Source organism: Cryptomeria japonica, chromosome 5 (genome assembly GCF_030272615.1).
Source record: "Cryptomeria japonica chromosome 5, Sugi_1.0, whole genome shotgun sequence".
Taxonomy (NCBI): domain Eukaryota; kingdom Viridiplantae; phylum Streptophyta; class Pinopsida; order Cupressales; family Cupressaceae; genus Cryptomeria; species Cryptomeria japonica.
The window spans coordinates 67,918,996-67,991,084 of NC_081409.1; the positions used below are offsets into that span (position 1 = coordinate 67,918,996).

General features: G+C 35.9%; 2 protein-coding genes across 2 annotated transcripts; one reads left to right on the plus strand and one right to left on the minus strand.

Annotated features, from left to right (window-relative positions):
* Positions 1–18,445: 18,445 nt before the first annotated feature.
* Positions 18,446–32,680, plus strand: LOC131032695 (aconitate hydratase, cytoplasmic). The gene is made up of 20 exons (XM_057963733.2): positions 18,446–18,935; positions 19,661–19,765; positions 21,860–22,020; positions 22,139–22,231; positions 22,654–22,839; positions 22,981–23,142; positions 23,856–24,000; positions 24,165–24,307; positions 24,393–24,449; positions 24,534–24,613; positions 24,787–24,862; positions 28,977–29,162; positions 29,353–29,420; positions 29,620–29,738; positions 30,161–30,282; positions 30,407–30,505; positions 30,611–31,090; positions 31,709–31,807; positions 31,933–32,175; positions 32,342–32,680. The coding sequence occupies exons 1-20, from the start codon at positions 18,617–18,619 to the stop codon at positions 32,414–32,416; spliced, it is 3,018 nt and encodes a 1,005-aa protein (XP_057819716.1). The 5' UTR covers positions 18,446–18,616; the 3' UTR covers positions 32,417–32,680.
* Positions 32,681–46,219: 13,539 nt separating this feature from the next.
* On the minus strand, positions 46,220–47,200 carry LOC131875713 (replication protein A 70 kDa DNA-binding subunit A-like). The gene has a single exon (XM_059220339.1). The coding sequence runs from the start codon at positions 47,198–47,200 to the stop codon at positions 46,220–46,222; it is 981 nt and encodes a 326-aa protein (XP_059076322.1).
* Positions 47,201–72,089: the final 24,889 nt, after the last annotated feature.

Below are 72,089 nucleotides of genomic sequence, written 5' to 3' on the forward strand. Positions count from 1 at the left end.
TCTGTCATTACCAGTGTCAGTATATTTGTCTTGCTAGTATCATATGATTGCAAGGTTGCCATCAATGACAAAACCTTCAATCACCTACAATTTCTCATTGGAGTGTGCATTTGCCAATAATTTTAGCCTTTAGAGAAGAGGGTGCAATAAGAAGGAGTGTATCCTTGTGTCAAACATTTGGAATTTTAATCTTGCAAGGGTAGTAGTTCCAAATGTGTATATACACGTTGAATTGATTTCAGTCATTGCCAACAATTACAGGCCATGTGTGCAACAACAAATTCATAGGAGGTTGATATATCATTGGCGTAATTATTATGGGATGAGTCGTTGCTGGACATAGGTAGATAATTTTGATCGTTCTTGGAAAATATATCTTGACGCATTCCTAATTCCTCATTAGGTGAATAATTTAGATTTTCTTCAATAGTAATGTCACCTTGATCAATAAAATCATGAATGAGATTTTTCAATCTTGAGAAATTTGAAGTTTTATGTCTTGTGTTCCTGTTATGCCTTGCATATCTATTCCCCATTAGTTTCCTTGTGTTACAATATGGGTCCCCTGTTGTTCCTCACTTTTGCTTTGTTCTTTTTTCTTTTGTTCTTTTACCTTGGAACTTTGGAGTCTCGGAGTCCCGAGGTCCCTTTTTGTTCTTTTGCTTTCATCAACCCCGAAACTTCGGACCCCTGAAGTCCCGAAGTTGGTCTCCTTTTTTTTTGTCTTTTGTTTCCTTTTTCCTTTACCTCGGAACTCCGGTGTTCCGGAGTCCCGAGGTGTGTCTTTTGTTTGCTTGTTCTTTACCTCGGAACTCCAGAGTCCTGGAGTCCCGAGGTATGTGTTTGAGTCCTTTACCTCGGAACTCTGGAGTCCCAAGGTGTGTGTTTGATCCACCCCGGAGTCCTGAGGTGGATCCTTGCTTGCTTGCCTTCCTGAGCTCAGAACCCCGGAGTCCCGAGGTCCTGTTTAAATCGCTCGTACGGACAAGTTTGGGAGGGGGTATAAATAGGAATGATGAACTTTTAAAACTTATTTGTGCATTCAGAGCTCCTTCTTCCTTGCCTCCTAACTATGAGCCTCCAAACTGTTGAGCTTCTTTTTGCGTTCTTGGGCATTTTTGATCCACCAGGTAGGTGATTTTTCTTGCCCTTTTGGTCGTTTGTAGGTTAGATTTCTTTTTCTTGTTCTTCTTTCTTGGGGTTTTTGTTTTTGTTTTCTCTTCTTTTCATTTTTTGTGTGTTTTTTCGCATGTCCCCCGTGCCCTAGTTCCTACCCCAAAACCCCAGAGTTTCGGGTGGTTTGCTCTTACCTACCCCTGAACCCCAGAGTTCTAAGATTTTGTTGAAACTTTCTTATCACTGACCTCGGAACCCCAAAATCTCAGAGTTTCGAATTATTTCTTTGTGAGGGAGTCCTACCACTTACCCCAGAGTTTCGAGGTCTATCTTTTTAAATCATTTTGTTGAAATCTTATTGGCTATTTGGCTCGAGACCTAGGGATCTCGAGATGAGCTTAAATACCTACCCCGAAACCCCAGAGTTCCTGAATCAAGTGTTATCTACCTATCCCGAAACCCCGGAGCTCCAAACTGCATCCATGAGTACCTACCCCGGAAACCCGAAGTTCTAGACCCTGTTTTAAAAAGAAAAACTCCCTACTCCGGAAACCCGAAGTCCTGAAGTGAATGAACTTTTTATGTTTTTGATAAAGAACTGATCCTCATTTTTCTTCTTATAGGTTCAAATAGTTAGATGGACTCATCTTCTAGCAAAAGAAGCAAAGATATTGACAAACTTCTAGCTACCATGAAATACCACTATCAAGGACAAGTCTACTCCTCAAAGTTGGATTATCAAGTCAAATGGGTTACTGACATGGAAATTGGTCATATTGAAATTAAAGATATCAAAATCCAGCTAAATAAGTCCAAACTAGAGGCCCTACACAGGAGAATCAAAAGATCAGGCTTAGTGGAGACAACTATTTTTCCACAATCAGTGCAAGCACCAGAATTTATAATGACAATTGCTCAATTCTACAACTCGGACACTAGAAAGTGCATTGATGCACAGGGAAGGACAGTTATAGACTTGTCTCCTAACATGCTAGGATTCGTGTTTGGTATCCCAACTAGAGAAGAGATATTCCTCTTAATTGAAGAGGAGGCCTTAAAGGTATGGAATGACAAAGTTGCAGCAAATAAAAGACACGTGAATGAAAATTGGTTGGAAGAAGAGAGAAAAATAGGTCTCAAGGCAACAAAGATCCTGAGGGTAGACTTCAAGGAGCCCCAAAGAGACTTGATTATGATGCTGAGAAGGGCCTTTGGCAAGCCTGATTGTAAGCATTTCCATCCATGGATGTTCCAGTTTATGACCACTATCCTAATTGGAAAACAATATTTTGATTGGTCGCAGATCCTCTTTGATAACATTTTCAAACAAATGAAGGAAGTCCACCAGACCCAAAAATTATTTTTCACATCTTATGTCATCTGGGTGGCTGCCAGAGCTGGAAAGTTTTTGGGACTACAAGTAGAGGGTTAGTTAGGGGATGAGGAAGGACAAAAGAAGGTATGAGAATATTATTCCCAAGTCCCCCTAGCTAATGCAAAGGCTCATTTCAAAAGAATTGATGATGCCTTCATTTTTCCGATAATAATTAAATTACAGGAGACACAGGATACTGAATTAGTCCGGAGGCCATGGCTATTATCTGAGAGTGGGCATGTTGGTTTATCCAAAATCCACACTCTACTTACATTAGGGTTAGCGGATTCATAGGGAACCCAATGTTGCTTCCCAGATACTGCAATGATAGAGTAATTTTGTTGGAATATGTAAGGCAACTATTGGGCCTCCAATCTCTCTTATCTTCAAAACATAAAACAGGCATTGATTTTTCAGTATCTATTGGATACTTCTCATGCTCAGAGATACAGGTTGCAAAGATAGTAGAGCTAGAGCTTCAAGATTTGAACATGAAAGAGTATGATTATGCTAGGGAATTTTATGATCCCTACGGGAAGCTCAAACAAGCTATGCCCAAGGCATATGAGGGACACAAGCCGAGACTGGAGGATTTTTGGGCCAACCTCCAGGACAGTTTTGAGGTCAAAGAGAAAAACTATATCAGGTTATTTGTGCCACAGATAAGAGATTTCGAAATTGAGACCAATCTCCCTAAAGACCTCAGGGATGATGGAGACCTGCTCGATGCGGCTTATAAAGGATTAGAAATTGATAAGAAGCCCCTCTTCCCAATAAGGTGGTCCGCAAATGAGGTTGTGAATATTGAAAAGGTTTCTCAAGTGGTCATCAATAGGACCAAGCGATGGTTAAGCTAGAGGGTAAGGTCGAGTGCCTCGAAGGTGAAACAAAAGGAGTCCACTTCAGGGGTACCCCAATCAAGGGGTTATAAGGAGTATGCTCGAAAGACGAGATCAAGCTAGAAAAAGAATACGTCCACCAATCCTGATGAGGGGGAGAAACCTCAAGAAAGCACTAAGGACTTGTTGAATAAAATCCAAGAGAAGATGAAGGAGTCAGAGTTGTTGAAGAAGGCAACGAACCTTGGAGTGACCGATGTATTAGGAGCAGTACCACTGGCTAAAGTCCTCCCACCAAGGATGACTATAGGGAAGACTGCAGGAGAAGGTACCCAGGAACGTGAGGAAGAAATAGAAATTACTGAAGATATACCTACTCAACCACCTTCAACAACTACCACATAGGATCCAGGTACCGACGCCCCTGCACCACCAGCAGTTAATATGCCCGCAGGGTAGCTTGGAGTGCAAGGCTTCAGGTCTAGCACCAAAGGAATAAGATTTAGAAACATTGAATCTGATTCAGATCAGGAAGAAGAGGATCTTGAGCAATATCAGCTGCTAGGAGGCGAGAAAGAAGGGGATGAGGTAGAGGACCTATTGAATGAAAGATTAGTTCTAACCCCTCAAGATCAAGAGGACCTCCTCAAGGACATAGCAGTCAAGCAAGATGAAACAAAGGCAGGTGAGGAAGATACGACATTCAATGAAGAGGTCAGTGGTAAATTGGGAGAATTACATAAGCAACAAGCTCTCCAGACCAATCTAGCTCGCCAAGTTACCTCACCTCAAGATCCCGGGCGAACAGAGGCAGAGGAAAGAGATGAAGAGGAGTAGGTGTTGTAGACACTTAAAAATAATTACTTTTAATTATTTTTAATTCCTCACATGATTAATTATTTAATTATGTTAATTCAAATTCTCCTCAATATTAATTAAATATAATTAATATTGTCACTATAGTATGTGACTGATTTATTTAATAAATCAATCCCTTTCTTTGTTCTTCTAAAAAATTAAATCCTCACAAATCTTCCTCTTGGCTAATTAATTTCAATTAATTAGTTAACCTACATGATTCCTACAAATCATCTTCTTAATTCATCATTAACCTAATAAATTCTTCTAGAAACTCCCTAAACTCACTTAACCTTATTCTTCTAATTTTTAATTCCCTCCACTCCTTCTCTCTCCTAATCAAATCCTCCTACAACTCCTAATCTCACCTAACATTTCCTCTAATCCCCTCCTAATGAGTTGCTAGTGGCGAATCATCATGATTAGCCATAAAGTCAACTCCTTGTCCCTTCCATCCAACCACCAGCTTGTAATGCTCTTTTTCTAGGTGAATGTGAGATTTTCAAAATCTCACAATCCTTTAGGCATCTCCTCTCCCAAGGAATTTTTAATTCCTTCTTATTCCTCCAATCCCCATGATCACCCCTTTTTGGAGAATTTTTAATTCCTCCTCTCCATTCTTCAAGGAATGTCACATCCCTTGCTCCTCTCAAGGCACATTGGGATGTCTTTCCAATGCACCTTGCTCTTCTCAAGGTACCTTGGGAAGTCTTCCCAATGCACCTTGAGGAGTGTGGAGACAAGAAATGTCTTTAAGACATATCTCTTGGTCTCCACACCCTCTCTTGGACCTTGTGTGAGCTCACAAGCAATCCTAGCCCTTCATCTTGAATCCATCTCAGCCGTCCATTCTTCCTCTCCTCCTCTTATAAATTGAGGACTCAATCTCTTCATTTTTCATCTCCAAGTTTAGTAATCTTATGCTGCCCTTTTGAGCCCAGGAAATCATCTTGGCAACCTTATCATGTTCAAATCATATCTCATCCACACTTGATCATCTCATCCTTATCATCTTCCAAATCCATTCCACTTGTGCACAACATTGGAGAGCCATCAACATCAAGCAAGCAAGAGGAGCACATCAAGTGGAGCATCATCCAAGGGTGCCTTCACTTCATCAAGCTCAGTCTGAGGGAGAGGTAAAAATAGCAAGGTATAAGCATTATTTTCATATTTTTATGTGGTTTTATGCATGCTTCATGTTCTTATGCTTTTAGTGTTTGATTTGTATGTTAACAACCACTAATCCACCCTGTTGGGTTTTTCATCCTCTTCAGGTGTAGGTCCATGTTATAACTGTAGATATGGTGTCACATCAAGGTGACGAGGATGAAGATATACAACAATGGCTTGAGTTCACTTTTGAGAAGGAAAAGAGAAAAGCAGAGCTTCCTAAGGTCACTTTGCAACAAGTAATCACCGAGGAGCCACCAAAGGCTAAGAAGCTAAAAATCGTACATCATTTATAAAAAAGGGGCTCCAGTGAAGTGATTGCAGATGTGGCAGTTCCACTCCAAGCTGAGGGACAAGCTTCCCCCAAGTATCAAATATCCCAGGTAAATTTGGGTAAACAAACCAAGTAGGGAGAGCTAGATAATTTGGAGCTAGCCACAAGTGTTGTCAGGGGGCGCGTAGAAAAAGAGCATACTTCAAACATGGAGCTCAAAGCACAACTAGGGCAATACAAGCAACTCCTTATTGAAATGAGCAACCTCTAGACTCTTGTAGGGATGATGACCTACCTTCAACCTCATCACTGCCAGAGGGAGAACTAAAGGCACTAGTGGAGGTGAGACGGGTGGCCACTACAGCCAAATCATGGACCCAAGTAAATGTAGTTAAGATTAGATTATTTATGCAGGATACTATGAGGATATACCGTAGGGCAGTACAGGTAGGCGAAGCTTTAGCTTCTTGTTCCACGCAATGGGAATGAAAGCTAAGCATTTTTAATAAGTAGTTTTGAACTTTGAATAAAGTATTGCGGTTAGGGGCAGAGACAATAATGGAGGAGGACCTCTTAGGAGGGGACAATTGTGAAAACTTGCAGTTCTATGTGTACATTTTGGAGCTGAAGATTGAAATGTTTCAGCAGTATATGAAGGATATGGCAGAGATTTGGGTTCCTCTCCTCAGAGAAATTTTGAAATATGAGAATTTTGCAAAACATATGCTTGGAGCCTTCGGTTTAGGATTAACTAGTACTAGAATAATGGAGCAACAACAAGTTTTGAATCAGTGGGATGCATACGAGGCTCAACATTTAGGACCTTTGGCCCAGTTCGATGTTGCTCTCATGGACAGGTACACATACCTGATCACTTAGTGTCAAGAGGTGGCAGAGACAATAGGGGAGTTAGAGAAAGAAAAGAAACATGCAGATGGTGTTTTGAAGAAGTATGAATTTAGAATTAAACACGTAGCTGATCCTCCTGTCCAAGCAGTCGCATGCATAATGGATAATTATAAAGCTTCTATTAAAAAGTGAAGGATGGACATATAGTTACTAAAGATAGCATAATTTTTGCATGACCCCCAATTTTGTATTTTTAGCTGTAGCTCCAACTCAGGTTCCAATTTTGAGCAAAATTCTGCATGACTACGAAAATGTGGCTCATCCAGCATGGTCTTCGTAGTGCTCATGCAACCCCCATTTCATAGTAGTTAATTGGAGTATCAAGGCAGAAATCTGCAAGTTAACTGCGACTCCTAGTTTCAGTTCTTAATTTAGGTTAGATTTATTTCCTAGATAATAGGGCTGAAAACTTCTATAAATTGAGAATTTGGATTCATTTGTAAGGGTCCCCAAATTGATGATTTGTGGCTCACTTAGAGATTTTTAGAATATTTTTGCAGATTGTTAAGAAGTTGAGTTACTTTGTTACGCATTCATTGAGATTAATATAAGAAGCAGCTTGTAGATTGTGTGATCTGCATCTATATTCTACTAAATTGTTTTGTGTAATTTGGTAATGTCTATTATTTGGAGTTAGCAACATGGTTTGATCTTTTTGTTTATCACTTTATGAATCATATTGTGCATGTCAGTGGTGTATGCAAATTACTATGATAGGTCATATTGTTGATGATTTTATTTTCATAGGTCTGTGAAATTGATGATTTTGCAGGTTTTTTGGAGGTCCGTTGTTGAATGCTAACTTGGATAATATTTGATAATTTCTTGGATTGCAGGGAACTAACTGAGTAGTTCATTAAGTTGTTATTGTATTGGTTTTATTGTTATTTTCTTGTTCCCTTTTACTCTTCGCAGTTTATTTTCTAGAGAATCTTAAATCATAAAAAATACAAAAAAGGAAGTTCAACCATTCACGACTAGCGAGATTAGTTTCAACTATCAGGCCCCTTTATAGGTACAACCACATCAACCATTGGGCTACCCATCACCATCGTGACCTGACTATAGAGACCTTGGGGTTGTGAGTTTTCCCAAATTCATTGCTTTTCAGGAGAGGTGGTGAGTGTTCACATTGGCTACCTGACTGTTGGCGAGTGTGTCAAAAACAATCATCAACAGTTCCTATGGTATTCTCAAAATTCATTATCATTCCACCATGCTGGTTTGATTTTATGTTCAAAAGACCCAGCCTTAGGGAGTGTGATAAAATTGGTGGGAACAAGTTTCTTCAATGATGATTCTATCGACTCTCCTAAAGGTGTGTATTTTTGTCCTCGTGTCTTGCCAATGTTTACTAGAAGGGTTTTCATGGATTTGTTATTTTGAGAAATGTGAGACTGTTTTTGGTTGATTGAGGTGTAGGTGTACATGTAGATTGTTGGTTGGGTAGAATGTTGTTTTGGGGGATTTAGTTTGGATGTGTGACTAGGGAGTTTAGCCTAGATGCTTTAACTTCCATAACCATGTTTTCAAACCAATCCCCGAGGTTTGGGTAGGGGTTGTATGTGTTTATGGAGGAGGTGTTTTGTTGTTGTTGTTGAGGTATGTAGTTTGGTTTAAGGTTTGAGACATGTGTGAGTTGGATTGATATGTTGGTTGGAGATAAAATGGTAAGTTTGCATATGGTCTCCCAATTGGAGGGATAAACTCTTCACCTTCTCTACAAAATGTGTAACGCCAATCCATGATGTTTTGTGCTAAATAGTGACCAAATTTGAATGTATGATGATTAAGGTGGCGATAAGACACTGCAAACACAAAGACATAATGGCTATTGATTATTTGTAATGAACAAATAAGGGTACAAACTATGCTCCTCAAAGCCCAAATTTTAACTGGTTTAGCACAAAGGAAGACACACCAAACACTCTTTACTCCTAAGGTCAAGGTTGACTGCAACAAACTCAGGGCCACACTTGGTATTTCATAGACTCAAATATGTAACACCTTAAGGAGTTCTTTGCATTCTTGTTTTTGTGAGAGAAGGACAGGTAGGAGGCCCAGGCCTGGAGGCATAACCTAATCACCCTCTTTCTGGAAGCCGCAATTAGCTTATACCATCCAAAATTTTCAGTCTCAACTCAAGGAAATATAGATGGTGAGTAACTTTAGGGTGCAATGCTACACCCTTCCACTAAGAATGCCACAAACACTCAATAAAAAAGGCTACTACAACAAGGTTTCCAGTCGCAATTTGGGGACCCCCATGTGGGTGAACTCACAAAGCTGGTTCCCACTTTTGCCAACGAAGGAATTTGGCGAAAGTGGGAAGTTTATTTTTTGAGGGGTTCGAGCGAAGTGGGGGTGTTCGAACGGAATACCCTTTGGGGTTCAAGCGAATCCCCCACTTCGTTCGAACCCCCTCTTTCGAGCGAAGCACCTTTAATGCTTGTTTCAATTATAGCACGGGGGTTCAATCGAACCCCCCTAAAAATGGGGGGTTCGCTCGAACCCCCCTTCGTTCGAACCCCTTTTTTGACACTTCTCTGAAGATTTCTACATTTTTTTGCAAATTTTTGGCCTTGAAACCTCTGGTTGAAGGCTCAAATGGAATGATCTTGACAAACCAAAATGAAGTATTGTAGTCCTCAAAGAAAGCTTTCCAATGAGTATAATTTTATTACATATTGAGTTTATTATGAACTTGATTTTTTAATTTTACCAAACATAGGTTTTTCATCGAACATGAACTTCTCTGTTCAACGCATTGAGAAAATGAGGAAACTAATTCAAAAAAAATCTAAAAAATATCTAAGCCCCAGGTATTGATTTCTTCTTTCTAACAAAAAAAAAAAAAAAGAATTTCGATATATATAGAACAAGTTATGTGTTCAAACTTAAACCTATGTCTGAATTATGACTAGTCGGACTTCAAAACTTAATAAAATGAAAAATATTGAACATATCACTATCAAACCAACTGCAAGCCCTAGATATTGATGTTACAAACCAAAATTCGAAAGAATTGAGTTTTTATCATTTATAGAAAAAAAGTTATGCATTTCGGGAGGCACATCACTCTTAAAAAATGTAGTTTGTTGTAAAAAACTACTTTTCGAAGGAGATGGAAAAATAAAAATAAAATCCTTCAAAAAAATTTGAAAAAAATATATATAGAATCTACAGACAAAATGCTACGGATCACTAATTTACATCATCTTCAAATTCTTAATAGTTTAAAAGTTATAGTTGCCGGAAGTTGAAGATTATTTTAAAATTGTTCATCTCAGTGTCAAAAGTGGCAAAAAAGAGGGAACCATTATTGTGAGTTCACCCATGTACATGCTACAATGGTGAGATACTCAAGTCTCTAATCAACTCGACATGACCCATATGTCAATATCCCAATTAACACCATAAGCAACAATTCTGGGTACTTGGACTTTTACTTTCGCTTTTTCCCTATTTATATAGTAGCCCAAAGGAAAATACCACTTTAGGTCATTCCCCTTTGAGTGACCACTTCTCTAAAGGCAGACCCTATACAAAAGAAAAAGAAAAAGATATTGTGATTTCTATTACACCTAAGGTCCATGACTGTGAGGGGAGAAGATATTTCACAATACCTTGGGTTCTAAACACAAAGTGTGCAAGCACACAAAACACAACAAACAAGGATTCTTTTTAAAGTACCAAATCTAAATGTGAGCTAATCTAAGAAAGCACAAGCACAACTAGCTACCCCTACAAAACCAAAAGTTAGTACAATTGCAAGAATAACCCCCTTTATGAACATACAAAAAATGTGTTAGGAGGGGCCATCTAATCTAAAAATGGAAAATGAAAAAATAGAATGCATAGATGAAATTATAGAAACTAGAGACGTGACAATACCTCTTGAAATCGTGAACAAAATGATCTGAAAAAACCTACAAGAATAATAAACCTTGCAAAACCAAATTTGCAACAGTACTAACCAAATACGCATTAGAAATGACCAAATACACAACATGAATCATCAAATATGCATTAATAACGACCAAATACCTATCAAGAACGACCAAATACTTGTTAGGAATGAACAAATACTTGTCAGTGTTGACAAAATACGTATCGAGAATGACCAAAAACGCATCAAGAATGACCAAATACTTGTCAGGAATGGCCAAATACTCATCAAATCCACATCAAGAATGACCAAATACTCATCAAGACTAGCTCTATACATGGAAACAAAAAACCTTGATGACAAAAATAAAGATGCAACAAAAATTAAACCCACAAATGTGACAAAATTTTTTGAAAACACGAAAATCGTCACGGAATTGACCTACAACTTCTAATAATGTTGCAAAACTCAAGAAAATGATTAGAAACAAAAAGGGACAAGAGTCCCATCAGGCATGCCAAAATGTTTATGTCAAATTTTGAGCCTATTTTGTAAACCCTATTAAGATCCAACCACTAACCCTAGATCTACAAACTAATTCAACACAACATCAATGAAGAATCTATCAAACATACAAATACTAATGAAAACAAATAAAGTATACATTTCACATGTCTAATATGCTTGTCTCCATTGTTTTCCTATCATCCATGATTTTATATTTGGTAGTATTGCTCTCAGATTTGTGTTGCACCTACATAAGAGCTTAAGGAAGAACAAATGTGGTTGTGATGATGTATGCAAAAATAGATCCACAACAATACCAACCAAATATGTGTCAAAAATGACCAAACAAATATGATGAATGACCAAATATGTGTCAAGAATGACCAAATACATGTCAGTAATGACCAAATATTCATCAAGAATGATCTAATACTCATCGAGAATGAGCGAATACTCGTCAGGAATGACCAAATACACATCAAGAATGACCAAATATGCATCAAGAATGGCCAAATAATCATCAGGAATGACCAAATACACATCAAGGCTAACCGTATATGTAGAAACATAAAACCCTAACAATAGAAACATAAATGCGACATAAATTAAACCCATAAAAGTGACAAAAACTTTTGAAAATGTGATATTGTCACCGATTTGACCTGCAACTTTCGAAAATGCTACAAAACTCAGGAAAATGATTTAAAGAAACAAAAAGGGGCAAGAGTTCCACTAGACGTGCCAAAATATTTATGTCAACTTTTGAACCTATTTTGTAAACCCTAATAAGATCTAACCACTAACCCTAGGTCTACAAACTAATTCAACACAACATCAATGAATAATTTATCAAACATGCGAATATTAATGACATCAAACCAAGTATACCTTTTACATGCCCAATATGCTTGTCTTCATTGTTCTCCTATCCTCCATGGTCTTGTATTTGATAGTATTGCTCTTAGATTTGTGTTGTACTTGCACAAGAACTTAAGGAAGAACAAATGTGGTTGTGATGATGTATGCAAAAATAGATTCAGAACAATATTAACCAAATACCCATCATGAATGACCAAATGTGTATTAGGAATGACCAAATAAGTGTTAAGAATGACCAAATACTTTTTTGGAATGGCCAAATACTCATCAGTAATGACCAAATATGCATCAAGAATGATCAAATATGCATCAAGAATGACCAAATACTCGTCAAGAATGACTAAATTAGGAATGACCAAATACTCGTCAAATATGTCAAGACTAGTTGTATACATGGAAATAAAAAACCCTAACAATAGAAATAAAAATGCGACAAAAAACAAACCCACAAGCGTGACAAAATCTTTTGAAAATGCAAAATCATCATGGATCTAACTTGCAACTTCCAAAAATGTTGCCAAACTCAAGAAAATGATTAGAAACAAAAAGGGACAAGAGTCCTAGTAGGTGCTAAAATGTTTATGTCAATTTTTGAACCTATCTTGTAAACCCTAATAAGATCCACCCACTAACCCTAGATCTACAAACTGATTCAAGACAACATCAATGAAGAATCTTTCAAACATGCAAATACTAATGAAATCAAACAAAGTATACCTTTCAAATGTCTAATATGCTTGGACCTCCATTATCCTCTTATTCACCGTGATCTTGTATTTGATAGTATTGCTCTCAAATTTGTGTTGCACTTGTACAAGAGCTCAAGGAAGAACGAATGTGGTTGTGATGATGTATGCAAAAATAGATTCGCAACAATGCAAACCAAATACACATAAGAAATGATCAAATATGCATCAAGAAAGACCACATATGCGTCGAGAATGACCAAATACGTGTCAAGAATGACCAAATACTCATCAGGAATTACTAAATACTTGTTAGGAAGAATGACCAAATACTCATCAGGAATTACTAAATACTTGTTAGGAAGAATGACCAAATACTCGTCAGGGATGACCAAATAAGGAATGACCAAATACTTGTCAAATATGTGCTAAGACTAGCTGTATACCACTGACATAGAAAACCCTGATGATGGAAACAAAAATGTGACAAAGATTAAACCCACATACATGAAATTTTTTTTCAAAAATGCGAAATCATCACCGATCCAACCTGCAATTTAAAAAAATGCTACAAAAATCAAGAAAATGGTTAGAAACAAAAAGGGACAAAAGTTCACCAACATGCCAAAATATTTATGTCGATTTTTGAACCTATTATGTAAACCCTGATAAGATCCAACCACTAACCCTAGATCATTAAACTAATTCAACATAACATCAATGAAGAATCTATCAAACATGCAAATATTAATGAAATCAAACAAAGCATACCTTTCACATGTCTAATATGCTTGTCTCCATTGTTCTCCTATCCTCCATGATCTTGTATTTGATAGTATTGCTCTCAGATTTGTGTTGCACTTGCATAAAAACTTAAGGAAGAATGAATGCGGTTGTGATGATGTATGCAAAAATAGATTCACAACAATACTAACCAAATATGCATTGGAATTAACCAAATAAACATCAAGAATGACCAAATACGTGTTAAGAATGACCAAATACATGTCAAGAATGACCAAATATTCATCAGGAATGATTAATATATGCATCAAGAATGACTAAATACACATCAAGAAATACTAAACACTCACAAGGAATGACCAAATACTCTTCAAATATGCATCAAGACTAGATGTATATGTAGAAACTAAAAACCTTGGCGACATAAATAGAAATGTGATAGAAATTAAACCCATAGTTGTGACATAAACTTAAAAAAATGCAAAATCGTCATGAATCCCACTTACAACTTCCAAAAATGTTGCAAAACTCAAGAAAATGATTTGAAACAAATAGGGACAAGAGTCCCATAGAGCGTGCCAAAATATTTATGTTGAATTTTGAGCCTATTTTGTAAACCCTTTAATAAGATCCAACCACTGACGATCTACAAACTAGTTCAACACAACATCAATGAAGAATCTATCAAACACATAAATACTAATAAAATCAAACAAAGTATACCTTTCACATGTCCAATATGCCTGTCTTCATTGTTCTCCTATCCTCCATGATCTTGTATTTGATACTATTGCTCTCAGATTTGCGTTGCACTTGCACAAGAACTCAAGGAAGAATGAATGTGGTTGTTATGATGTATGCTAGAATGATTTTGGTAGAGTATAGGTATGATTGCTTGATTGTGGATGAAAAATGAGACGAGGAAACCTCTTTTATTGAGATCATCCTAAGAATGGAGGGTTTAGAGTAAGAGGTGAATGGCTAGGATCACATAATTGAAAGAGAATGAATAAGATTTGAGGGTAGGTAAAGATGGAGGAAGGAGATTAAGAGATGGAAGTATGAACTTGGATAAGAGTGAATAAGATTAAGAGATTAAATTGAAATGAAGGGCTAAGATTAAAGGAATAGGTAATTTGGGGAGACGTGTTGTCATGTGGATAAGAAGAAAAAGGTAAATGAATTAATTAAATAAATAAAAGTATTTATTTAATTAATAGAGGAAAAACTAGATAAATTAAATTAAATATTTATTTAATTTAGGAGAGAGGTGGAATTAAATAAATAAATGATATTTATTTAAATTGGAAATAAGAGGCTTGGTGAATTAATTTAAAATAAATAAAAGTATATATTTAATCAATAGAGGACGTTAGGATAAAATAATTTAAAAAATAATAAATATTTGTTCGATCAATTTATTTAATTGATAGAGGACATTATGATAAAATAATTAAATAAATAATAAATTTTATTTAATCAAAGGATAATTTTAGGTGTCTATAGTAGGTTTGTGAAGCCCTTCCTCTTTTATGGTCCCCTTTAGCCTAAGATCCTTCTTGTCTTCGGGGTTAAACACAATTATAGAATGACTCTCTGATTTTGACTATTTATAAATATGAAATATCAGTGAAATCCATAACAACAATAGATTGATTGTCTACCCCATCCTTTGGATCTTGATTTTGCTTCATTCTTTTAATAGAGGTATCAACAATGCTATTATTTACACTAGAACATTCTTCACTTGCTTATTTGAAGGAAATATTAATGCATTTGAAATAGAAGCCTCTATGTCAAAAAGGGGTTGAGAGTCAACCTTCCTACTGTTGTCATGCACTTCACTCTTACTCATATTTTTAGACTCAAATTCAGAGAATATTCTTAACAACAAAAATATTTTTATTGTTATTACTATCAATCAAATCACTATCATTATTAGAACTAATGTTGTTGTCACTATTATGGTCATTAAACCCCTTAATAATGTAGTTTAATACATTATCGTTACAATTTGCAACATCATTAATTTTACTATTGCTCTTACTTTGAACAATGTTGTTTATAATTTTATCTAGAACAATTTGTTGAACATTCCTACCATCCTTAAAAGGCTAGTTAGTAGGGGACATCAAAGTGAGAACTCTCCACAAAAGAGGAGTTCCATGGTTGTGGGGTGGTGTTAACCACAATGGCATCAAAAGGCAGATTGTAGATATGGGTAACCTCAATGAGGATGCTAAAGGAGTTAGAGGTTTTCACCATTGGGGAAGAAACGAGGATAGATCTAGATGTTAGGGCAACCTTGTCAACATGAGCATGGGGAGACATAGCAAAGATAAGTCGGGCAATGGGGGAGGATTCACTACAACATATTCAATAGGGGATGAAACATCTATAGGGTCAATAATAGGTTTAGAACCTAATTGTCCCAAGGGGGTGGTTGGGATTTGACCATTATTCTTATTTGGATTCACAATGTTGACATGATAAACCAAATGAACATACTTATTTTGACTTCTGGTGCTGGTAAACATCCTATAACTATTATCCACCCGAGTATTCTTTTTGTTAATAATGAGAGGGCAATTTTTCTTAATACGATCTTTTTTTTATAGAGATAAAATGCATTGATGTCACCTAGTACATTAAATTTACAACGATGAGACGAGTTATCAAGATTAATTTCTAGAATCTTAGGTATTTTGATGCCCAGGGATAGAGACATTAAAACCCTCGCATCCATATGTGTAAGTGGGTTCTTGCCTCATAAATTCTAACTATATTGCCCATCGACACAAACATCTAGGGTAAAAAGATCCACAAAAATGGAGGCACATTTTTTACTATAAGTCATCTAGGACTAGATAGTACCAAGATTTCATCATTTATGGCCTTTGAAATCTAGGCTAAGGCGCGAAAAATGCATTTTTGAATAGTCTAAAATTGTTTATTCACTACAATATTTTGAATTTCATGATTTTGAAAGAAAAATAGAAACAACCCCTTATGCACCATTCTATAGAATGCGACATGAATTCCTAGACGTGACATTCACGATCCATTCATCGATAAATCTACACGAGGGGAGTTTATTGGAGTTGACAGCCACCATAAATAGAACAATATTTTTAATCCTAACCATTTCCACTTTAATTGCATAATCCTTTTCACTGTTAGGTGAAATTGAGAGAACCTTAGGGTTAGTGGAAGGGCACTCACCTTCTCCTTCGCAATCCTCTTGCCCTTGTCCATTTTCGTCAAAGTTGTATACGCAAAATGTCATTGTAGTTCACTGGATACCACTTCTTTGAATGATTTATGAATGGTTTAATCCATTTTATTCTCATATTGCCCACTTGAGGGTCAATGGGGGGTATGGACCCTTGTCCATAACTCCTCTTGTACCCAAAGATGGTTAAAGTACAACTACATACAACCAAACAACATACTGACCAAACATACAACATAGGCAACCACAATGCATGTAGAGACAACAAATGATGAGAGAGCCTTGATGGGAAATCAAAGCACTTATGCATGTATACACACCTATGGAGGAGGATCAATCTCCTCCAATCGATGTCCAGATGCATCCTAGCACAAAGATCCCTCCACACACTAATCTCAAGATCCATTCCAAGAAACTTATAAACTCAAATACATAATTTTGATTACTATATTACAATATATATGCAGATAAATAAAGTAGAAGAATAAACAAATAAAAACATATAAAATAGATAAGTTATAACATGAAACAAAAGACACATCTTCATATTTGTTAATATATAATAGATACATTCCCTTCCCAAAATAAAGGAGATTAGCATTTATGTGAATTTCACCATTACAATTTATTCCTAAGCAATTTTATAAACTAACAATTGCACCTTTGTGTGCAATGAGTACGCCAAAAATGTTTGAAATGTTAATAATAATTGTTTTTGTCTATTCTTTGCATATTGAGAAGGGGGGAGAGTGAGAGAGACATGGATAAGGAGATAGAAATTTGGGATAGAGATAGAGATAGAGATAGAGATGGAGATGGAGATGAAGAAGGAGATAAAGAGATAGGGGAGAGGAATAGACAGAGATGAACGAAACAAATATATAGATAGGGGAATAGAGAGGGAAAGATAGAAAACAAAGATAGAGATATGATGCAATATATAGAGAGAGAGGTAGAGATATGAAAATATAACAAGATAAAAATAGGGGAGATATTAGAAGAAATATAGCTACTGCGAAACGATAACTTCCTCCATTACACACATTGCCTATCTTTAATGGTGAGAATCAAGTCAAATCGGTACGTTTGGAAGATGGGGATTAATCTTCTGTAACTTTTTTTTTTCTCTTTCATCTCTGATAACCAGCAGTGGGGTATCTGTGAGCTCCAAGAATGTCTCGAGACCATCCTCACTCTTCAATCTCATCTACCAATGTTTTGTCATGAGGAGGCCTGAAAGCTGGACAATTGCAAGATAGGGACAAAACATACTAACCAAACACACCACACATGCAACCACACCGCATGTAGAGACAACAAATGATGAGAGAGCCTTGATGGGAAAGCAAAGCACTTACGCATGTATGCACATCTATGGAGGAGGCTCGACCTCCTCTAGTCGATGTCCAAAAGCATCCTAACACAAAGATCTCTCCACACACACCAATCTCGAGATCCATTCCAAAAAACTTATAAACTTAAATACATAATTTTGATTACTATATATATATATATGCAGACAAATAAAGTAGAAGAATAAACAAATAAAAACATATAAAATAGATAAGTAATAACATGAAACAAAAGACACATCTTCACATTTGTTAATATATAATAAATATATTACTCTCCCGAAATAAAGGAGATTGGCATTTACGTGAATTTCACCATTACAATTTTTTTCCTAAACAATTTTATAAATAAGCTTCGTACATAAACATTTTTGTTAGCCCGTGAAGTATCCGTTAAAACGGAAGCTTGACTTATTTATATTAATAATAACTAATTACGGGGAAGGTGACCTCCACGTGGTCAGCCCACGCCGCCCTACCTTTTCGCCAAATTAAAAACCCCCAATTTAGCGCACGCGGGTGTTACCGAAACCTCTGCTAAATCTAGCGGCACCGAATTTTCCCCCAATACACCGCCTTGAAAAATCGCTACTGAATTTTTTTTATCATTTCTCTGTTAATTCACTGGAATTATTCTCCGCCTTTTTGGCAACGAAACGCTATAACATACGCACACGCAAGTATAATATTTCATCATCAATTTGTCTGGAAGCCTGGACCTCACTAACGGAGATTTTTAGAGGTGGTGGTTGTGGCGTTGTTTGTGTCTATCCATGAGCCAACATGCATATAATTGCTGCGGCTTCTCTCCTTAGAGCGACTCGAACCCCGGCCCTCTTTAGCACTAGTTTTGCCCGTGCAATTTGTACTGCCCCTTCAAATAATTTTCATTCGTCTCCTTTTCACTCTGTTGCTGCTCTTAGAGGGTTTCGAACTCCGGTTGTGGGGAGCGTCGAGAGTGCTCCTTTTTGGGCCGATCGGTCGCGTTACGAATCGCGGCGAGGGTTTTATTGCTGGAATAAGACTAGTTTTGGCTTGAGAGGTGCTGTTGCTTCTGCTGCTGCTGTTCTCAGCCCTGTCGAGCGCAAAATTTCCACCATGGGTAAGCGGAAATCAAAGTTAAAGGTTTTATTTTTTAATTTTGAATCTTTTTGAGAAATCTATACAAGGGGCAGATGCGTGCCTTGATGTTTGGAGTGGATTTGCTCTGTTTTTACAGTGATTTGAAACAAATCTATAGACGAAAATTCCGCCGATCCATATGTTTCTCATTTTTTTAAAGCTTTAAGATAAAATTGTACGTAGCACTTTATATTCTGGTACATCTGGTTTTCACTTATAGCTTTGAAGATTAAACTATGCTTTTAAGATTAAACTATGCATGACGTTTTATATTCCGATTAATCGGGTTTTCATTTTTTGATCTTTATCGTAAAATTATACAGAACACTCTACCTGCCGATACATCTGGTTGTCGTTTTATTTTAATAGCAAACTGTATATAAGCCTTTACATTCTGATCCATATTGTTATCATTGTTATCGTTTATGATAAAATCTACACACAACACTTAATATATGATATAACTTTGGTTTATAACTTTTTTTGCAAGAATTAGTCGTGTAGCTTGTTTTCTGCCGAATGATTTGTTTTGTAAGTTTTTTCGTAAGTAATTAGTATTAATTTAATAATAAAGTGATGAAAAGATAAAAGCAAACCTAATCACCAACTCTTTTTTCAGTAATTCTTTTTTAAGCTCTGCTTAGTCACATCTTATGATGTTATATCATTAACAATCCTTTGAAATTGCTTGATACGTTGGTGCAGCAACTGATAGTGCTTACAAAGACATCTTGACCAGCCTTCCTAAACCTGGTGGGGGCGAGTTTGGGAAGTACTATAGCCTAACGGCGCTCAATGATCCAAGGACAGGTATATTCATTGAGTTTTTGGCTTTTCAATTGAAAGTTTAATGACGGATTCTACTTTTGTGCTTACAAGCCACAAAATGTATGATCTTTCTTACAAACAAATAGGCTTGCCATACTTTTCAGATTACATATATATTTGTATGATGAAAGCATTTGTGTTTTATTTTTTGAGGGCCTACAAGTGGAGAATGCAACCTTTTGTAACAGTGTATTCGCAGTTCGGTTTTACTGTTGCTGCTTTGCATTCAACATTCTAGATATTTCTTTAATCAAATATAGTCCTTCTTGTTGCATTTCTGGATTGGTTTTAACTTTCATCATCTCTCTTTGGAAAAACACCCTTGATAATTTATCTGTACAACATGTTAATTTTGTTTTTTTGGGGTATCAAATTCATTTTGCATCTAGCCTGTGGGAATAAATTCATGGGCTTCACGCATTCACCTTTCTGTGCAGCTAGTGTTTTGTCGATTGATATCAGTATAGTGTTTTGTTGGTTGATATTATATACAGCACATTGTTTTGTCGGTTTATATTAAATGCAGCATAGTGTTTTGTTGATTGATATTCTACGCATCTTTCCTGACAGAGCAGATGCATGGTTTATCAAAGTTCTGTCGATTGAAATCATTTTGCACGTAGCCTGTGGGAATAAATGCATGGGCTTCACACATTGACGCTTCTGTGCATTTTGTGTTTTGTCAATTGATATGCGATGAAGCATAGTGTTTTGTTGATTGATATTATATGCTGGTAGTGTCTTGTTGATTGATATACTATGCATCTTTCTTGTCAAAGTAAATGCATGGTTTTACCTCATCGCATGAAAATGAATATCTCAACCCGCTTCCTTATCTAAGGTGCTTGCTGCAGTTGATGATATTCATTTCAGACTGCAGACCTTTTTTATAGTGCTTTTTGTTGAATTTTTGAATTGGCTAATTTTATCCATATATTTTTTTGATGGTAAATGGACATCCTTGATTATTTACCTCTAAAACACACATTTGTCAATTGATATCATTTTGCATCTAGCCTTTGGGACTAAATGCCAGGTTTACCCCGCGTGCTGGTGTTTCTGTGAAGTATAAGTTTCTTGCCACAATATTACATTGTGTTTTTCCTGTCAGAGTAAATTCATAGTTCACTTTACAGTGACCAAAATTGGTATTTCAATCGGCTTCCTTGTTAAGGTGCTTGCTATAGTTGACTAACTATTCATATTAGACTGTAGACCTTTTCATGTTTTTTTTTGCTGAATTTTTGGCATGCATATTTTGAGCCATTTATTTATTTTGCTTGTAAAGTTCTCCTTGTGGGGTGATCTTTGGTTTAGAAGTTGCAACCTGAGGAGTATCTTTTTTGTTAATCTCACTTTGGAGTTTGGACTTTAAACCTGGCCTTGTTTGTTGGGGTATGCTACATCCAGTAAGTTGGATATGATAGTTTATCCATTTTCAACACTTTATATCATGTCTCGTCTTTTGAATTCCCAGACTGTTACCATTTGATCTCATCTCATTCAGGCACATTGGATCCATCATTCTACTGAACTTACTGTTGGAACACGTTTGCCATTGCGCCAAAAGATTGACTTGTTAAATGGCCGATACAAATGCCAGAGATAAATGGAGGATCCATGGGAGGTGGTTAGTCCATGTTCCAAAGCCAAAGGGGGATGCTGGCGATTAGGCCAACAATCCCCCCTCCCCTCAGTGTCATCCGAGGGGATTTGAACCCGTGATTCGGCTCTGATACCAATTGTTGGAACACGTTTGCCATAGCACCAAAAGATTGACCTATTAACGCTCGATACAAATGCCAGAGATAAATGGATCCACAGGAGGTTAGTCCATGTCCCAAATCCAAAGGGGAATGCTGGTGATTAGTCCAACACTTACTCCATGTCAGAAAAAATTCAAAGCCCAAAAAACTTTTTGATCTACCGTCTATATAAGAACTCAAAAGTTATTTCTATTTTGTAGGAAAGTAAGTTTATTTTATTTTATTTTATATCAATATTCAAGAAAAAGAAAAAATAATTCATGACTAATACTTATAATTCTGCTTAATTTCTTTATTTGCCTGTTTGCAGATAAGCTTCCTTATTCTATTAGAATTCTTCTTGAGTCAGCCATTCGCAACTGCGATAATTTTCAGGTAACTAAAGCTGATGTGGAGAAAATTCTTGACTGGGAAAATTCAGCTCCAAAGCAAGTTGAAATTCCTTTTAAGCCTGCTCGTGTTATTCTTCAGGTAATATAACATATATGGCTGCCTTATGCCTGTTCTCAAAAGTTAGTGTCCTTTATTTTAGATCTTCAGATGGTCTTTTCTAGAAGTTTGGCTTTTCAGTAACTATTGTGCTTTTCAGGATTTCACTGGTGTTCCGGCAGTTGTCGATCTTGCTAGCATGCGAGATGGAATGAAACAGCTTGGTGGTGATACTACCAAGATCAATCCCTTGGTAGGTGTTTCTGATTTTTGCTGCAGCAAAGCTTGAATTTTTCTGCTTAGTGGACATGTTTATCGAACAGTTGCATTTTTGCGTGATAGATGGTATCAAGATGTTTTCTTGTCATTTTTTCTGTTTCTATTTTCAAACAATTCTAATACATTGTATGATGGAAAGATTACCAGTGTTGGCTGTTGAAGATTACTATTTAATTATGATTGCTTTGTTTTTGCTGTTTCTTTCAGTTTTCATTACCTTAAATTCTTCTTTAGATTTATATTTTTTAACCATTTTTCCTGTTATTGATGGAATTCTTTCTTCTTTACCTTAAATTCTTCTTTAGATTTATATTTTTTTAACCATTTTTCCTGGTATTGATGATATTTTTTCTTCTTTATGCCAGCTATTGATATTTTTCTATTTTTTGTTTGCAGATACCTGTGGATCTTGTTGTTGACCACTCAGTGCAGGTCGATGTGGCAAGGTCTGAAAATGCATTGCAACTTAACATGGAACATGAATTCAATCGCAATAAGGAAAGGTTTGGTTTTCTGAAGTGGGGCTCATCTGCATTTAACAACATGCTTGTTGTTCCTCCAGGTTCTGGTATTGTCCACCAGGTAAAAGGCTTGAGCTTTGCAGATATAATATTTGGAAATTTGTTTTGAACTGATTTTATCTCTCTTAAGTTTCAGTTCTACATTAGATGGTACAGATCTGCTGTTAGTTTTACCATCTGAATAATATTATGAACATTCCAGGTCAACTTGGAGTATCTGGGAAGGGTTGTATTTAATACCAATGGCTTACTGTATCCTGATAGCGTTGTTGGAACGGATTCGCACACAACTATGATTGATGGATTAGGTGTTGCTGGGTGGGGAGTTGGAGGGATTGAAGCAGAGTCTGCCATGCTTGGCCAGGTATTTTGGTTAAACATTTATTTGCTATACATTTTTACGTTATTAATAAAGTATATTGTTCAGATTTTTGTTTATTATGGAATTGCCAAGTGTAATGGTGTCAAACCTAGAAGTTTAATATGGTGTTTGTAAATTGATAATATTTGTTCAACCCATTATAATTGAACAAAAATGACACGGGTCTGGAGGGAGAGCTAGTTCATGTCATTTTGTTATATATTTTTTTTCTGATTAATTAGTGAGGGTTTTTTTTATGAGGCATACACCTCATACAAATTGTCCACCAAGGACTGGCAGGTCCACTACACGACTTATAATTCTATACATTGCCTGCTAAGGGCCAATACACCCACCATGGGCCTTAACTTTGGGAACACTGCTGTACCATTCACTTTGATTCTGCGATGTAACTTTGAGGATTCAATCTTAGGTCTCTGACTTGAGATCTCAATGGCTTTGCCATATAAGCAGTGCCATTGACCATGATGTGAGATTCTTAATAACACAACAGATATGTAACAGACTAATAGGTGTTAGCAACTGGTTTCTGAATTAGCCTTACTTAAATAATAGCTTAAAACCAGTAATTATGAACCACATGGCAGGCAGAAACTAGCAGATAATGTATTACACTGGTGGAATAACAATGTTCTTACTTGTTTATTTGTTGTTTATTTGTGATGCTAGCTGTCATTGCCTTTTCTTTTGTGCAGCCAATGTCTATGGTACTTCCTGGTGTTGTCGGTTTCAAATTGATGGGCAGCTTGAAAAATGGAGTGACGGCCACAGATTTGGTTTTAACTGTCACTCAAATGCTGAGGAAACATGGTGTTGTCGGAAAGTTTGTTGAATTTTATGGTAAGTTTACTGTAGTTCTTTTGTATCCTTAGTCTCTTTTGTGATGTTTCATTTTTTGCAAGTTATGAAGCTTTACTAACTGTGGAATATCTTGTAGTTGATTTGATTTATGGCATGCTTTGATTGTGTGTGTGGTTAATTGTCACTTAATTTATTCAATTTAGGTGATGGTATGGGTAAATTGTCACTTGCTGATCGAGCAACTATTGCAAACATGTCTCCTGAATATGGAGCAACCATGGGATTCTTCCCTGTAGATCATGTGACTTTGGAGTATTTGAAATTGACTGGTCGTAGTGATGAGACAGTGAGTATTTATAATTTTAAATTTTTAGTTCTACAAAAAATTATTCCTTTGTTAGCTGCTAATGCTACATATTTGTCAACCGCAGATAATTATGATTGAGGCTTATCTTCGTGCAAATAGAATGTTTGTGGACTATAATGAGGTAGGTTGTTTATTATTTTCTATTTAATTTGAATTTTAATGGATTCCACATGTTGTCTGCACGCACTGAGTTGTGTGACTACAGCCACAAGTAGAGAGAATTTATTCATCCTATCTGGAATTGGATCTCTCGGCTGTTGAACCTTGTATCTCAGGTCCAAAACGGTGAGTGTATTGTAGCTGCATTCATGGTTTATTGGCCAATTTCATTTTGATATCATTTCCTTTTTAGAAAGAGAAAAAAAGTTGTTCAAATGTCATATTGGAATGTTGTATTTAAAGCATTGTCAGTAACTTGAGTTGGTTAAATGTCATATTTTAGTGGTGTCTTGTTGCAGACCACACGATCGGGTTACTCTGAAGGAAATGAAGGCAGACTGGCATGCATGCCTGGACAGCAAGGTTGGGTTTAAGGTGAGATTAATAGTTTTGCTTTTACCTTCTATCATAGTCAATCATTTCAATGCATAAGCTGGGTAGCTTTTTTTATTGTTATCCTTGACCAGATCCTTAAGTTTTAAGCCTAGTACGATTGATATCTCTGGTCTTGTGTTTTGAGACTCTTTTTTCCTGTATGTTAATTTTGAAAAATTGCTCTCTCTTGGTCTCCTGTTTTGAGGTGGTCTCTATTCTCCAGGAGGTTAGTGCTGAACCTTTTCTTCAAATGAGATGTAATGCCCAAGACAACCCATAGGCAAATCTTGCAAAAACACAACTAACAGATTCCATTTGCTACACCAAATGTAGTACTTATCAGCGATGCAACATGTGCACAGACACAGCTTGTAGTTGTCATGCATTTCTACACCAACCACAAATACCCAACATGTGCAGCAGGAATGTGTAAGCAAACATGTACAAAGAGGGGGCGCATCTCCTTAAGGAAAGATGGCTCACATCTTAATGTCGAACATTCACATGACAAGAAAACTAAGGAAGAAATGCCATAATGTGTATAACATACAATAAGAGTGACATCTTCCACATGTTCACTCTTCCAAGAAACTATGTGAATGTGAGAAAATAGGACTATGCTGCCCCAACAATAATGCAAGGAAGCATGCTGAACACTAAAACATAAAGAAGACAGTGTTTTCTTAACATCATAAATGAGATAGTAGCACATGCACATAGTAAACCTTAGTTCTTTTGAAAATTTCAAGCTTAATTTGGAAAATAAAACTTTGTTTGCCACACTATTGTTTCGGGAGAGAGTAAGTGATAACATAAGAATAGAAATAAGATAACATTCTGATTCCTAATTGTTCATAGGATTACACATATAGATTCATTTAGAAAGAACATTCTTTGCCTCATTTATTTTTAATTTAGACATTTGAATCAACTCCCATTTTGATTGTATTATTAACTCAAGACTGAGAGACCATGATAAATATATACTCAATTCACCATTTATCTAAAATGTTCTTTTCAACAAGATATCATTTCTTAACAATTTGTGCAAATGAAAAGGATTCAGGAGTCATACAAGTACACAATGAAAAACCTTCGCTATGCCAATATTAGAATTACTGAGTCATACAACTACACAATGAAAAATCATCACACTGCCAATATTAGAATTACCAGCAACAAATGACAACTAAAGAACACTGTAATAGAGGGTACTGGGCAGACAAACCCAGAGTTGGTTCTTAGAGGTGAAGAGTCTGGTTGCATTGGTATGGTCAGTATTTCAATGTACTAGTTGCCATTGCAGATTAGAGGACCCCAATACAGTCCAAGTTGTTACAGTCAAAATATGATCTAATGCATGTTTTTGGTCACTGGATGCCACAGCAAAACCCCAGTTGCTCCTGCATTGCAGGGGTCTCCACCTTGATTTCCATGATTTATCCAAAACACATAGGAAAACAAAAAATTCAAAAATATTTTTGACAACAAGTCTTGTATTTGGCCAAGCTAGGTTCTGAGACTGAAAGCTTTATCCTTTCACATGATTATGGTTTTTAACTGAAGGTGAAGATCTACATAAAGGCAATCAATCTATTGCAACTTAGAGATTTTTCAAACAAAACTAAACCAAAACCTCATTTTGAAACATAAGAAATGGAATCTTGCTACAAATTTCATTACAATTTGAAGCATAATTTGAAGATGTAATGCTTTACAACTTTGGTACAACCATTTTACCCCACAAGAGAATTCTTCAAGGTATCAAGTTGAGCTCCAAGCTCCAATCTTTAAGCCAATTGGAGAAATAGCTACCTCCAGACCATATTGTATTGTAGACATCAATCCTCTTGCTATGGAGAGTAATACATGAATTCATTTTTCAAATATCACAAAAAGAAGACATATTTTGGACATGATGTAAAGACATAAGAAAACATGGATTCAAAGTATATCACATTGAATCACTCTTATAACAAGGAGTGCCTTTTGCTACTATAACAAGGAGTGCCTTTTGCTAAGAGGCACTCCATAACCGCTAACAAGAGTAAGGATGTTCTCCCGAGGATCTCAAGAAACCAATAACACATTCTCTTAAGGTCACATGAACCACATAACACATCCTCTGAAGGATTGTAATATGAATGTCCTCTCAAGGATGTGAAACAAGAATATCCTATCTAAGACGGTAAACATCCAAATTTACCTATACTTATTTGACCAAATGAAAACACCAACTCATTCTTGAGCTTAAAATATTTATCTTTCGAATGTAGGAAACATAATGATACACTCCTCGCCTTCTAGCATCCCTATTTAAACCCTTAAACATGTCAAGGTCTTCAAACAGGAGGGTGCTTCTCAACAAGGTAAAGAAGCACATAATCATGCAAGTAATATCCTTCAATTACTTGTAGCCAAGCATACTTGTACAGAATGAAAATGAACAACTTTTTGAGACTTCATTTTCATATCCTCACATTTCTTCTCAAGGATAGCGAAAAGAAAGAGAGAATAAGCTTTTAAACAAACTCATGGCACACATAAGTAATCTGAAACACATCTTTTTCATACATAAATAAGAGATACGTGATAAGGAATACTAAACAAGCAATAGTATTCTATGTTTGCCAAATTCTCAAGTTGAATAATGGATCCCAAAACAAGGGAATCCCTTCCAAAACATAGAGAATGGTTTAAAGAAAGGGAATCCCTTGTAATGTATTCTCTTCCAATTGCAATATGACACCTGTCTGTCCTCACCCAATCAGCAACTCAAGGTCATAAAGCTACTTCCAAAGTTGAAATTTTTTACACACACTTGAATGCACTTCCAAATTTAATCAAAGTTCTTACAAAACATCTATGATGCCAACCCATGTGGACTTCACATGGCTTTGTAAGAAATTATTAGATGTTTTGTAAGAACTTTGATTAAATTTGTAAGAGCATTCAAGTGCATTAAATTTCTTACAAAGCCATGTGAAGTCCACATGGGTTGGCATCATTCACCCAAGCAGGAGTGGGGAATACTCCACCCTCACCATTAATGATCCTCATAAATGTTTGACACATAAGGGAGTCTGTATAGCTACGTAAGGTTTTCTAGAATGCTCTAGACACTTCCATACATTTTAACTGTAACCAAAAGGTCATCTTTCACCTACAATATTAAGAAAATATTATTTTATTACCTCTCTAAAAAGCCTATTCCCCACAAATACGAGTTTGCATTTATTTTAATTAATTTCACATCCACAAAAAATCAAGACTCGCTCCAAGATTATGTGGACATTAATATAAACATACATAGGGTCTTGTCATCCTACAAAGTGGATTGAGGCAATGGGTAATCCATGTATTAACTTCCCTGTGCCTCCTGTTGGCTTATCCTTCTACCATATACACCCAACACAAACATTAAAGTTTATTGCTGAAAAAGCTGATACATAAGTAGAATTAAGAAAGGAGCACACAATAACATGCAAGATATCACATATCTAGTTATCCCAAATAATGAATTGAAAACATCCCACAAAAATCACATTCATAGAATGGATTCTCCAATTCATGTAATAAATGAGGACATCTAAATATATGATAAGCAAGACATCTCGAGATTATGTGCACTTATCAAATCTCAAGTGCATATCATAACAATTTTCTAACATAGGATACAAATCATTTATAAATATACTATCCATTGCAAACTCCATAAAATTCTTAAAGCGTGATAATCAAATAAGTAGGGTTAGTCAACCTATAATCAAGTTTATTTAATTAAATCAATTAACCACATAAGAAATAATAATGATCATAACATGATCTCACATAAGTATAATATCTTAGAAAGTACTGAGCATATATTCATCTTGAATCATCGAATAATAAGAGCCAATAATCATATAATCATGTGTAAGAGTATCATCATAGGATCAAAGTAATAAAATTATATTATGATGAAAATAATAAGGATTTAAAAAGCTTTACATGAGATAGAAATTGTGTCTATAATGTACATTTGTGTACGTTCCATTTTCCCTTGACATCTTTTTTTTCCTTACTTTTTAATAGTTTGTCTTTGTTATAATCATCTGTTAATTTGTGTCTACAGGGTTTTGCCATCCCTAAAGATGCTCAAGTTAAGGTTGCAAAGTTCACATACAATGGCATGCCTGCTGAAATGAAGCATGGTGATGTTGTAATAGCAGCTATAACAAGTTGTACAAACACTTCAAATCCAAATGTGATGCTTGGAGCTGCACTTGTTGCAAAGAAAGCTTTAGATTTAGGTCTCGAGGTATGTGGTTCATTTTTTGTGCTCTTTTGAATGTTTTTCTCAAAGTTCACTTGTCAAGTCTTCCATTTGAAATGTGTGATAATTCTAAAGTTTACTTTATAGTCACTGGTCGTTAGGGTGTATTTTTTTGGTCCATTATGCAATTAATTACGATTGGATTTTCAAGTCTGCATATACTTATATTTTTCAGGTAAAGCCATGGATTAAGACAAGCCTTGCTCCAGGGTCTGGAGTTGTTACAAAATACTTACAACAGAGGTATTTTGGATGTCCGAGTGTGGTGATTTTTTGTATGGTTGTAGGAAATGTAAATTATGATTTAAGCTACCATTACAGTCATTTTTTCACATTCCAGAATTTAATCTGGAAAAATTTAAAAAGCATGATTTAGTTTTAAACTGTCTTTATTGTATCATTCTTTTACTTTGCTTAACTCTATTTAGCTGGGTCTTTACAGTGGCCTTCAGCAGTATTTAGATCGTCAAGGTTTCCAGCTTGTTGGATATGGATGTACGACATGCATTGGAAACTCTGGAGATCTTCATGAATCAGTGAGCGCAGCTATTACAGATAATGGTTAGTTTATCATTTGGGTTTGAAAGTGTTTTCAAAGTTTTGGTTGCTTGAAGCTTTGTTTCTTTGCATATATTGCAGATTTAAATGTGCTTTACTTTTAAAAAAATGTGAATATTTTATCTTTTTTTGTCAGTATTGTTTTGAAAGTTTGTTTTGTGCATTTTTAGCAATGGCAGTGTTTGAGAAGAAATCATAAGGTTTTGAGAAACTGTTTTTACATGCCTCATGAAATTTTCTCTCTCCATTTTATCTTCATTTTATCAAATATAATTGTTCAATGCTTCAGATGCTAATTTTTTGGCCTTGGGGCTACCTTTGTGTTTTGGTTGAGTGAAAGCTCTTTTGCCTTTTTACCTGTCGGGGATTTATGGCGTAGTATACCGTCTTGTAATCATTTCTTACCATTTATTGCTTTCTTTCAGATATAGTTGCTGCAGCTGTTCTTTCTGGAAATAGAAACTTTGAAGGGCGTGTTCATCCCCTGACTCGAGCAAATTACCTTGCTTCACCTCCACTTGTGGTTGCCTATGCTCTTGCTGGCACTGTAAGTTTTGATCAGCGAAAGTTACTGTTTTACTACTACATGTTTACATGTTTAATAGTATAGATATAATGCAGACTTGGAATGTTATGATCTAGAGTTGGAATACGTTATCTTTGATTTGTAGGTTGACATCGACTTTGAGACAGAACCCATTGGTATTGGGAAGGATGGGAAAAATGTTTACTTAAGGGATATTTGGCCTTCAACTGAGGAAATAGCAAAGGTTGGTAGCTAGTTCGCAAATACACTAGTTCAAGATGGTGGTCAATCTTTCAGACATACAAGATGAAGCATGCTCAATCACTCACAATTTTGGGATGCCATGCAGGTTGTTGAATCCTCTGTTCTACCGGACATGTTTAAGCTTACCTACCAAACAATTACACAAGGGAACCCAATGTGGAACCAGCTTTCTGTTCCAGGGGGCACTTTGTATACATGGGATCCAAAGTCCACTTACATTCACGACCCTCCGTATTTCAAGGGGATGACAATGACTCCTCCTGGTCCACATGGGGTGAAGGATGCATATTGCCTCCTCAACTTTGGGGACAGCATAACAACAGATCATATTTCTCCTGCTGGAAACATTCACAAAGATAGTCCAGCGGCAAGGTATCTAATGGAACGTGGGGTAGACAGGAGAGATTTTAATTCTTATGGAAGTCGTCGAGGAAATGATGAAATCATGGCTAGGGGAACATTTGCAAATATCCGCTTAGTTAACAAACTTTTGAATGGTGAAGTTGGGCCCAAGACTGTACATATCCCCACTGGAGAGAAGCTATCTGTGTTTGATGCAGCAATGGTGAGTTTCCTAGGTTCTTCAGCTCATTCTTAATAATAAGATGTTTTAAAGAGTGATGATTTTTGCTGTAGCACATTTTAGGAAAGCTCTTCTGGATTTTGTGTAATAGTTATGCAACATTTCAAGTCTCATCCCAAATTTTGGTTTAGAAATTATGAAGTTAATACATGTAGATTAAAATTATGTAGACTAAAAAGGTGATGTCTTGACATTGCTGATGTTATTAATGTTCTTAATGCTTAATATTAAATTTATAAAGGACTATAGTCTTAATGTAGTTTGATGAAATTGAATTAATCATTATGATACAAAGAGATTGATATATAGTTAAAAGAAATTTAGTAGAGGAAAAATTGAAAGGAATTGAGAGACAAAATAAATTTATAAGTGAAGTCTTTTTGCAGTTAGGTACGTAAAGAAGAGATGGGGTTAAATTAATTTTAGTTAGAAATAATTTTTTCGTTAGAATATGGGTAGTTTCTATATTAACATTATTGGGTTAAAATTCAATTTTAAGTGCATCTTTATCCAACCTGTTGTGTTATTGTTTGGATTTAGCTGGGACTTTATCTATGTGTTTTTTTTTTGGTTTCTAACTTTCCAATTCATTGTTTGTAGAAATACAAAAATGAAGGGCATGATACAATTGTTCTTGCTGGAGCTGAATATGGCAGTGGAAGTTCTCGAGATTGGGCTGCAAAGGGCCCCATGTTACTGGTTTGACTTTCTCTTATACCATCCTTAATATCTGTCTTTTTTGAGCTTAATTTTCGTCTATTGTTATCATATAAATTGCCGAATGCCAATTATTTCTGAATCTTATGTATTATTTTCTAAATCAGGGTGTAAAAGCTGTAATTTCAAAGAGCTTTGAGCGCATTCATCGTAGCAATTTGGTTGGTATGGGTATTATTCCATTGTGCTTCAAACCTGGTGAGGATGCAGATTCACTTGGCCTTACCGGGCATGAGAGATACACAATAGATCTTCCTAGTGACATCAGTCAAATCAAGCCAGGTCAAGATGTTAGTGTCACGACAGACACTGGAAAGTCATTCACCTGTGTTTCACGGTTTGATACACAGGTATACAATATACCTGGTTATTATCTTGCTTGTTATATGAAGGCAAATAGCAATGGTCCTTTCTCACTTGTTGCTCGTAAAGCATTCTTTTTTTACAGTCTTCTATGATCTTATTCCAGATCAAAGTGGCCCATTGATATATGCATGATTGGTTGACATCTTACAGGTTGAGTTGGTGTACTTTGACCATGGAGGCATTCTTCCATATGTGATCAGGCAGCTGGTTAGCAATCAGCAGTAGACTGTTGGTCTTATTGGATTGCTGTTCGAAATGTTGGATAGGACTCCCCTCGTTCAAATTTTTACATTGCGGTTAGAATAATGTGCATTAGAATATGCACAGTTTTATCCAAAAGGGATTTTTTTCCGCTTGAGTCTATTATTAATGGAATCTCTTATTCAATTACTGTTCACCAGTTACTGATATCGGATAAAAGAGCCTTCTTATGAAGGTGTTTTTTGAACTGGAAACATAATTTGGCTGTATAAGTAGCAAGTGGTTTTGGATTCCTCTCTCATAATGTGTATCGTGAAATATTCTTTCTCAGATTATTTGTCCAGTAGGTGCATAACCAGCATAGCATTAAAAAGTATAAAATTCTTTGCTTGAATGAAAATATTAAGGTATTAGAATGTTTTGTTGGTTTCAGGAGATCTAGTGATATCTGTAATACTGCAAAAAATTAGTGTTTTGAGCAAGCTGGTAAGTTCTTTAGTATCATTAAGTTTTATGCATTTTAGTTCTATTTGAAGTTATCTGATATTGATTCGTATGAATACATGATGTTTTAAAGCCATTTGGGACTATTGTCCTTTTATCGTGTTCTAGATTCTAAAATTGTAGTGGGCATTATGGTTCTTCCCTCTACTTGACCATCCCTCTTGATTTGCCCTTGTTTACAGTACATATAATCCATTATGATTTTGAATAATTGTTTGTTCTATGGTCCTGCTGTAGGCTTGCTTAGTGGCAAGAAGATTACCATTAATTCATGTGAACCTTGCAAGGTAGGTACTTGCATGCCCATATGACAAACTTTGGATGTGATGTTTGGTTGATTTCATTTTGATGTTTAAGTTTTACATATGGTCGACTATGGTTGGATGTTTGTTCGTATTAAGGTCTCGCTGTAGGTTTGCTTACTGGCAAGAAGTGAGCATAAATTAAATGTACTTTTGCAAGGAAGGTACTTTTTGGATATGATCTTTGGTTGATTTCATTTTGATGTTTATGTTTCACATATAGTCAACTACTATGGTTGGATGTTTGTTCGTATTAAGGTCTTGCTGTAGGTTTGCTTACTGGCAAGAAGTGACCATAAATTAAATGTACTTTTGCAAGGAAGGTACTTGTATGACCTTATGACGAACTTTGGATATGATGTTTGGTTGATTTCAATTTGATGTTTAGGTTTTACATATGGTTGACTATGGTTGGATCTTTGTTTCTATTAAGGTCTTGCTGTAGGTTTGCTTACTGGCAAGAAGTGACCATAAAACAAATGTACTTTTGCAAGGAAGGTACTTGAATGACCTTAAGGTTGAATTTTGATGCAAAATTGAATATTTGCTGATTTAGAAACCATTAGAAGTATTGGCATATTTTATTGTTTCTGATGGAATTTATCCTTTAAAATTATTTTTCTTAAATGTTGGAACAATTAGACTGTCGTACAACACAAGATAAGGTATGAGAATTATTTTCGTTGTGTCTTGTTGAGAGACTCATTTCGAAAAGCCTTAGACCTGGCATCTTTTGGGAGGTCACAATGAAACAATAATGGCAGTAAGGAGCTGCTTATTGTTACCTTCCACCGTTCTCTTGATGTAGTCTACTGCTTTATTCAAGGCTATCATTATTCTCAAGATATGCATCTTTTCTCTCATGTTAATCCAATAATCATTTTCACTGTGTGCCAATTATTTAATGTTTTCTGCATTGTTTCTGCTTCTAGAGGGAGTTTGGATTTCCTTACTTTTTCTTGTCATTTTGGGATAAAACTGCCCCCTAATTGTTTAGTTTCTTTTCCCTTTTTGGTATATTGTAAACTAAGGAATCGTTTCTTCAACCTTTTAATTTTAAGTTTACGGTACTATTTAAACTCTTTTGCACCGCATTTATAGTTTCTTTGATGTTCTTGATAAGCCTGCAATGTAATTGTGTATGTATAATGCAGCAGCAAACGTGGTGAACCGAACCTTTGTGCAGCTCTTGAGAGGGAATAGTCAAAGTTTGAGTAGTTACTGGTTATTGTTTATCTTTCCCAGTTATATGAAATTTAGTTACAGCGTTCTTCATCAATGGTGGATTAGGAATACTGCAACTGCATTTTTGACTAGTAACATTTTTTTGTATTGATTAGTAACATTTCTTTTTGTATTGAAGAAGATTTGATCTCAGCACCATCTAGATGCCCACAACATGGACTTTGCCATTAAACCAAATGCTCTTTGGTGACTAGGATGCCCACAACATGGACTTTGCCATTAAACCAAATGCCCTTTAGTGACTAGTAACTTTTTGGAGCACACATAATACTTGATTTGAAGTTGTGAACGTATACTGTTTTACATTGGTTGAAAAATTGCAATCCAGGCTTTATTGCAGGGGGTATAATCTCTGTGAAAGTATCTCCTGACTCAAGACTTTCTAGATTATTTTCAGACAGTTTTTGTGCAATTTCCATTTTTTTTATTTTACTGAGTTTTTCCAAGTCACATATTCTTCTTGGCTAGTTTTTATAGGATTTTTTTTCTTCAAACTTTGTGGAGGGCTTTTTATCAGATTCGTTTTCAGCCTCGAGAATTTATGCTTTCTTCTTGTAAAATTTCTTTCGAATAAGCACTTGATTCGGAATTTTGTGTAGAAAAACTTAAATGTCTGTTCTTCATTTGCTCGTATTTTTTGTGGATTATTTGTTTCTTCCCGTTCTTTCGATTTTCTCAATAAAAAAGAAAGCTTTCATTTTCTTCCTTGAATTGTTGCTTTTCTTGTTCATGAATTGGAATTTTATGCAAATTTTTTGAAACAATATTCAGTACTTAACTTTATTACAGTGTATAGTGGGATATTTAGCAAATTTTTATTCGAGGATTATAGTCCCTGATTTCTTCTTCGAGAACTGTGTGATACATTTCCTTTGCTGGATCGTTTGTCAAGAAGAGTTGTATGGTCGATTTCTTTCACTTGAAAAATCAGCAATTGATAATTCTTCCATAGTTTAGAAAAATTGATATAGAAAGACATTCAATTGATTGCTGCAATAGTTGTCTCCAATTACTCTAAAGTGGTATTGTTATGTAGATCATGGAAGAGTTTCTGGGTGCGAGAAAAAAAATCATTCTCAAAGGTGGGGCCTATGGTAGAAATAGATTGGGTTGCAGTTATGACAAGAACCTTAGGCGATTCTAAAAACTTGGGCCAAGGGATAAGTCTTCCATTTCTGTAACTTTTCCTTTGCACTTTTCATTCTTCTTGTTGACTTATCTCGACTATTTGGTGACATTGTTCTCTTAGAGATGGGGATCGGGTCATCCTCCTTTTAGGTTCACTAAATGGTTGATTGTATGGGTCAAGTATGATCCACCCCTCCTAGCACTGGTTTTGTTGATGGTGGTTTTAGTAAAATCAACTCAAGTAGAATGATAAACACTCCTCTTGAAAAGGCGAGAGATTCTTATACGAATCAGCTCCAAGGTTCTCCTTTTAGTTAGGGCTTGTCACTGTTGAAACAATTGAGTGGTCTATATGATTTATTTAACAAGGCGTCTTTATTGGTAAACTTCAAACTTAAATTGACAACTATAGTCACGTGTGATGCAAGAAGAAAACACTTCCTTGCCTACAAACTCAAACTCAAACACAAAATCAAATTACATTCACTCAAAATCTGCGAACACATTTTACAGACATCTATGGCCTTTTCATGGCTTCTCTTCCTCATCACACATTACATCTAAATTTGCTCTTTTTCGCTCTTCATTTGCCTTTGCGCTGCCTTTCACATCAGCGGCTTTTTTCACACACTTTCCATTGTCTTTGCAGCCACTCCAAAGATCGATGCCCACACAATTTCATGGGCCAATTTTAGTTTCCAAAAACCTGTGTGTTAATGTGCAAACTCCCCTTGCTTCTACATAGCTTCTGCATTTTAAAGGCGCTGCTAGAGAAGGATTCATCTTCCATTGGATGGGTGCCTATTACTCTTCCCTATCGACGTCCATTGGCCTCTTTACTTTCCTTGATTCTTTTCTGCCGTTTTGTTTATTTTGAAATCCAATCGATAGGTATAGCTTTGTTCCCCCTAGTGATTTGTCAATTACACTTGTTTAAAGCCTTTCTCTCGGTCCATGAGATTTTATGGGCTTTGTCTAAACTTCCACATTCTGCATACATGTTACCAGGGCAGTTGGCAACTCAGGCAATTTTCATCCTTTTGTGTCGATGGTCTATCCCCTGTTCCAAAGCTCCCGCACAGCCACGCGGTTCTGGCAAAGACGGTGGTGTTTAGCTTTGCCTCAGTCAATTGCATTTGTTTGACAATTTTTAAAGCCTCGAAGATCCAGCAACGATTGCATTGCTTGAGAACACATTTCGATGAGACATTTTGTCAAACAGTTCATCGCCTATTGCATTTGCTTGAAAAACCAATCCATTTTCGTATACTTGCAATCATTCAAATCAACATTGAGGTGCCCTGTCTATGCTTCCACATTTACATACATGTCGACCAGGGTATTCGCAACTTATGCATTGGACAAAAGTTAATATCCTTTATACTCTGATGTATGTTTATACCGATTTCTAAAGCCACCATATGACTACATCTCCAAACAATTCATGTGCCCCGTTCCAAGTCTTCAACAGGTTGCGAGGAAGTTTGACGAGGTTGCAGAATTTGGCTTGACGCCTGCTAATTTTATTTGCGTCATAAGATGACATTACTCTGAGGCATTTTAATAACTGTAGAAGTTCTGTTATTCATGAGCCTCAAAGCTTTGTTGACCTCATTATGTGCTTTGAGAGTAGAAGTTTGTGACAAGAAGCCGATCAAGAAGAGATCCAAATAAAACACAACCAAAACTAAAACTAAAGAAAACAAATAGAGAATTTTTTTAATTTTGGTTGGTGCGGATGACCAGTCCGCCGGGGTGCTCCCGCACGAACGTGTTGAACAGTGATTGAATTTGTTGAGCTCATAGATGAAAACCACTTATCTAGCTTACTTTAACATATTTTTTAATTCTCTATGTCTATCCTATATAACACATTGGAAGGAAGTAAGCAAAAATAAAAAAAAGAAAGAAAACAGATAAAAAAGAGTATAGTGAAACAAATGAGAAATAATTGAGCAAATGATAAAACCAACTTTATTCCATAGTTCCAAAGCTCTACTCTAATTCATCCTATAACACATTGGAAGAAAAAGAAAGAAGATTAAAAAAATAATAAGAACGAGTGTAGAGAGACAAGAAAAAAAAAGGATTAAAAAAGAGTAGAGAGAAATAAATGGACAATGATAAAATCAAACTTTATTCCATAGTCCAAAGGCTCGATGAAAGCAAAATAACCAAATATTGAATTTTGACTTACCATTCACGCAATCATAAACAATGTTTGTGCAAGACCATTAAAACTATGGATTGCATGCAATTGGAGCTAGTAGGCAAAGTTAAGTTCCTTTTGTTTTTTTTGGGTCGTTGTTATGTGTATTCCTAAGTTATTTGGTGTATAGGTTTTTTTTTTTGTTGTCACGTGACAGGTGAGTTTTTCTGTTTGTTTGTTGCAAGGGAAAAGATATATGGGAAAAGGGGAAGTTTTTAGTAAAGCAATCGGCTTCTTTGATTAATTAGTAGACATGTATATGTGAAAAAAATGGAGTTTGTCACCGAGTTAAAAAGATTTTTTGTTTTGTTTTTGTTTTAGTTTTAGTGGTATTGTATTATTATATATCTAGTTAATCTTGTTGCAGTGTGACATATTAGTATTCAATGCTTTGTGTGAGCAAAGTCAATTCGTTCAAGAGTGTGAGCTGTGTTGGATATTTAATGTGTATGGGTGTTTTTTTTGAAGATTTAAAATACAGATATACTAAAAAAAATTTAATTAAAATCTAATTATTTTCTTTAGAAGTGTCCAAAATTAACTTTGATGACATTATCTATTCATTCTTTTGATTAATAAAGTCAATTAATTTGTTAGTGAATATATATGTTTTTTTAGCTGTAGTGTAATAAGAGGTGATCGGCAATAAAGTGTTGTTTAGTGTATGAGAAAACATAAGCAATACATAGAATGTGCTAACAGAAAGTGTAATGCGAAACGAGGAAAATTATTTTGATTACAATAAGTGGTAGGTATATATATGCAAATACTAATGTGTATATAAAGCAATTTTTTATGTAGTTTGCATATTTGTAGATAAATCAATAAGTTTTATAAAAGATAGAGAAATATGAGTGAGTAGGGTTAATTTTGTGTGTGCAAAGAGTCTTGTATGTAATATTAGAATTTGTAAGTTGTTTCAGTTATCAATATTGTTGGTATTTTGGTATGGTTTTGTCATTGATGTCAACACCTGCTAAAACACTAGCACTTTGGAGATCCAATAGCATTCATCGGCAAGCAAGTAACTATTGCACAGTTACTGGTATATGGTTCACCGACAGGATATAATGATCACCGACACTTGGAATGATATGGAAGACACTTGGTAATATCGAAGACATTGTGTGGACATCTTATCTTAATGAATTAAATCATTGGTATATTCATATTTACATATTTGCTTTTATCGACAAATAGGTCTAGGGTTACACCGACAGGTTTATCTTTTCCAGATCAGCATGACACGCTATGGAAATGATTAATTATTGTTGTAAATGCATTAAGCCGACATATTCAATCGGTTATTGCATCGTATATTATATTGTTTGTAAAATGTTTTTATTGTAATATCTTGTAGAGCCGACCTACTAAAATTGGTCTTAGGTTATGGTATAAATGTAAGATCTTATTTGTAAGATCAAGTGTGGAATGCGAAAAAGAATTGTGTGAAGGTATATGCGAGATTAAGCAGAGCTATACACGCAGACATCATTTGAAGGTGAAGTTAGGTTTTTATGGAAGCATATCAGCATTACACCGGTACTGAATCCAGCATATGAAGATGCTATTTTGAGCATTACATTCTTATTGGATTTAACCATCCAACTGTAGTCAGTGTGACTCCCATTTTGTGATTGAGCCACGAGCTCTAGGTTGTTGGCTTTTCTGCATGTGTAGACCCCATTTATGTACACTTACTATTTGCACTAGTATCATCTGATTGTGGGTAAGGTTTCCCACCGTGGTTTTTCCCCTTATAGGGTTTCCACGTACAAATATTGGTGTTATGTGTTGTGGATGACTTTGTGTTTATGTTTCATGCATTAATCTTTACTGGTATAGCAATTAATTGTTAAAAACTGTCTACCGACATACTTAACTGATTTATCGGTATTAAGCATTAAGTTGGTTAAGTTGTTTTTGGTTTGAATTTAGTAGACAACTGATTCACCGCCCCCCTCCCCCTTTCAGTTGTCTCTGGGACCTAACAATTGGTATCAGAGCTTAGTCCTCTTTTGCAGAAGTTTAACAACTTGAGGAGATCCAATGTCTACTAACTATTTCAGGAAGGACAGTCCTAAACTTGATGGAACCAACTATGGCATATGGAAGATCAAAATGGAGACACATCTAAATTGCATTGGAAAAGACATCTGGGAAGTTACAAAGAATGGTTATACTGCTGTTGTACCAGGTCAGCCCAGTCCAGCTAACTTGATTAAAGATGAAGAAAATGATTGCAAAGCAAGAGAAGCACTTCTGAGCGCATTATAAGATCAACAAATCATGAGACTATCAGATAGGTCTACTGCTAAAGCTATTTGGGATCATTTGGAAACACTGAATGAAGGAGATTCCACAGTCAAAATTGCAAAACTTGAAAGCTTCCGAGTCAGGTATGAAAATCTGAAAATGGAAGAAGATGAAAGGATTTATGCTTGTATGGAAAGAGTAAATGAAATTGTTTTGGGTATTAAATGTTGTGGAGGAACCTTAAGTGAGGATGAAATTGTTTCAAAAGTTTTAAGAGGATTGCCCCCAACATACAAAATGAAGGTTACTGCTATAAATGAGTTGAGAACAATGCCTAATACATCAGTTACTAGGGATACATTGATTGGGAAACTTTCAGCTTTTGAAATTGAAGAATTTGGTCATGTTGCTACTATTAAGATAGATTTAGCCTTTAAAGCATCAACATCACCTACTCCATCATTTGACAAATCTGATTGGAAAGCCTTTTATGCAAGAGAACTTGAAGAAAGTAGGAAAGAAAATGAAGAACTTGAAGAACTTGAAGCACTATTTGCAAGGAAAATGCCTAAAGGTCCAGTTGGAAGTAAGTATGAAGGTAAATCACCCTTTAAATGTTTTAACTGCAATAAGATTGGTCATATGGCTTCGAGATGCCCTGATAGACATGCTAGACTAAGAGAAGAAGCTAGAAGAACATACAAGCCTAATCTTGAATATCAGAGATACAGATTTAAGAACAACAAAAACAAATCTTGTTACATTACTGATGAAGGTGTGATTGATGATTCTGATGAGGATCCGACAGACAATGGATGGGTTTTTGTTGCTATAACAAAAGATCAACAGGCACCTACTGCTCAACCGATAGAACAAGCCCTAGCAACTAAAGTTGAAGTAAAGGATGAATGGATCATTGACTCAGGATGCTCACATCATATGACATGAGACAAAGGTAAATTCTTGAACTTTCAAGAATACAATGGAGGCTTAGTAAGATTTGGAGATGACAAAGCCTGTTCAATCAAAGGTAAGGGTACAATATCTCTTGATGGTAAGCATAACACTGACAATGTCTACTATGTTGAAGGATTAAAGCATAATCTTTTAAGTGTTGGTCAATTAGTTGAGAAAGGATTTCAGTTACAATTTAAGAATGGAAAATGCAAAATCATGAATAGAACTGGTTTAGAAATTGCAATTGGTAATCAGACTAGAGGTAATATCTTTCATTTGAATAACAGTGAAAAGACATGTTTAATTGCACAGATAGATGAAAGTTGGTTATGGCATAAGAGACTCTATCATGTAACCTTTGATTGCAAGGTAAAGATCAGTACTACTAAGGCAGTTAGAGATTTACCTAAAATTGTCAAATCTCAGAATACAGTATGTAAGGAATGTCAATTTGGAAAACAAGTTAGAGCTAGTTTCAAAAGTATTCTAGAAAAATCCAATAATGCTCTTGATTTGATTCACACTGATTTATGTGGTCCAGCTAGAACTAAAATCTTACAAGGTGATAGATATTTCATGCTAATCATTGATGACTATTCTAGAATGTGTTGGGTTACTTTTCTCAGAGAAAAATCAGAAGCACTTGGAAAGTTCAAACTGTTCAAAGCAATGGTAGAAAATGAAACCGGTAAGAAAATCAAATGTTTAAGATCAGATCAAGGAGGAGAATTCACATTTAAGGAATTTAATACATTCTGTGAAGTTAATGGAATCAGAAGACAGCTATTAGCACCTCAAACACCACAACATAATGGAGTTGTTGAAAGGAAAAACAAAACTATCTTGGATGCAGCAAGAAGTATGTTATCATAAGCAAATTTATCATATGTTTATTAGAGAGAAGCAGTTAGTACAATGGTCTATACATTCAACAAAGTTCACATCAAAGGTGAAACCGGTAAGACCCATCATGAACTATGGTTTGGTAATACTCCTACTCTTAAGTATTTCAGAATTTTTGGAAGTAAATGTTATATTAGAAGAGATGAGTATATTGGAAAATTTGATCCTAGAAGTGATGAAGGAATATTTCTTGGTTATTCATCTAAGAGCAAAGCATATAGATGTTTTAACAAGAGATTGCAGAAAATTGTTGAGAGTACAAATGTAAAGATTGATGAACAATTCAGAGGAACTTCAAGATATATAGACTCTGAATCGCCAACAGAAATTTTGACAAATGAACTTACACTAAATCCACCAGTACAGAATGAAGATCCAGCTACCTCGGTACCATCTGAGGATTCCACAGTAATTGAAGAACAACAACAAACAAAGACACCCTGGTATGTAAGATTGAATCATTCTGAAGATCAGATAATTGGAAACAAATTTAAAAGAGTTATGACAAGAGGAAGATTGGCAAATGAAGAGGTATGTCTTATTTCTCAAATTGAACCATCATCTGTTAATGAGGCATGTGAAGATAAATTTTGGATTAAAGCTATGGAAGAAGAATTAGAACAAATTGAGAAAAATAACACTTGGACATTAGTTCCTCGACCTAAAGGTAAAAATGTAATTGGAACCAAATGGGCATTCAGAAACAAACTTAATGAAGATGGTAAGGTTGTCAGAAATAAAGCAAGACTAGTGTGTAAGGAATATTCTCAGAAGGAAGGAGTTGATTACAATGAAACCTTTGCACCGGTAGCTAGAATTGAGGCAGTCAGATTATTCTTGCCTTTTGCAACACACAAGAACTACAAAGTTTATCAAATGGATATTAAATGTGCATTTTTGAATGGAGATCTTGAAGAGGAAGTATACATTGAACAACCTCATGGATTTTCTTTGACAGATGACAATGATATAGTTTGCAGGTTAAGGAAAGCTCTGTATGGACTAAAACAAGCTCCAAGAGCTTGGTATGCAAGATTGGATAAGTATCTTTTGAAGATTGGTTTTACTAAATGAAATGCAGACATCAATTTATATTACAAAATAACTAATGATGACATCTTGATTATAGAAGTATTTGTTGATGATATAATCTTTGGAGGAGAAGATGGATTATGTAAAGAATTTTCTATTAAAATGCAGCAAGAATTTGAAATGTCTATGATTGGAGAAATAAATTCTTTTTAGGATTGCAGATTTGACAAACTGATAAAGGTATATTCTTGAGTCAATCCAAATACTTAAAAGAGTTACTAAAGAAATTTGGGATGGAGAACTCTAAACCGGTAAGTACACCTATGACTACAAATGACAAATTATCTCAAAGGGATGAATCTACACCTGTTAATCCAACTAGATACAAATCTATGATAGGAGGTTTACTGTACTTGACACAAACGAGACCTGATATTATGAATGCAATATGTATTGTTCCAAGATTTCAAAGTAATCCTAGAGAAAATCATGAATCAACAATAAAAAAGATTTTCCGGTACTTACAAGGGACTATAAATCTTGGATTATGGTATCCTAGAGATGAAAACTTTGAATTATGTGCATACACAGATGCAAATTGGGCAGGAGATGTGGATGATAGGAAAAGCACCACTGGCGGAGCATTCTTTCTTGGAAACATACTAGTTTCTTGGTTGAATAAGAAATAGAGTTGTACATCCTTATCAACAGCAGAATTAGAATATGTTGCAGCAACAACTAACTATACACAGGTACTATGGCTTAAGCAAATGTTGAAAGACATAAAGGTAAAATGCAAGGAACCTATTACTATATATTGTGATAACACTGCAACAATTGATATATCTAAGAATCTAGTACTACATTCTAAAACCAAACATGTTTCTATCAAATTGAACTTTCTAAAGGAAAAAGTTGAAGAAAAGGAGATAAAACTGGTTTATGTGAATACTAAAGAACAACTTATAGATATTTTTACAAAACCTTTGTCCAAGGAGACTTTTGAATATCTTAGAGATCAACTTGGAGTCATACCACCACCGCTAGAGACTTAGGAAGTTGATGATTGTCATCAACCGGCAGAATCAACAGACAAATCTTTTATTCTGGTCTTTGATGAGGAAGCTACTTCTCAGGGGTAGTAGTTGGTATATTGAATTGATTGGTATTTTGTATATGACTTTGGCATTTGATGTCAAAGGGGGAGAGATATCTATGGAAAAACACATTATCTTTTGAAACATTATCTTTTGAGGAGAGATTGGTATTGAAAAGGTATTGAAAAACTTTGGATAACACATGTTGCTCCCGGGGGAGAGATTGTTGTTTGGGAGAGATTATTACTCTCTATATGTATTTTGATTTCTGGTTATGATCTTTTTGGAGATTGTTGGTTTTTGGTATTTGGCATTTCTGTTTTGGCACTTTGATGGTTTTTCCATCTTGTGTTGCCCTCAATGCCAAAGAGGGAGATTGTTGGTATTTTGGTATAGTTTTGTCATTGATGTCAACACCTACTAAAAAACTAGCACTTTGGAGATCCAGCAACATTCACCGGCAAGCAAGTAACTATTGCACAGTTACTGGTATATGGTTCACCGACAGGATATAATGATCACTGACACTTGGAATGATATGGAAGACACTTGGTAATATCAAAGACATCGTGTGGACATCTTATCTTAATGAATTAAATCATTGGTATATTCATATTTACATATTTGCTTTTATCAGCAAATAGGTCTAGGGTTACACCGACAGGTTTATCTTTTCCAGATCAGCATGGCACGCTATGGAGATGATTAATTATTGTTGTAAATGCATTAAGCCGACATGTTCAATCAGTTATTGCATCGGATATTATATTGTTTGTAAAATGTTTTTATTATAATATCTTGTAGAGCCGACCTACTAAAATTGGTCTTAGGTTATGGTATAAATGTAAGATCTTATTTGTAAGATCAAGTGTGGAATGCGAAAAAGAATTGTGTGAAGGTATATGCGAGATTAAGAAGAGCTATACACGCAGACATCATTTGAAGGTGAAGTTAGGTTTTTATGGAAGCATATCAGCATTACACCGGTACTGAATCCAACATATGAAGATGCTAATTTGAGCAGTACATTCTTATTGGATTTAACCATCCAACTGTAGTCAATGTGACTCCCATTTTGTGATTGAGCAGTGAGCTCTAGGCTGTTAACATTTCTGCATGTGCAAACCCCATTTATGTACACTTACTATTTGCAGTAGTATCATCTGATTGTGGGTAAGGTTTCCCATTGTGGTTTTTCCCCTTACAGGGTTTCCACATACAAATATTGGTGTTATGTGTTGTGGATGACTTTGTGTTTATGTTTCATGCATTAATCTTTACCGGTATAGCAATTAATTGTTAAAATTGTCTACCGACATACTTAACTGGTTTACCGGTATTAAGCATTAAGTTGGTTAAGTTGTTTTTGGTTTGAATTTAGTAGACAACTGATTCACCCCCCCCGTTTCAATTGCCTTCGGGACCTAACAAATATAAGTTACAAACTATGAATTGAATGAAACTTGAAGAAAGAAAAACAAATTTTCTATTTTTTAGCGATTTTAGAATGTCAAAAAAAGAGTGTAAATATGTAATATATGAGGAAAACAATGTTTTGAAGTGTTAATTATCAATTAAATGAAAAAATATTTTATAGTGATGCATAAAACAAAGTTGAAAATATTAACAATAATTTCAGATAAAGAGGGGGAGAGAAAAGTTATAAAAATGACTTAAATATCTATCTAGTAGAATTGCATAGTAAAGGTGCTTAATAATAAATAAGCATATGAAAAGTTAGAGAGGACAGAAAACATAAAAAGTATAATGATCAAAATAGTTTGACAATTGTAGAAATGTTGATGTTTGTTTTAAGTCTATTTATAACATCATAGGTATAGCAATAAAAGAAGTGTATCAATTGGTAATATAGCGTAGCAAACACGATGCAAGAAACAAAGTGATTCAGTCATCCCCATTCAGTTTGTAAGGACGAAGAAAATGCAAGGAACTCAAAAAAGTTACAATTTGGTTATGTAGAATCTATATTTTGAGCAATATCTGAAAGCAAGACCTATGACTTAGACTCAAAATCAACCTTTGAGGCCCTGGTGATTGTTGTTTTCACTCTGCTCTCAGAGCTATACATTTCTATTTTGAAGTGAAGAGTAAAGACATAAGAATTGCAGTGAACAACTTTGATAAGTGTGATGGGTTTAGTAGCTGTGTTAGTATCATACTGAAGCATGTAAAGTTATTTTGTTGAGATCTGTAATATTTTTGATGCCACTTCATCAAAAATAGTAACCCACATGTTGTCAGTATGGTCATAAATCTTCACCTGCAATACATATCGATAAGTACATTTTGGTACTTTCTCTTGACATCTAGGACAAAACCATTCATTGGTCTTTTGTTGTATACATTTTTTCTTGCACTCTTTTCCATACACTGTCAGGGGGCAAGCAGGATAGCAAAAAGCATTAGGTTTGATAAACTGAATGGTTTCTCTAATAACCGTTTCCACAACATCTGTAAGAATAGTGCATTGCTCTAAAACAAAGGCCAGTGTTTTTCTCGTATATGGCGTATTGAGTTGTCCAGGCGTAGAGGGAAAAAGGACAACATGAGATGTTAATTCCCCTCTAGCTATAAGCGGCTGCGCTTCTGGGATGGAGGGATTAACATTCAATACTATCCCACCAATGCTGCTAATGACTTTGCCATTAAAGTAACCCACATAACCATTTATAATAGAAATGATAATCAACTCTCCACTACAATGTTTTTTTTGTAGATCGTCACCTATAGTTTGCCACACATCACCCCAAAGGTTCACATCAATAGAAAAATTAGATATGTCATTAATCTTCAAAGTTCTACGCATTACTTGTGTGGCATATTTTCTTTGGAACACTGCGGTGTTTCCAATATCAACTAAAATGCCAATTATACTAACCAAAGTGTAGTTACTATAATTGGCAATCTCACTTATTGGTGTAAAGTTTGAAACCTTGTTAGGTGGTACAATTCTATCATCACAACATTTCAAAATTGAACCTTGGTCCAAATTAATTTCTAGGCGACTGTTTAGCTTGTTGTACCTTGTGTTTTCTTCTTTAAACAAGGCTTTCGAGATAAAGTAGGACGCTCCAACTTGAACACTTTGATGGTGCAACTTTGCAGTTTCATTGAAGCAAGTAATTCTGATCTCCGTTCCGTCGCCGTCAATCATGTCAAAACTAAACACTTGACCATTACTCTTTGGTGTGCTATATGGATGTATGTTTTTTTATGTGTGACATGACTTTTAATTGTCCATTTGGTCTGGTAAGGGTTAAGTCCTTTTATAGGACTGATTGTTTCAAATTTGTCACCTTGGGCTTGAGGCAAGTGTATTCCAAACTTAGATGCTCGTTTACATGGAGGCGTGCTACATCCTATAATTTCATCTTCCTAGTCTTTGAAAAGTTGACTTTTTGCAAAGATAACATCAAGGGTTGAAATAATAATAGTCTTGCGGAACAAGAAAGAGGTTTTTGTCCTCGATTTCAGCATGGCTAAAATCGTGGTACAACCCCTACGAATCGTGTCCATTTCCTAGCCTACTTCCTCCAAAGTTGGTCGAATTCCCTCATAAGCCGTGTCGGTTTGCATTTTTGTTTTTGTCATTTTCATGCTTTTGCCTTCATCTTTTATTTTATCTTTTGTCTGCATTTCGGGTTTTAAAAGCCGAAATGCAGTGTTTCTTGTGTTTTCTTGCACGTCGGGTTTTAAAATCCGAAGTGCAGTTTTGGTCTGCCAGGTAATGCGGGTCGGGGAATTTTTCCCGACCTGCCGGTTTAAGTGCAGGTCGGGGAATTTTTCCAGACCTGCCGATCTATATGCAGGTCGGGGAATTTTTCCTGACCTGCAGGTCTGCCTTTATGTGCAAGTCAGGAAATTTTTCCTGACCTACCGGTTTAAGTGCAAGTCGGGGAATTTTTCCCAACCTGCAGGTCTGCCTTTATGTGCAACTCGGGAAAAATTTCCCGACATGCCGGTTTAAGTGCAGGTCGGGGAATTTTTCCCGACTTGTAGGTTTAAGTGCAAGTCGAGGAATTTTTCCCGACTTGCAGGTCTAAGTGCAGGTCAGAGAATTTTTCCCAACCTGCAAGTTAGGTTTTTCCCTTCTTGTTTAAAGTCCGATATGCAATCTTTGATTATTTTCCTTGCACATCAGACTTTAAAGTCCGATGTGCGAATTTTGAGTTTCCTTCCCAGGTTGCAAATCGGACTTTAAAGTCTCACATGCAGTTGCTTGTCAAGCTTTTCCCTTGCAGGTCGGACTTTAAAGTCCGACCTGCGTATGATGTTGTTTTAACTTACAGATTGGACTTTAAAGTCCGACCTGCAAGTTTTTTCCCATTTTGTCACCTAAGTCATTTCTGACTCCTATTTCTCATCCCAATTGATGGAATTTGTCCTTCTGATGCTAATGATCTTCGAGATACTAATGATTAATGTTGAAACGTTTGAGCCCTCTCCCAGCAAATCAACAGAGAAAAGAATATGTGCTGATGAGATTGTTGATATGGTACCAGACAAAGTGGAGATGGAAGTTGCTTTGGCTCGGTTTGAAGAATTTCAGAAATCCAACGAGGAGGAGAAAGATGAATAAAGTGTCCCCTTTTTGACATTTTCTTTTCATGTAGTTGCATTGTTAGATGCTGCAAGTTTTCTCGCAGCTGCATATTTTCTTTCTGCTGTAGTTGTAGTCAAGTGGGACTGTGCAGTTGAATTAGTCAATTGTGCCCACATTTTTCTCCATTCTTTTCCTATTTAAGGAGGACCTTCATTTGTAAATATTTATCTTTTTCATGCTTAGCAAAACTTTGCTAATTTTTTTATCCCAATTAAGACTTTGGGCTTTTGTGGTGAAAATTCTATCAAATAAATAAAGAAAACAGTTTTGTTGATTGCAAACTTTGCATTGTATCAAGAAAATTGTTTATATTATTTAATGTTCCTATGTCCATTGAATATATATTATCTTTACTTCTTTGATCTTTAAGATATTGCTACGTGGTTAGAGAGCTCTCAAATTTTGCAAATAGACTTTGTGCTCTTAGCATACTTGAGAAATCTGTTGATAAATTAACTTGTGGTAAGCTTTGTATTGCTGCGGTTATTAGTAGTTTAATGGATTAGAAATCTATACTTGAAGACTTTGGGCTTTAAGTTGAGTTTCTAATTGTTTAATTTATAAAAATTAGTGTGAATTAGTGTTACCTTAAAGGAGACTTTGTGCTGCTTAATAGTAACTCTTGGTGTAGTTTGTTAGATAAATAGTTCTTTTCTTTGAGTATTTGAAGATGTAGAGAAATTGTAACTAGGTGAAGGGAGAATACATAAACTCTGAAAAAAGAGAGTTATATGCCCAACACCAACCCACAAATTTAATTTCTTATTAATTAGAGGAGAAATTTCATAGGGAACCTCCCCTTGATGAGAGGAGAGATTAATTTCTCAGCATAGCGTTGTGTGAATTATATATTTTGTCATTAGTACGCTGGTGACAAAATATTCACCCAACAGAGGTAAGCGGTAAATTTATGTTCCTTATGAGTGTGACAATACAAAATAGTGAATACAAGTAGGACATGGAGTGAAGGTGAAGGTACCTTGAACCACACACAGATCTACACAAATCCTATCAAAGAGACTATCGAGCCTACTTTGAGTGTATCTGAATTGAAGAAATCTCTGTACTTAGATATGGGACAATACCTAGTTGCATATGGTTGCTATTAGAGAAGGCCATCCTATAACGCTCATCCTCATCTTCATCAGTATGTAATTTTGTGAAGGACAAAATTTGGAGGAGTGGGGATGAAACTTCATCTCCAACATTTATTGAGCATATCGCATTTGCAGTTAATTATAGGTATTTCTATGCACCCTAGAAAGGCAACATAAGTGATAGTAAAAGGTCATTTTCAATTTTAAATGAATAAGGGTGCGCAATAATATATATTGTAAGGAAAACGCAGTGCGGAAAAACGCTTCCCTAATGTCAATTTGCAGGGGAAACAAGCCTAGTGTGTTTTATAACTTTACAGAATACTAAGATTAACATATACGAAACAAAGACAATGTCAGAATTCAAACATACACAGAGATAAACACCATGAATTTACGTGGGAAACCCTTTCGGGAAAAAAACCCACCACTGACAACAAGATCACTTTATTCTCAGCAAAAAAACTTTAAAATAGTCTATTATCACAACACAGATGTTTACTCTGATCACTTCGATTACACACCACAGGATACGGCTTATCATCCGAACAACAACCTTGTTCGAGTTTCCTCTTGGCTTCATATACATTTTTATGTCGACCGTTCAACTGTCAGTTTGCACCAATCGGTTAGACATCTAACTATCTGCGTCGATCTACATTCGTGAGAAAACAACTATCCCACATGCATCCAGGAATCGAACCAATTCATATTCAAATACACCGGTCTAGACAAGTCAACTCCATTGGGTATCAGTGTAACTTCAAAACTACCTCTCCGATGGCCGAAGGTGATTTCACTGGGTCATCAGCAAGACGAACTATCCTCAATCTCGATCGTCCAACTCGATCTCGCTTCCTGCGCTCCGCCACGTGACACCCTTTGATTTGATCCGAGGTCCCTATCCTGCCACCTCAACACGACCTTACTAAACACCTGGAATGAAGCTTTCCTTTGTCGGGTTCCACCTTGGTCACCAAGTCGCATAGGATAAATCTCGTGCATCTTGCCATGGTGGTATAGCGACAATCGTTCGATCATCCCGGACTTGCTCACTCGTTAAACTGTCTAAGTTGCTCCTTCTATCGGGCCCCACCATGGTTGCCAAGTCGCATAGGACAGACCTTGTGCATCTTTCCATAGCAGTATAGCGATGACCATCTAATCAGGATCTAAACTGTATGCCTTTTATCCTTTCGTCCATTTGATAACCAATGCTACCCCGATGATCGAAAATGACTTCGTCGGGTATCGGCATAACACAGAACAAGTCTACCTGATAGCCGATATCCCTCCGATGACTCAAGGAGGATTCATTGGGTTTCGACATAACACAAAACAAGTCTATCCGATAGCTGATAGCACTCTCGATGACCGAAGTTGACTTCGTCGGGTCATTGGGATGACTTCAAAACTTGCTACTTTGAGCTCCGATATGTCGAGTTCATCGGCAAAAGTTATACCGATAGAGTTCACAGATTTCCTTCACACTATTTCATCTGCCAGAGTTAACCCGATCAATATGAACAAGGGTCAAGTGAATTAGAGGCACATTTCTAACAAAATCCCACTTGATGAGGAATTCACTGGACTGCTTGAGCACTTTTCCAAACATTATAGAGAGGGATGGGTACTAAGACCCATCGAGTTAGAACACCACCTGAACTTGTGAGTGCTCACCGGTTTTGTTAATGCATCCACAACATTTTCCTGAGTGTCTGCCTTGTTCAGATTAACCTTTCCATCTTCTACCATGTCACACATAAAATGGAATTGCACATCTATGTGTTTAGACTTGGCATGGTATGTAGGATTGTTCATTAAACATATAGCACTTTGACTGTCACTTCGGACTTCAACCTGCCTAGCATCAAAACCAACATCTGTACTCAAATACCTGAGCCAAACAAATTCTTTACAAGCATGTGTGGCTGCCATGTACTCTGCCTCTATAGTGGACAAAGCGACTACAGACTGTCGCTTTCTCATCCAAATTAGTGCTCCATCGTTCAGAACAAAAACGTATCCACTGGTGGATCTTTTGCTGTCAATGTCCCCTGCCTAATCAAAATCCGCATAACCACAAATAATGAGAGTTCTCTTTGAATCATTCAGATTACCATGATAGCATAATGCAAAGTCTGAAGTACCCTTCAGATATCTGAAAAATCTCTTTACAATATCCCAATGCAGTCTTCCTGGGTTTGACATAAATCTTCTTAATACTCCCACTCTTTGGGCAATATCTGGCCTTGTACAAACCATTGCATACATCAAGCTACCAATAACACTTGCATAAGGTATACTCTTCATGTCATCTATCTCTTCTGGAGATTTCAGACTGTCATGCATAGATAGTTTGGTTCCATGCAAAATAGGAACAACCTATTTTTTACAGTTAGACATAGTAAACTTATCAAGAACGCTAGTGATGTACTTTCTTTGGCTGAGCCAGAGTTTTCTCTTAGACTTGTCCCTCTTGATTTCCATTCCCAAAATGTAGTTTGCTGACCCCAAATATTTCATTTCAAACTTTAAGGATAATTGGGACTTCAAGTCTGAGTTCATACCTTTGTTATTTCCAAAGAACAACATTTCATCAACATACCAAGCAATAATAAGTATCTTATCATCTTCAACCTTATAGTACACACAATGATCAACTTTCGATCTCACAAATCCCAAAGACAAAACAAACGTATCATATTTTTGATACCACATTCTGGGAGACTGTTTCAAACCATAAAGAGACTTCTTTAGTTTACATACCAAAAGTTCTTTACCCTTTTTTACAAAATGCTTAGGGTGGGACATATAGATTTCTTCTTGAAGGTCCCCATGAAGAAATGCTGTTTTCACATCCATTTGCTCAACTTACCAATCATATGTAGCTGCAAGTGATAAAAGAAATCTAATAGATGTCAGCTTAGCTACAGGAGAGAATATTTCTCCATAGTCAATACCTTTCTTTTGAGAATACCCCTTCGCAACCAATATGGCCTTGTACTTGTCAATGCTGCCATCTGGACCATACTTCCTTTTGAAAAACCCATTTACAACCCACCAACTTTCTGCCTTTAGGCAAGGATACTAGATTCCATGTTCCATTCTTGTCCAATGATTTCATTTCATCATTCATGGCTTCCAACCAATAAACTGAATCTGACATATCCATGGCTTCTTTTATAGTCCTAGGCCCATCAACATCAACAAGTAACGCGTAGGCACAATTTACATTCAACATTGAAAAATTATACCTATCTGGGGTAAACCTATTAGGTTGTCGCCTCTCTCATGTGGATCTTCTTAATACTTGTGGTGAGGCTTCATTTTGTTCTTCTTTTGAACTTTCAGAGCTACTTGAACTCTCTTCATTCTCATCTTTAGGTACATCTAGAGTTTTCACTTCTTCTCCTAGTGGAAATTCAACCACATCCTTATCTTTTTTCTTCTCTGTTGGTTTATCTATAGACATAGGTTTCAGCTATCGGAAGATGACACTTCTGCTGTGCACAACCTTTCCAGTCTCAGGATTCCAAAGCTTGTATCCTTTAACTCCAAATCCATATCCAATGAAAATACATTTGACTGCCTTGTTATCTAGTTTAGATCTTTTAACATCAGGCACATGTGCACATGCCTCTGAACCAAACACACGAATGTGTCTTAGAGAAGGTTTCTTACTAGACCATGCTTCCATAGGTGTCTTGTCTACTAACGCTGCTGTAGGTGACCGGTTCAATAGATAACATGCTATAGCAACTGCTTCTGACCAAAACTTCTTTTCCAGCCCAACACTACTCAACATGCTTCTTGGTTTCTCTATTAGAGATCGATTCAACCTTTCAGTAACTCCATTTTGTTGTGGAGTATAAGGCGTAGTTCTATGTCTTTTGATTCCATGGTCTACACAGTACTTGTCAAAATTTGTATTGCAATACTCACCACCATTATTAATTCTTAAACATTTTATTCTTCTTCTAGTCTAGTTTTCAACCAAGTTTTTAAATTCCTTAAATCGATAGAATACTTCTAACTTACTATTCATAAAATAAACAAATTTCCTTCTTGAATAATCATCAACAAAAGATACATAGTACTTTGATTTAGACAAAGAAGGTACATCCACTGGACCAAATACATTAGAATGCACATAATCCAGAATGTCAGAAGATTTATGTGACTTGAATAAAATTGAACACAGTTTTGTTTTCCATATATGCAATGTTCACAGAAATCAAACTCAAGGTTACAATCAGTAAGTCCTTCTACCAAATTTTTACTCTTTAAAGTTTTCAAACCTTTTTCACCAATGTGACCAAGTCTATAATGTCAAAGCATTGTCTTTTCTGCAGGAAGTTTTGCTTCCATAGAATTTACATCATATGTCAACTCGGTAGTTCTATCAGATTGCTTAGTGGCTATATTACATCACACAAGTTCAACATTTAACTTGTACAATGTACCAACACGTTCACCCTTAGCCAAACTAATAGACCCTCTAGTCATCTTACAACCACCAGACACAAATGTTACCTAGACTCCAACATCATTCAACTTGCTTACGAAAAGTAGGTTTCTTGCCAATCCTGGTATGTGCAGAACTCCATCGATTCCCTTTATTCTCCCATCAGGAAATTGGATTTTAATTCTTCCTCTCCCAACAATATCTAGTGTTGAATCACTTGCTAAGTACACCTTCCCACTAGCATACAGTTCATACTTTGAGAACCACTCCTTGTGAGATGTCATATGGAAAGATGCCCCTGAGTCAATCAACCACACATTGTCAAAAGCAGGCACTGCCAGAGCTGCTACAAAGGCATCTGCATCACTGTGAGAAGATTCATTATCAGAAGAGTTCTTTCTCTTCTTCTCCTCTTTGTAGTCCTTTTGAATATGACCCTTTTGTCCACAGTTCCAACATTTCACCTTAGACTTTTTTCCAGGAGACTTGGACCTCTCTTGAGACTTCGACTTGGACTTATTCCCTTTCTTTTTGTCTTTGTCCTTTGGTCTTCCTCAAATAGAGAATGCATCTTTTTTCATCTCAGAAGACTTCTTTCTCATTTCTTCTGACAAAAGAGTATTGACCACAGTGTCCATCTTGAACTGGGATGTAGTACTGCCAATGGCCATCACCAAATGTTCCCAAGAATCTGGCAATGAGCATAACAATAACATGAAACATTCCTCTTCTTGAATAGATACACCAACTGATGTCAATTGAGCGAGAACCATTTTAAACGCATTCAAATGATCTGCCAAGGGTGTTCCTGCATCTATTTTCAAAGAATATAACTTCTTTCTAAGGAAGAGTTTATTCACCAAGGTTTTACCCTAATAGATGTCTCCTAACTTCTTCCACAAATCATTTGCAGTCTTCTCCTCATGTACGTTCAACAGTACTAAGTCTGCAAGGTTTAGTCTTATGAGTCCTCTGGCTTTCCGGTCTGCTAAATCCCAATCTTCTTGCCTCATGCCTGAAGGTTTTTGTCCACTCACTGCAATCCAAAAATCTCGGTCAACCAGCAGGTCCTCAATTTTAAGTTTCTATAACTCAAAATTAGAGCCATTGAACTTCTCAATATCCATTCTTCCAAAAGTGCTTGCCATCTTAATCTGTAAACAAGTAGACACACTAACAGATTCCCATTGAAACAAATTAACACAAAAAACCAACCCTACCCACAAGGATAACACAACTGGCCAGGCTCTGATACCACTTGTAAGGAAAGCATAGTGCGGAAAAACGCTTCCCTAATGTCAATTTGCAGGGGAAACAAGACTAGTGTGTTTTATAGCTTTACAAAATACTAAGATTAGCATATACGAAACAAAGAATGTCAGAATTCAAACATACACAGAGATAAACACCATGAATTTACGTGGGAAACCCTTTTGGGAAAAAAACCCACCACCGACAACAAGATCACTTTATTCTCAACAAAGAAACTTTACAATAAAGTCTGTTATCACAGCACAAATGTTCACTCTGATCACTTCAGTTACACACCACAGTATACGGCTTATCATCCAAACAACAACCTTGTTCGAGTTTCCTCTTGGCTTCATATACATTTTCATGTCGACTGTTTAACTGTTAGTTTGCACCAATCGGTTAGACATCTAATTGTTTACGCCGGTCTGCATTCGTGAGAAAACAACTATCTCACATGCATCCAGGAATCGAACCGGTTCGTATTCAAATACATCGGTCCAGACGAGTCAACTCCATCGAGTATCGGCGTAACTTCAAAACTACCTCTCCGATGGCCGATGATAGACCCAATCACCAAAGGTGATTCCATCGGGTCATCGACAAGACGAACTATCCTAAATCCTGACCGTCCGATCTGCTCACTTTCTCTTCCTGCACTCGGCCATGTGGCACCCTCTGATTTTCTCTGGGGTCCCTGCCCTGCCACCTCAGCACGGCCTTACTAACTGCCCGTAATTAAGCTTTCCTTTGTCGGGTCCCACCTTGGTCGCCAAGTCGCATAGGATAAATCTCGTGCATCTTGCCATGGCGGTATAGCGATAATCGTCCGATCATCCTGAACTTGCTCACTCGTTAAATTGTCTAAGTTTCTCCTTCTATCGGGCCCCACCATGGTCGCCAAGTCGCATAGGATAGACCTTGTGCATCTTGCCATAGCGGTATAGCGATGACTGTCCGATCAGGATCTAAACTTTACGCCTTTTATCCTTTCGTCCATCTGATAACCAATGCTACCCCAATGACCGAAAATGACTTCGTCGGGTATCGGCATAACATGGAACAAGTCTACTCGATAGCCGATAATGCTCCGATGACTCAAGGAGGATTCATCGGGTTTCGGCATAACACGGAACAAGTCTATTCGATAGCCGATAGCACTCCCAATGACTGAAGTCAACTTCGTCGGGTCATCGGGATGACTTCAAAACCTACTACTCCGAGATCCAATATGTTGAGTTCATCGGCAAAAGTTATACCGATAGAGTTCACAGATTTCCTTCACACTGTTTCATTGGCCAGAGTTAACCCAATCAGTATGAACAAGGGTCAAGTGAATTAGAGGCACATTTCCAACATATATAAGTTGCACATGCCTATGAATAGAAGTCGCAATATCTCCTTATTTTTCAGGCTTCAATTTGTACGCGCATATATGTACATAAATGTGCATATATATCAATCTATGGAGGAGTGCTTTACTAAAGCAGCTATGACGACGCCTTTGTTATTATGTGAATGAACAAACATGCCATCTTGCACATGTATCTATTCATGTGTAGATGTGGGCATACATATGGCAGGTTTGCCATGGAAACAAGAAACATAAGAGTTGTGAAAATTTTTGGTATAGGTGAGGAAAGTGTTTGGCGACATGTGACAACAAAGGGATGTACATGTATATGTATCTGTATGTGTGTGTGCATACATATATATATGTATATGTGTATAAACGTACATCTATATATATATACACATATGTGTGTTTATATATCTATTTATACACATACATATGCATGCACATGTATTTGTTCATGTGTAGGTGCAAGCATACATACATGGTAGGTTTGCCATGGAAACAACAAATGGAAAAGTTAAGAGAACTCTTGGTATAGGTGAGGAAAGTGGTTGGAAACGTACGACAACAAAGGGCTGTACATGTGTACGTATTTGTATGTGTGTGCATATAGATATATGTCTATATTTGTGTACATATACATCTGTATATATATAGACATCTGTGTGTATATATGCATTAATACACATACATATGAATGTGTATATATATAATATATACATGTATATTTATATAGATTGTGCAAATATATATGCATATATATAGACACATGCGCGCACACACACACACACACACACACACACACACACACACACAGATGCATACACAAATTAAAATCTATATTTATATACATTTGTATATACATAAATAGATATGTATATTCTCGACACCGGTGATTAAAGGGTTTATTAACGGATCAATTACTTGCATTTTCTTCATATGTACATCAAGAATCTATAAGACAATAACAATATTTTTGTTTACATAAGAACAATAAAAAATAATTTTCACACATACAGAAGCATACGCAGTACCCTTGTCCGAGGTCTTTTTAAAGCTTGGGCTGCCCGACATGGAAATAATAGTTCTCCAGACCAAATCAAATTGAACCCTGTATGCAAACAACAAGGATGCAACCTCTACTTGCATCATTTTTTGCACAACAATAAACATCATTATGCTCGATTGCCATTATTTTATAAGAAAAAAATAATGAACAAGAAGGCATGCAACAAATGCTATATCAGTGGACCATCTAAGAAGCACAACTAGACAAAACAACGGTTTGGAGGTTAACATGGTGGTATCAATGGCAAGCATGGAAAAACATCCAGAATAGAGTAGAACAAGTAAATTTTATCAAGCACATAATAGTCAATGAAATTCTCATTTAGAAAGTTTGTTTGCAATAAAAAGAAATTTACTTATACTACAGGCGCATTCAAAAAACACTAAAAGAAGAAATATGAGTTGTAAAAGTGTATAATTTGTAACGTTGACTTGAACCTGCACATGCTATATACATCCTGAAAAGGAGAACAACCATTGAAGGATATAATTTCAACATTACACTATATACTCTATGTATGTGCATGGGGTACGAAGGAACATGAACATTGTTTGTATTAGAAACTATCATCTTGGCTTACAATAAATGGATGTACACAAAGGCAAAATCCAATTTATGAATTGTAGTGTCGTAAATTGTACACCCTTAATTGGGTGGTACAATTCCACTCTTAGGTTAGCACCCACCTTAGTGTGTTTGCATTTTGGATTTCAAATTCCCTTTAAGAATTTAATTAATTAATTAAATTAAATCTAAAGTCTTCTTTTATCACTATACACATCATAATATTGGGCCCTTTACCCTAAGTGTGCCCCTTTTAATTTTATTCTTCCAATTAATCATTTCATCAAATACCCTAATTATGTCTTATTTTGACCTTCAAGGCTCAATTTAACATATCTAGATATCTCAAATTCCCATTTACTCTTGGAATTAGCTCTAACATCACAATATATTGCTTCCTTGAAAATTTGACAAAAAGTTGGTCGAACCATGTGTTAGGACTAGGTAGCTAGCTACCTAGTCTGGTCCCAACTTTTTCTCCCCAAATTTTGGGAGCATGTTTTGGTGGTATTTTAATATTCAAATCCAAGAAATTGGCGAAAAATACCATTTCTAGGTCGGCCTATGAACCAAAACAAAGTTAGGGTTTCATACATATAGCCTTTCCTTTCCTCATTTGAGGCATCAAATTCAATCCATCATCAAGCAATTTTGGAAGGAGCCACTTATGAAGTGAAAGTGAAGGTTATGTAGAATCTTCATCAACAAATCATCAAGCATTTATCAAGTCTACATCAACTATTTTCATCACCAATAAGAGATTTGAAGACATTGAAAAGTAATAGGAGATCACCGACTGTTGATTGGCTTGTACCTCTCCCTTAGGGTTTGGTATGGTTTCATGTTATTTTCATGTCCTTGTATGAGATTCATGACATTCATTTTCAGATTTACATTCATTGTGGCATTTGTAATTTCAAGCATTTACATTTACATTTACACTCATTTAGAGTTTTGTCTCCAAAGCGTAGGGTAGAACTCTAGACCTACTTTCTTGTTCATTTAGGATCTTGCATACATATTTTCAATACATTATCGACTATTTGTGTTGGTGGAAATCACCAAAAAAAGGGTTTTGACTAAGGCAAAGCCCTATATAGTCACCCACAACACAAATTCCCTTGTTTTGGTGTGTAAGTTGCATATTCAGAAGCCATATAGAGCTGGAAAGGATAGAGGAGATTGAGACGAAGTGAACTGCCTTTTGTAGATCTTCTGAAGACCTCCTGGGACCAGGGTGCTATAGAGGGACCAGGGTGTTGGAAGAGGACCAGGGCGCTAGAAGAGGACTAGGGCGCTACTACCTGGTCCGAACACATGGTCCTGACAAATTTTCCCAAATTTTTAGGTGTGGACTCTGATTCTCTTCTGTAGCTTAGTTCTTATCATGTGGCTACATTTGATTTCTGCAACACTGTGTTTTTACCATTTCATTCCAATATATTTAGTGTTTGCAATTTCCAAACCTAATTCAAAATTACACAACTCCAAACAAAAGGGGAAATAGGACCTCGATCGACATTCAACTCTCTTCCTAATAGAATTGAGGTTGGATCTATTGAAGGTTCATCCCCATTTTAATGTGTTGGTTAATTAGTGGTCTTAACCTACTTGAGGCAACCTTAGTTCCAAATCACAAGTTGATCATTGCCTTCTTGCACATCTCCTCTACATTACAACAAAGGAATAGAAACCCTAGGAGATATTCCTTGAATCTCTCTTTGTCTCACAGGAAGTAGTCAAAGTGAGATATTTCCCTAGGCTCTTTCATATTCCAATGTGTACATGAGAGTGGGATTAGGTCTTAGTTACTTGGTTCCATTTTTATGCTCCACACACAGACACACAGACACACATAGGCACATACTTTTTAATATATGTATATACACATACACATATTTATATAATTATACACATGTATATATAGATATACATGTGTATTTATATATGTATGTATAAATATCTACACATGTCAAGACATCTTCCGCCATACTGTGTACTGGATAGCTGATGGAAGGAGAACTGCAACCATATTGTTTTCTATTTTTTAAAGAGGAACGTGTATACATAATCCGTCTATATATACACATGTATATATGTTTTCATTTATACATATATATACATTTTTTGTACATGTATACATATGTATATATATAAATATATCTATATATTTGTACGTATATATACATAAAGAGATGTCAAACATACAGACACATACATACATAGATACGTAAACAAATATACACATACATATGTATATCTATGTATAAATATATGCATATACCTGTATATATACACACACACATATCCATATGTATATGTGTGTATACATATATTTATTTACATACATAGATATATACACATATATAAAGAGACACAAACACATATACACATGTATATATAGAGACAACTACAACCATGTCATTTCTATTTTTTCAAGAGGAACATGTATACATAATCCATCTATATATACACACATACATATATGTGTGCATATATGCATATATATACATTTTAATACATGTATACAGATGTATATATACATAGATATATCCATATATGTGTACGTATATATACATATAGAGATTTCAAACATAAAGACACATACATACAAAGACACGTAAACAAATATACACATACATATGTATATCTATGTATAAATATATATGCTTCTACTTGTATATATATACACACATATCCATATGTATATGAAACACAAACACAAATATGCACACACACTTGCATGAACACATAGAGAATTGGAAATGCATGCCCAAAAAAAACAAAACAAATGTAGAGCCCACAACACATGCAAATAGTTGAACACCGAAACCCTAAAAAATGCAAAGAACATGGAATCTCGTATCATCAATCATAAAAACATAGGAAAAATAAATAACCATAGCTATATATCTCGAGATCCTACATTAAAACAATCAAAATGTAGAGCTTGCAACATATGCAAACATTGGAATCCTGGAACCCTAAAAAAGCAGAGAACCTGGAATTTTCTTTCAATAACTAAAAACACATAGAACCTGATTAAGAAAGAAAATTAAAAACCATAGCTATATATCTCAAAACCCTACATTAAGTTAAAAAAATAACCCACAACAAGCTATATATCTTGAAACCCTACATCAAGCAACACACAGAGAATAAAAAATGCGCGTTTAAAAAACAACCAAAACACACAACCCGCAACACATACAAACAGTGGAATACTGAAAACTTAAAAGCGAAAAGAACCTAAAATTTCTTGTCATTAACTAAAAGCACATAGAACCTGGAATGTCCTTCCATTAACTACGACTACAGTTAAGAAACCTAAAATGCCCTTTTATTAGCTATAAGTGGAATCAATATCAAAATGAACAAACCCTAAAAATGTAGAGAACTTGAAATTTCATTTTATTAACCAAAAACAAATAGAACCTGAAATTTCCTTCCATTAACTACGACTACAATTAAGAAACCTGAAATGTGATTTCATTAACTGCAAGTGCAATCAATATCAAAACACACAAACCCTAAAAACGCAGAAAACATCAAATTTGCTGTCATTAACTAAAAACATATAGAACCTCAAATGTCCTTCCATCAAGCACAACTACAATTAAGAAACTAAATAACAGGGTAGAGAGCCTAAAGTTTCCTTTCATTGACTAAAAATGCATAGAACATGGAATGACATTTCATTAACAACAAGTGCAATCAAGAAAACAAATAACAGGAGCTATATATCTCAAAACCCTATATTAACCAACACAAATAACACACAACAGATGCACATAGTGGAAACAAGATAAAATCATAGAACTCCAAATTGAAAAGGTATCTGGATTCGGGAATTGAAAAAATTTACCTCCCTTCTACACAGACAAACACTTAAACCAAACAAAGCCGAGAACCACCATTTTAGCAAAACCCACCAAAAGCCTAAAGAAGCCCACACACAATGAAATCGAGAACAATATCTAGACAATGAAAACCCAAAATTAATTGTGAAGTGTGAGTGCGAACAAAGTAAAGATAAATGTAGAGAATGGAAACACAATCATAGAACCGACACACACACTACCCAAGTACATCAAAACTCCCTCATAACGACCAAGTTTTTTAGGCGCATTTCATGTAGGCTCTTCACATGACTGCCAAAGCCATTAATGTAGGATGTGGTAGGTGCTATATGACCTCACCGCCATGTTCCTCTCGAACAAAATACAAAATGATGTGGTTGTAATTGTCTTGTCAATGACTATCACCACGCGACATGGTAGAAGATGTTGTGTCATCGCCTGGGAAAGAATATATCATCGGAAACATGCCGGAAAATGCACCTTGCCAAAAGGTTGACACTTTGGTGGGCAAAAATCCCACACAGGGAGCCTACCGGCTAAAGACACAATATACAAATATTTAAAGTTAAATGCATTAAAAGCATCATACTTCATAAACCATGATGTTTAATTCAACTTGAAATATCATTATATTATATTTTTGTTTAAGGTCTTCACCATGTGAATACTAATCATTTCAATATTTATTATTTTGATTTCAACCTACCTTTTAAAATTTAATGAATAAGATTAATTTTATCAATCCATTTATTTGTTTTATTTTTTCAAACTTTGGAGTGTTTTACTTTAAAATAGATTTAAAGTATATAAGAATAGGTTATGAGTAGCCAAAATAAGTCATATCAAATAGCTCAAAAGATTCAGTCATTGTGTTGGGACCTTTTAAATTCTGAGGGTTTAGGGTTTTTGCTTTTCCATGAAAACATTTGAAAAAATTGAACCTTTGTTGTGCATTATTGTAATTCGCTTTGAACTTGAACCCTTCAAGGTTCAAGGTTCAACTGCTTCTCCTGGTTGTGTCATGGCTTTGTATTGTTTTTCTTTTACTAAGCAAGTGAGAATGCGTTAGGTCAGTGTTAAACCATTTGCAAATCGGTTCAAGGTTCAAGGTTCAAAATGTCCCTTTGCTTTTGATTAAAAGTATTTGCTCGTCATTTTTCCACTTAAGCGGAAGGGTCTGTGTGTCGTCCAGAAGGGGCCTCTTGTAAGTCTAGGCCTGGGCAGGTTCTGATAAATTTTAATTCTGCCTAAGTCTTATGTCTTTTCCTATGTATCTGTCGGGCTTCCTAAAGATCGAGCAGGTTCCTGTTGATCTAGCAGTTGTCACTATACTGCAACCCAAAAGTGCTTGATGGTTATTCGCCATGACTTATTGTTAGGTCCCAGAGACAACTAAGAGGGGGGGGGGGGGGGCTGAATCAGTTGTCTAATAAATTCAAACCAAAAACCATTTAACCAACTTAATGCTTAATACCGGTAAACCAGTTAAGTATGCCGGTAGACAGTGTTAACAGTAAATTGCTATATCGGTAAAGATTATTGTATGAAACATAAACATAGAGTCATCCACAACACATGACACCAATATTTGTACGTGGAAACCCTGTAAGGGGAAAAACAACGGTGGGAAACCTTACCCACAATCAGATGATACTACTGCAGATAGTAAGTGTACATAAATGGGGTTTGTACATGTAGAAAGGCCAACAGTGTAGAGCTCACTGCTCAATCACAAAATGGGAGTCACACTGACTACAATTGGATGGTTAAATCCAATAAGAATGTACTGCACAAAATAGCATGTTCATATGCTAGATTCAGTACCGATGTAATGATGATATGCTTCTAAAAAAACCTAGCTTCACCTTCAAATGATGTCTTCGCGTATATCTCTGCTTAATATCGCATATACCTTCTCACAAATCTTCTTCGCATTCCACATTCGATTTTACAAATAAGATCTTACATTTATACCATAACCTAAGACCAATTTTAGTAGGTCGGCTCTACAAGATATTACAATAAAAACATTTTACAAACAATATAATATCTGATGCAATAACCGATTGAACATGTCGGGTTAATGCATTTACAATAATAATAAATCATCTCCATAACATGCCATGCTAATCTGGAAAAGATAAACCTGCCAGTGTAACCCTAGGTAACCTTGGACCTATTTGCCGGTAAAAGCAAATATGTAAATATGAATATACCAATGATTAATTCTTCAAAACAAAGTGTCCAAACGATGTCTTCGACATTACCAAGTGTCTTCCATATCATTCCAAGTGCCGGTGAACATTATATCCTGCCGGTGATCCATATACCAGTAACTGTGCAATAGTTACTTGCTTGCTAGTGAATGTTGCTAGATCTCCAAAGTGCTAGTGTTCCAATAGGTGTTGACATCAATGACAAAACCATACCAAAATAACAACAATCTCCCCCTTTTGCATTGATGGAAACACAAGATGGAAAAACCATCAAAGTGCCAAAACAGAAATGCCAAATACCAAAAACCAACAATCTCCCTTAAACAACAATCTCTCCCCCTGGGAGCAACATGTGTTTATCCAAAGATTTATTTTCAATACCAATCTCTCTATCAATCTCTCCTCAAAAGATAATGTGTTTTTCCATAGATATCTCTCCCCCTTTGACATCAAATGCCAAAGTTACAAAAATCAAGTTCATGTACAAAATAACAATCAATTCAATATACCAACTACTCCCCCTGAGAAGTAGCTTCCTCATCAAAGACCGAAGTAAAAGATTTGTCTTTCAATTTTGCCAGTTGATGACAATCATCAACTATCTAAGTCTCTACCGGTGGTGGTATGACTCCAAGTTGATCTCTGAGATATTCAAAAGTCTCCTTAGGTAAAGGTTTTGTGAAAATATCTGCAAGCTGTTCTTTAGTATTCACATAAACTAGTTTTATCTCTTTTTCTTCAACTTTTTCCCTTAGAAAATTCAGTTTGATAGAAACATGTTTAGTTTTAGAGTGTAATACCGGATTCTTAGATTTATCAATTGCTGTAGTGTTATCACAATATATAGTAATAGGTTCCTTGCATTTTACCTTTATGTCTTCCAACATTTGCTTAAGCCATAGTACTTGTGTACAGTTAGTTGCTGCTGCAACATATTCTGATTCTACTGTTGATAAAGATGTACAACTTTGTTTCTTACTCAACCAAGAAACTAATCTCTTTCCAAGAAAGAATGCTCCTCTAGTGGTGCTTTTTCTATCATCTACATCTCCTGCCCAATTTTCATCTGTGTATGCACATAGATAAAATTTTTCATCTCTAGGATACCATAATCCAAGATTTGCAGTGCCTTGTAAGTACCGGAAAATCCTTTTTACTGCTGATTCATGATTTTCCTTAGGATTACTTTGAAATCTAGAAACAATACATACTGCATTCATAATATCAGGCCTGGTTTGTGTCAAATACAGTAAACCTCCTATCATAGATTTGTATCTAGTTGGATTAACAGGTGTAGATTCATCCCTTTGAGATAATTTGTCATTTGTAGTCATAGGTGTGCTTACCAGTTTAGAGTTCTCCATCCCAAATTTATTTAGTAATTCTTTCAAGTACTTGGATTGACTAAAAAATATACCTTTATTAGTCTGTGAATCTACAATCCTAAAAATAATTTTATTTCTCCAATCATAGACATTTCAAATTCTTGCTGCATTTTAATAGAAAATTCCTTACATAATCCATCTTCTCCTGCAAAGATTATATCATCAACAAATACTTCTATAATCAAGATGTCATCATTAGTTATTTTGTAATATAAATTGCTCTCTGCATTTCCTTTAGTAAAACCAATCATTAAAAGATACTTATCCAACCTTGCATACCAATCTCTTGGGGCTTGTTTCAATCCATACAGAGCTTTTCTTAACCTGCAAACCATATCATTGTCATCTATCAAAGAAAATCCATCAGGTTGTTCAATATAGACTTCCTCTTCAAGATCTCCATTCAAGAATGCACATTTCATATCCATTTGATAAACTTTGTAGTTCTTGTGAGTTGAAAAAGGCAAGAATAATCTGACTGCCTCAATTCTAGCTACTGGTGCAAAGGTTTCATTGTAATCAACTCCTTCTTTTTGAGAATATCCCTTACACACTAGTCTTGCTTTATTTCGGACAACCCTAAAATCTTCATTAAGTTTGTTTCTAAATACCCATTTGGTTCCAATTACATTTTTATCTTTAGGCCAGGGAACTAATGTCCAAGTATTATTTTTCTCAATTTGTCCTAATTCTTCTTCCATAGCTTTAATCCAAAATTTATCTTCACATGCCTCATTGATAGATGATGGTTCTGTAGTGTCCTAAATTTTTGACACTTGCAATTTCGACGGCATTTGGGTCTTCACGATGGCGATGCAACACGGAACCTGAATGGAGACCCCGAAACTTGTTCATGACACCAAAAACTGCATTTCTCAGCACCCTGGCCTGATCCTCCTTGCACCCCGCTGTCCCTGGAGGTGGGACCATGGTGCCCAACGCCCTGGTCCTTCTGGACTAGGGCGCCCAGCGCCCTGGTCCTTGGCCCTATTTTGGGCCCGGTCTCTTTTGGGTCTCGGGTCTTTATGTTTGCAAATTGGAAAATAACATTTCCTGGTCGGCCTAAGGTCGGGAAAATCAGTCTATCAGCCCTAATTGAAAAGTATATAAACTACATTTCCTCTCCCATTTTGAGAAAAAGATGGAAAAGGGAGGAGGACATATGTGAGCAAGGCGCGGAAACGACATTCAAGCATTCAAGCATTCAAGCATTCAAGCATTCCTTCAAGCAATTGATCATTCTAAGTCTCCATTCAAGGCTAAGTGTTGCATTCAAAACAAGGATTCAACCATTGAAGAGGAGATCACATACTACAACATACAACATACAACATACAACAACATCTATACCTTCGCATATAAGGATACAAACATCCTTACAACAAGGTATTAGTACTTGTTTTACATTACATTTACAACATTTCTCATTTCTTGGTTAATTCCAAAACCGGGGTTTGACCTAAGGGCAAACCCCTAATCCCTAACCCCCCAATCGTCTTCACTTTTCTGTGTGTAGGTTGCAGGTACGCGGCTGTAATTGAAGATCTGGAATCCTTGTGCAGAGATGAACAAACCCCCCTTCATTTCGCGGATTTTTCGGAGGACCGTGTGCACGCCGGGCGCCATCGTCCCGTCAACTTTTGCTCAAATTTGCAGAACAACATCGTCTCAACATTTTACGTCTAATTCCAGGTCCGTAGCTTCATATCATATCCCTATCTCTGTTTATAAGCGAATATTTCCCACTTTACATGCATTCCTAGTTCAATCATTCTTTCCACATTTCTTTACAAAAGAGGGTATCCTTGATGTCTTACCCCTTGAAACTCATATAGAATCCAATCTTGCATTGCGTGGGATTGGATCTTGTGGGTTTCAACCCCTCTTTTGAATGTAAAGTCCTTCCTAAGTGAAAACCATCAACCCTAGGGACTCTCCCTTCTCTCTCCTTGGAGTTGGGGAGGGGAGAACGACTAGGGTTCGATTTTTCCACTTTACATTTTGGTGAACCCGACGTGAACATCCTCATTCTGATTATTCATGGTTAGATCTGAAAAATTTGCTTCCTTAATTACATTTTCATGTTTGATCTTTTGCAAATTTTAGAGGTTGATTGCATAAAAAACCCTAAAATTTTCTTTTTAGTAATTAAACTTGTGGAATGTTTAATTGTTAATGCTTGTTTCAGATCTACCCTTCTATTGCAAATTGTCAATTCATATTTGTGCTTTAATTTTGAAAATTAAGTGGTTAAGTGTCAAAACCCTAATTTTTAAAACCTTCTTGATTCAACCTTTGACCGATAATTTCACTAATCAAAACACCTCCAAATCGGCTGTAATTTTGGATTCCGAAATAAAATCACAATATCTTTCATCCCTGAAAATTTCGAAAAAAGTTGCGAGGACCGTGTGCACCCCGAGCGCCATTGTCCTCGACATTTTTTCCGAAATTTCGGGAGCTAGATCTTACTGTATTTTTCTGCTAAAATCCAGAATTTTGGCTGATTTTATCAAATTTAACACTTTCAAAATTAAAGTCAAAGTTGGTCTAGCGATTGCTTGGATTGAGGCTTCTAATCATTCAAAAATTGTGGAAATTGAAATTTGTGTCAAAATTGTGTTTCTTACTATCCTAAATCTGAAAAGTGTGTTAGCATTCATTCGAAATTTCAGTGCTTTATTCAAATTTTTGCAATTTGTGACTTTTGAAATTAAGTGTTTAATTACAACAACCTTGATTTCCACTTTCAAATTCGAATTTTGCATGAAATCGAGTCAACTTTTAAATTTCAAAGCCTGCATTGCTTTCAGTATTCCCTCTAAAATCATAAAATTCAAAATTTCAGTTTCCCTCTCTTTTTCAAAATTCAAAATTTTACATTTTTCAACAATCTTGGTAGGATTCAATTTTGAGATTGCAACTTTAATTTGGCCTATCTACAGATCGTAAAATCACTCAATTTTTTCAGATTGGCTTTAAAATCATCATAACTTTCATCCTTGAAAATTTCGAAAAAAGTTGCAAGGACCGTGTGCACTCCGTTCGCCACGGTCCCGGACATTTTTTTCAAAATTTTGGGAGATTGTCCTGATTGCATTTAATAGCTTAAATCTAGGAGATTGGCTGATTTTATTGAAATTTGCTACCTCTAAAATTCAAAATCTTCTCTCTCTCTTTAGTGCATGAGTTTTACAACAATAAGCCCTACTTACACTATTCCCGTTAGACGAAGCCTTAGAGTTAAGTCTCTCCAAGGTTTAATTACTGAGGAGATGGAACCTAATTTGAATGGCCTTTTTAACGAGGACATGGGTAATTCCTCTAATCCTCTTAATGATGAAGAAGCTCTCCATGAGGTTTCTGTAGAACAACTTTCAAAATTGGATAACCAATTTGATGATTTTCGACAATGGATGTCTCAAGAATACCCTGATAGTCAAGCTCTTTCATTAATTGAGGGTCTAAAACGTATGGTTCAAAGTGATAAGAATGAAATTGATATTTTGCATGGTATTGCACACATTGTGGATTCGAATGTGATGCCTATGAAGAGTTGTGCCGAAACTTTGGGTTATACACAACCTCCTACTCAAGTCAATCATTCTATTCCTTTGACAACTCCTATTGCTAGTATACCTACTTTTCCATCAAACATAATGACTACTTCAACACAAGACATTCCCCCTATGATCACCAGTCATGGGGGCAATCCCTCTTCTTCAATCAACCCTCTTCCTTCATTCAATCCAACTTCTTCATTCATTCCTTCAATGAGTGTCCCTATTATATCTCCACAAATGAACATGACGCAAGGGGGCAATTCATTTAACCATTCCATTCCTCCTTGTAGTGTTCCTCCTTTTCAATCATCTCCTATGACTAACTATCATAGTGTCCCGCCACCTTACTCTCTACCTTCTTTCAATAACATAACACCTCCATCACAATCTAACACGTCTAATATAAACTCTTCGACTGAAGCGACCATTAACAATCTTGCACAAACTATCTCTTCTTTACAGCAACAAATTGCCTCTATGAATCAATCTAAGTTTAGTGTGCCCACATTTGATGTTGCGAGCCCACTTTCTCTTGACATTGTTCGAGCTATTCCCCCTAAACATGTTGAAATTCCGCATTTGGAGCTTTATAATGGTAAGGGTGATCCTCTAACACATGTTAAGACCTTTCAAACAATATGTACTGATTTTGCTTATGACCAAAGGTTGCTTGCAAAACTGTTTACTAGAACATTAAGAGATAAAGCCCTACAATGGTATTGCTCGTTGCCTTCTTATTCTATTACTTCTTTCGAACAGCTTGCAAATGCTTTCATTCAACAATTTCAAAACAATATAAGTCCTAAGGTTACTTTGATTGATTTAATGCATTGTAAACAAGGTGTTAAAGAAAAAGTGACTGATTTCATTGGTAGATATAAGCATTTGTATGCTCAAATTTCTTTTCCAGTGCCTGACAATGATATTCAAAGAATCTTTATTTGTAATTTACAAAAAGATATTAGAGAAAAACTCCTATTTTCTGAGTTTACTTCTTTCCAACAGTTGTGCGCAACTCTTCACAATTATCAACTGACTGTGAGTCAAATGGAACAAGCAAATCCTATGACTCTGAGTGATAAGGGTGATAGTAGTCAACAACCATTTGGGAAGTTTAAACCGAACAGAGAGTCCATTAAATTCAATGAACACATCATCAACAACCATGTGAATGCGGCATCAGGTGTGCCTCCTATTTCTAAGTTTTTCAAGAAAGAAAGAAAGTTTACTCCTTTGAATGAATCATTGCATAGTATTATGAATAAGTTATTGGAACAAAATGTGCTTACCCTTCCTCCTATAAGGCAAATAGATCCTGCAAAGATTAATTCACCCTATTTTGATAACAAATCTTTTTGTCAATTTCATCGTCATCCTGGGCATGATACCGAAAAATGTTTTGCTTTAAATGGGAAAATTCAAGATTTGATTGATAATAATACTATCTCTGTTTCTGGTGTGAATGATAAAGGCAACACATCTGTAGCTCCTCCCAACCAAAATCTTAAGATTTTTACTGATCCATTGCCTTCTCATACCTCTAATGCGATTGATACTACTGATTCCTCTGTCTCACCTGATGATCTTGTGTCTAGGACTCCGAATGTGATTAACTTTGTGGAGCAGCAGAAAATCCCTAAAGAACCTTCCATCACCTTTGATTCCAGTGAAACTATCAGGGCACCTGATGGTCCTTTATATATAGTTGCAAAAGTCAAGAATACACCTTGCCGTGGAGTGCTTATTGATCCTTCTTGTATGGTTAATGTCATTACTGAAGAATTTCTTTTTACTTTGCAATTGAATCAAGTTATCTATGACGAAACAAATGTGGTTGTGAAACTATTTGATGCATTTTCTTCTCCTGCAATTGGTTCTATTACATTACCTATTGAGGTCCATAACAAATCCCTTGATGTGGACTTTGCTATTATTCCATCATCCGAACAATTTCGTGTGAAGCTAGGCTATCCTTGGCTATCTTCCATGAAAGCTATTGCTTCTCCTATCCACAAGTGTTTGAAATTTCCCCATAATGGTGAAGTTGTTACTGTCAATCATAGTCTCTTTAAACCAGCTGAAAGAACTTCTAGTGTTCCTATTGATTACTTTTGGCCTAAACAATTCCAATCTCTTCCTCCGCGAAGTGATCATCTTTTCAAATCTTATCAAAAGTGGAAAAAAGATATGATCCTTTCTCTAAGTGAGCCTAGAACACCCAAACTTGACATTCCTATCATTCTTGAGAAGGAAGTTCTTCCTTTGAAAGATAAAACAAAATGTCTTTCCTCAAGAAGATTCCCAACCCATTCCTATGGATGTGACTATGCCTATATCTAATAAACTTCCTAAAAGTAGACCTATACCTCCTCGTCATGATGGGCTTGGTCTCCTTCCTAAACCAAATATTCCTCCCTTATATGGAGCAGTTCCTCCTCCTTTTTATAGAGAGAAGAGACCTTCTTCTTCTCCTATTATCCAACCTAAGAGACCACAACCTAAACACCCAAGTGATAAGGATGAGAACATTCCTCCTCCTCAATCTCCTCAACTTCCTACTAAGACTAGACGAAATCGTTCTGCATGTGAACGCCGACGAAGGCGTCGTCT

Coding starts and splice junctions, on each gene's coding strand:
- LOC131032695 (XM_057963733.2), top strand. CDS start 18,617: ATGCATATAATTGCTGCGGCTTCTCTCCTTAGAGCGACTCGAACCCCG. Junction 22,840..22,980: donor GTTCTGGTATTGTCCACCAG/GTAAAAGGCTTG, acceptor TGAACATTCCAG/GTCAACTTGGAGTATCTGGG. Junction 24,614..24,786: donor TGTATCTCAGGTCCAAAACG/GTGAGTGTATTG, acceptor GTCTTGTTGCAG/ACCACACGATCGGGTTACTC.
- LOC131875713 (XM_059220339.1), bottom strand. CDS start 47,200: ATGATTGACGGCGACGGAACGGAGATCAGAATTACTTGCTTCAATGAA.